General features: G+C 35.0%; 4 protein-coding genes across 5 annotated transcripts; 3 read left to right on the top strand and 1 right to left on the bottom strand.

The window, feature by feature from the left end:
• The first annotated feature begins 16,077 nt into the window (after nucleotides 1-16,077).
• LOC110898637 (transcription factor bHLH130) lies at nucleotides 16,078-20,952 on the top strand. Its single transcript, XM_035982278.1, has 8 exons — nucleotides 16,078-16,781; nucleotides 17,996-18,306; nucleotides 18,906-19,075; nucleotides 19,485-19,536; nucleotides 19,632-19,640; nucleotides 20,080-20,145; nucleotides 20,226-20,294; nucleotides 20,702-20,952. The coding sequence occupies exons 1-8, from the start codon at nucleotides 16,232-16,234 to the stop codon at nucleotides 20,753-20,755; spliced, it is 1,281 nt and encodes a 426-aa protein (XP_035838171.1). The 5' UTR covers nucleotides 16,078-16,231; the 3' UTR covers nucleotides 20,756-20,952.
• Nucleotides 20,953-26,674: 5,722 nt separating this feature from the next.
• On the top strand, nucleotides 26,675-31,111 carry LOC110898638. 2 transcript variants are annotated; one of them, XM_022145453.2, is made up of 6 exons: nucleotides 26,675-27,129; nucleotides 28,392-28,550; nucleotides 28,693-28,785; nucleotides 29,546-29,662; nucleotides 29,754-29,840; nucleotides 30,562-31,111. In XM_022145453.2, exons 1-6 carry the CDS (start codon nucleotides 26,770-26,772, stop codon nucleotides 30,997-30,999), a joined length of 1,254 nt encoding a protein of 417 aa, XP_022001145.1. In that variant the 5' UTR covers nucleotides 26,675-26,769; the 3' UTR covers nucleotides 31,000-31,111. The 2 variants fall into 2 exon arrangements, with proteins under 2 accessions (XP_022001145.1, XP_022001144.1); XM_022145452.2 differs by having other exon boundaries at nucleotides 26,676-27,129; nucleotides 28,636-28,785.
• A 9,244-nt stretch (nucleotides 31,112-40,355) lies between these two features.
• Nucleotides 40,356-43,748, top strand: LOC110898639. The gene is made up of 4 exons (XM_022145454.2): nucleotides 40,356-40,982; nucleotides 41,886-42,169; nucleotides 42,420-42,647; nucleotides 43,131-43,748. The coding sequence occupies exons 1-4, from the start codon at nucleotides 40,544-40,546 to the stop codon at nucleotides 43,587-43,589; spliced, it is 1,410 nt and encodes a 469-aa protein (XP_022001146.1). The 5' UTR covers nucleotides 40,356-40,543; the 3' UTR covers nucleotides 43,590-43,748.
• Nucleotides 43,749-45,524: 1,776 nt separating this feature from the next.
• LOC110898640 (histone H3.2) lies at nucleotides 45,525-46,185 on the bottom strand. Its single transcript, XM_022145455.2, has one exon. The coding sequence runs from the start codon at nucleotides 46,101-46,103 to the stop codon at nucleotides 45,693-45,695; it is 411 nt and encodes a 136-aa protein (XP_022001147.1). The 5' UTR covers nucleotides 46,104-46,185; the 3' UTR covers nucleotides 45,525-45,692.
• Nucleotides 46,186-72,089: the final 25,904 nt, after the last annotated feature.

The following is a 72,089-nucleotide window of genomic DNA, read 5'->3' as shown; positions in this document are numbered from 1 at the left end:
TCAGTAGGATATCTTCCGTTATGCCCAAAACGAGTTTAAGACCATTTTATGCCCCGAAGGGGTATTTTGGTCATTTTAAAGGTTGTAAAAGGGTTTAAATAATAACCTGAGTTACAGATCTGATTAAATCAGTAAATATACTTAATTTACTAAGTTATAATAGTAGGGTATTAATCCTATGTGAAATTTATCAATCTTAATCATTCTAGACACCGTAGGGGCGTTTTGGTAATTTCACATATGCTTAAAAGGTCAAAACTGGAATTCTGATCTTAAGATATTCTCCTACTGTTTAAAATATATAATTTTACTGAATACATCAGTAGGTTTCAATCCCATATGCTTGTAACACCTCGAATTTTTGCGTCCAATGATGGGTTAACACGTGTCATTTGTTTACACGTGGCATTGATATTAAATAAAGGACTAATTTTGACAAACCTTAAAAGTATATAAATTCGAGGGTTAAAAATGTCAACAAGGGTAAATATACTGTATAATAACCCTAAATAACGCTTGTACCTTCAGACGAATAAATCATAGATCGTACGGAAGCAAAACACGGAAGAAAGTGAGAGATTACGAGCTACAGGGATTAGCTGTGTCAACATGTTTAATATTACCTCTGAGTGACCCTTTAACGTTCCCAAGGCTTCGTAACAGTATTATACGCTCACTAGAATATACTGTATAACTTCCGCGAAGTTCCGTCTTAAAACGAGAGAGTTATACTCAAACTTGTATGCGAAGGGTTAAAAGCGTCAACAGTGAAAGTTAAGGCTTTCCAAATAATTAATAAACTAACCGGGGACTTAATAATGCGGGTAAATAACACGAGGCCCCTATCGGTAAATAACCGAGGGCCAAACCGCAAAGTTACCCCTTCAAACCCGAAAGGTCAGGTAAATCATTACGAAAGATTTCGTTATTAATTACCGGATTCTGATAATCATTACAAAAGATTTTAAAAATCTGAAAAACAGACCTCTCGCGACCCGCGTGAAGGTTAGGCTTAAGTTGAGGCGGGCCGCGAGCCACCTCAACTACGCGTCTGATTTGTTAAACTCAGGCGACCCGCGTAAAAGTGCATGGGAACTCCCATGCGGGTCGCGTAAAGTGCCCAGATGCAGAAACTTTGTAGTTTCTTGCCTTTTGAGCATTGTGAACGATCAAACCTCAATAAATGAGGCATGGGCACCCTACACTTGACCCATATCACTCAGGAGACATCTACCCATCATCATGATCAGTGTAGGTTGTTGTGTAGTGATCTAGAGAGCTTTCCTTGGCTATAAATAGCCACATTATGTGCATAACATTCACACAACACAAAACACATTCATCTGATCATTCCAAGAGCTCTTTAGCATCCATCTCTGCTCTATAAGCAAGAACACACTTCTGTAAGTCGTTCACAACCATTTTAGGCATACATTTCCATAGTTTTAACCTATAAACACAACCGTCGTAACTAACGGTTGTCATTACCATAACTTGCAAATGGTTCAGTCTTATGACGGATCAAAAGTAGTTTTGAGAAGGTAATTATGTGGGTAATAAACCTCTAAAAGGGTTCCCCCTGATCACCACTCTAACTATGTCAAATATCGAGTCAAACGTGCGGTTAAAAAGTCAACAGAAAGCTATTTTAGCGATTTATGCATAATCTGTAATGTATATGTTATGAAACCTGTTTTGACACTTATAAAACATGATATTAAGTATATAAACTTGTTTGCGCTCGTTTGAATCGATCATTTGCTATATTGAACCGGTTCGGAGCCGAATGTCGCAAAAGTTTGACTTTTGCTTTGACTTCAGTTCTGACCCGTTTTAGTGAGGTATAAATATACCTTAGGACTCTCTTAGGACCAGGTCACATGTCGGTATAAACCTCTGTGATCGGTTCATGAGTTATCCGAGTCTTTTACGTATTTCCGTCATTTGCCTAAAAGTTGACCGTAACGGCCTTTTAAAATTAAAACGAGTATTTCGGACACGTGAACGGACCAAAACCTTGCTTATTAAATTATAAGCATGTCCTTAAAGTTTCACGTCAATCTGAGGTCTAGAATGAGAGTTATGCTAAATGGCGTATTTAAAGTAAACTTTATTAATTAACGGCGCAATTAGCATAACACCTATCTAAACCAAGATTTCGTCACCAAAACTTTTACCCACTGTATTAAAATAATATTTTGGGAATTTTAAAGATTTTTAATAATTTTTACCTCGCTCATAACCTGCGGTTATGGCTACGGTTCGGTAAATACCGAATATGCCCTTTTCGGCCAAAACATGAGTTCTACAAGGTCTTTTGACCCGATTCCAGTTGCTACTGGTTTTAAATAATAAATAAAGTATTTTAAGCTTCATAAGCTGTTCGGGAAACTCAGATTTCCTGTAGAACTCGAAAAGCCCTTTTAAAGTCTTTAAAATGACCGAAAAGCCCCTGCGGGGCATAATATTAACTTAAACTCGTTACGGGCGTCACGGAAGGTATCCTACTGATACCGCAACCCAATTAAGGCATATTGACTTAGGAAATAAGCGTACGACTCTCATAGTTAACCGTTTCGCCTATTGCGCGCACGGTTCGGCTTATGAAACTAGTTTTCATAAATTAGCCGATACGGGTCAAACTATATTATTTGAACCCCAAAATCCAGAGTGTGAACCATAAACCCGTATAAAACAAGTCTCTGAACTTGTTGGGTCAGAATCACACTCCATTCTCGGTTTTCGCCTTTCACGCGATTAAACCATATATATATATATATATATCGGAACCAACCGGTCTAGGCTACGGCCATTATAACGACCCGTTAGGATTCTAAGAGGTTAATTAAAACCTTCGTTCCAGATTAGGAGCCCCAGTAAAAGCTATCGGTGATTTAATCCAAATTAAGGATTAATACTTGCAAAGGTAAATACTTTAACTTATTTCCCCTATATGGGCTTGGGTTACGGTATATTAATACCGCTTGATTGAGCATTATATTCTTCCATCGCTTAGGTGGTTAATTAAATAATATGATCGGCTCATTTAAACAGTTTTGTTGCTTATAAGCCTTTGGGGGGTTTAATGACCGTTGTCCCGGATATCCTTGGCATCATTTTACGAAATGGCCACGACCATCGACATCCCGGTGTAGGCGTACACCCGGTATAAAGTGTCGACATTAAATTTAAAAGACGTAGCCGTTGGTTTTTATACTACGGTTTTACGCAAACGTGGTGTGTCTATAAATCTTTAACCCGGCACGACCCGGGCTACTGAACGCATAAAAGAACATGTAAAACGTTCACAAGATTTTATTATAATTTTCCCAAGTTATAAAAGAGTTTGTGCCTTGTGCATTCAAATCAATTTTAATAAACATTTTCAAATGTGTCAGTTGAATGTATTTACCAGTGTAAACTGACGTATTTTCCCCAAAAAAAATTAAGTGCAGGTACCTAAACGTAAATTGACTGGTATTAGCTCCCTAGCGTCGTGATAAGTCTCGCAAGCTTGATTGCAGTATCTGATGGAACAACACTTTATGTTTATTTACGATCCGCTGTGGATATATTCAACTTCTGTAATACATTTGATATTACAACCTGAGGTTGAAGTTTATATATTTATCTTTAAGCTTCCGCTGTGCATTATATAATTGTGTGGTTTGACTATATTGTTGCCAACATCGTCACGGAAATCCCCCACCGGGCCCACCGATGAGACACGTGGAAATCGGGGTGTGACAATGCTTAATTAGGTTCTAGCACATACTTATGCGTTAAAAACGCTTAAAAAGGCGATTTGGAGCCATTTCCGGGTTTTATATAGAAAGCTGATATTTTTAAAATTCCAGAAGGCTCAAAATAATTTATTTAACATATTAGATCACTAGAAAAAGGTTTGGGGTCAATCGGATTTATAAAACTCATTTTGTAGCCCAAAAGGGCAAAACCGGCATTAGCCAAATTAAGCTTAGAACACTAAGTTATGCTCAACCTAAAATTAAATAAAAATTTCTAAAAATCCCAAAATATTATTTTAATACAGTATGTACAAAGTTTTGTATAAAAATTTGGGTTTAGATAGGCTATATGCAATTTACGCTATTTTAATTACTAAAGAAGCTTCTAATTACGCTATTGAGCATAACTCCTAATCTAGACCTCAAACTGATGTCAAATTTTATGGATAAGTTTATAATTCAGTAGTGAAGGTTTCTATCCTCTCACATTTTCAAAAATATCGTTTTAAGGTCAAAAGGGCATAATGGTCAACAATTCGGCATATAACGGAAACTTTCAAATGAAATGAGTTGGGTTTATATAGGAAACACACAACCGTTAAGATCGTTCCTCGATAAACGAGCTTCGATCTAAGCCGTCCAAGTGTGCCCCCTGATTTGTAATACCTTGGGCACCCCTAAACCAGCCCATAGATAGTTCAAAACCATTTGCAAACATTGATTTCCAGCTTGTTCCAGCTGTTCCCTTATATGGGCTTGGGATACGGTATATAAAAAACCGCTTGGTCGGGTGTAGAAACCTTTTAATCGGAGATGATTAAATTGCATAATCTCGTTTTAATCTGTATTGCTTGATAACAAATAACATTGGGGGTTAATGACCGTGTCCTGGATATCCTTGGCTCATTTAAAAAGTGAATGGCCACAACGTAAGCACAAGGTGTAGGCATAACACCTCATGTTGCTTATGTAAAGCATATACTCACTCGTAAGGGTGTCTTCTTGTGAGATTATATTTGTGGTGTGTCTATTAATTTTGACCGGCTTGTATTATCACCGGCCCTATATGTTGGACAAACATGTAAATCGGATACAAGATTTTTATTAATAAAATTGTCCCAAGTTATAAAAATATTTTGTGCCTTGTGCATTCAAATTAATTTTCTAAACGTTTTCAAAATGAGTCAGTTAAATTGTATTTACTAGTGAAAACTGACGTATTTTCCAAAAAAGGGTTAAGTGACAGGTACTGTACGTAATTGGCTGGGAGCTCAGGGCGTCAATAGGGAATCTTGCAAGTTCTAGATGCCTAAAGTCTGTTGAACAGTTTTCTTTTATTTTGATCCGCCTGTGGATCTTTTACATACCGTTTGTAATACTTTGATATTTTCATTCGGTTGTAATAAAATTATCTTTTGCTTCCGCTGTGCATTTAAATTGTGTTGTTTGACTATGATGATATCAATTACGTCACGATACTCCCCACCGGGCCCACCGGTGACACGTGGAAATTTGGGGTGTGACAATGCAGCAAAATCTTTCTACACTCACGTAACAAATCATTAAATGAAGCTTCATGCAGAACATTACTGAGGATCAAAGAAAATATGTTTGCTGTCGTTGTAGTTTTTGGCGTTTTACATTGAGTTGTAAATTTTTTTAGCAACCACTGTGTGTTTTTTTGGTGTGATAAACGGAAGGTGGTGAAGCGTTTCTATTTATAGAAATTTTTTGGCGCGTAGTTTAGGCGGGATGTTATTTTTATAACAAAAAATGTAATTAACATTTATCCGGATGTAAACTTTGGCGTTATATATAAAGGCGTTTCATATTTTATGGCATTTTTGTAGCCAGGGAACTTAAATAAAAACACAGAAAAAAGTACGTGTAACACCACGTAAAAACATGTCCAATCATGTATAGACACGTGTCCTAAACTCTAAATATATGAAAAATTGAGTTTGAAGGACTAAAGTTGACAAATGGTGAAGTTATGTATGCAAGGGACTAAAAGTGTCAACATGCCAAAACCTGAGCCTCTAAATGACAATATGCGGATAATATATTCTTAATCAAGTGATTGATTAAATATAACGAGCTGTTTATAAATATAATCGGGAGATTATAAAGCTACATGGATTAAACGTGTCAACATGTTAATTCTACCTCTGAGTGACCTTTTAATATTCCTAAAGCTTTGCAAAATATAAGAATGCACCCTCATACATATTTGATGATGAATCCATAAAAATACGGCTGAATTTGGGATAATACATTCAATTTTCATGAGATAAGTTCTCACATGCCAAAAGCCGACAATACTTCATTATGGCCATTTCTAAAGAATCCAAGGAAGACACAAATGCATGGCATCATATTCTAGCAAAGCATACCTGATTATGTGGACTATTCCTACTGAAATTAGCTGAAATTCGGGTTAAAGAAATGCATGGTCAAGTGTATGAAAGTCCTAAAATTTTTGTCCTCTTGTCATCGGTTACAGACCATATGGCCCTAGGCTTACGGTCCGCAAGGAGGTAACTGGGCGATGCAATTCAGGTTCGGTTACGGACTACATTCATTCGGACTTACGGTCCGTAACGTACCGCAAGGGTTTCAGCTTACGGTCCGTAAGCTTGTCGCTGGGCAGAATTTCTGGACAGATGTATGTTTCAACTGTGTAACCGCCTTATTCTCATTCTATTCGAAACAAGGGACTATTGGACGGTTTTTATAAACTAATAGGACACCTGGGGTGATCCTAAGAGGTCCCATAACAACTGCTAATGATCCAAGAGATTGGGATGTACTATATAAGGAGCATTAGTGTTGAGTTCTCAAAACTCACATTTGCAACATCACTCAAAAACCAACTTCTGGAGTTTGCATCAATAGGAGAAGATTACCAAGTGTAGAAAAGACAGCTTGGACCTTTAGTAAGCCTCTAATTACTTGCTTAGTCATTTTAATTAGCTTAATTACCTAAAAGTCAAACTTGTCGTAAATTAGATTTGACTTTTGTATTAATCACATATGGACCAGCTACTGATCAAATTGAAAGTGGTTATGGAACCATATTAAGGTAGGTGATTAACCCCTAAAAGAGCACCTCCTAATTATCTCGTTTGACTAGTCAATTGTCGGGTCAAAGTAGTTTGACAAAAAGTCAAACTGGACAGATTGTTTAAAAATGATTAAAACTAATAAAACAGAAGTTCTGAATTATATTTTAACATTCTAATGACTTGGTAATTAATATTAGAACATGTTTTATCAGTCCTAACCCTGCAATTAATAGTCTAAGGTCAGTTTATAACCGAAAGTCGCAAAAGCTTGACTTTTGCTTTGACTTTCAGTTCTGACCCGTTTAAGCTTGATTCTCCCATGTTTTAAGCTTCCATTAAGACCACATTACTTAGTAGTATAACCCTCTGGAGTTATATTGCATGGTGCCTAGTGGTTTGAATTATATGCACTTGATCGTAATTATGCTTAAAAATGCCTTAAACGCCCTTTTGACATACAACTGAGATTTTTAGCAATGTGAATGGACAAACACCTTTGCTACTGATATTTAGACTTGTCCCAAAAATTTGACATCAGTTTGAGGTCTAGATTATGAGTTATGCTCAATAGCGTAATTAGAAAGCTTTTTATTAATTTAATGGCGTAATTAGCATAAAGCCTATCTAAACCCAACTTTTGATACCAAAATTTTTACCTACTGATGTAAAATAATATTTTGGGATTTTTGAAGATTTTTATTTATTTTTAGGCTGAGCATAACATAGGGTTATAGCTTGATTTCGGTAATTGTCGGTTTTACCCTTTTCATGCATAAAATGAGTTTTACATAACATTTTAGTGCCAAACCTTTTGCTACTGATTATATATGATAAATAAAGTATTTTGAACTTTATAAACTGATCAAAAAACTCAAATTTCCTATTTTAACCCGAATATCCCTTAAAACCGACTTTTAAGCGTTTTTAGCACTTAGTATGGGTTAAAACTATTTTTGGCATATAAAACTTATACCTACTGATGTTTTAAGTTAATTTATATAATTAAACAGTAAGCCAAAGTTTTTAAACTCAAAAGTCTATTTTGACCTATAAAGCTTATGTGAAATTACCAAAATGCTCATACGGTGCATAGTTTGGTTATATAAGATAAATTTCACATATATAAAATACCCTACTGTTATAACTTATAAAAATACATATTTTTATTAATTAGATCAGACCTGAAACTCAGTTTAACATTTAAACTCTTTTATGAGCATTAAAATTACCAAAATACCCTTATGGGACTTAATATGGTTTAAATTACTTTTTGGGCATATATGTTAACATCTTACTGATGTATTAACATATTTTGAGCATAATAACGATTAAGACCTGTATATAATTTATTTGGTTACCCGTTACGCGTTTTAAGCGTTCGGATCGGTTTACGTGACTAGTTTACGTAAAATAGCCGAAACGGGCTTAACCTTATCATTAGATTCTCATTTTCCAGGATGTGTTTAGTTTACCCATATTATACAAGTATCCAAGCTTGTCGGGTCTAAACCACATTCTATTCCGGTCTCCGCTTAATCTAGCGTTTAGAACCGTAAAGGTTTCCTTCTAGCTAGCCGGTCTAAGTCCTTGACTTAATTAAAGACCCATTAGCATCCTAATAGGTTAATAAACCTTCTATATAAATTAAATAGCTTCCGGTAGAAGGTGCCTTCAAAAAGCTTTAGGATTATACTGCTAGCATCAGGTGAATACTTTTAACTTATTTTCCCTTATACGGGCTTGGGATATGGTATTATAATAATACCACTTGGTCGGGTATGAAATCATTTAATCGGATTGTGATTAATAAATTGCATAACCCGTTTTAATCTGTTTTGTTTGATAACATGAACATTGGGGGTTAATCTGACCGTGTCCTGGATATCCTCGGCTCATTTCATTTGAAAATGGCCACGACCTATGCACGGGGTGTAGGCATACACCTGACAGATGCAAATGCTAAAAATATAAACCCACATGTTGGGGATAACTCCTTTGTGGGTTCTATAAGTGGTGAGTCGGTTAATCACGACTGGCTTCCAACCGGCCCCAATTGTATGACAAAGATATAAATCGGTATACAAGATTATATTTAAATAATTATCCCAAGTTATAAATGATTTGTGCCATGTGCACTTAAATCAATTTTCATAAATGTTCTCAAAAGAGTCAGTTAATTGTATTTACCAGTGTAAACTGACGTATTTTCTTAAAGACTGAATTGACAGGTACCTCTCGTAATAGGCTGGAGCTATAGGGTGTCTTAAGAGGATCTTGCAAATCCATAGATACTTGAAGTCTGTTATTTTGTTTCTTTGTACTTTTCATGATCCGCCTGTGGATCTTATTACATTCCAGTCTGTATATTCATAAACTCGAATACTCAGACATTATTGTTTGTAATAGTTTATTCACCAAGCCTTCCGCTGTGCTATATTATTGTGTGTATTGACAATGATGATATCAACTACGTCACGATGCTCCCCGCTGGGCCCACTGGTGATATGTGGAAATACCTGGTGTGACAGTACGCAGTGATAAAATTGGCGTTTTGTATTTATTTGGCGTTTTATTTTTCAATGGCGTTTTTTGTGAGGAATGGTTTTTTTTTTTTTACTTTTTTACACTTAATGACGCACGTCCACGTAATAAAATTGGTGTTATTTACTAAAATGCCACCGCGCCAATCTAGTCCATAGATTGTTTTGATCGGACGAACCATAAGCGTTCCCATCGTTCTCACACTTTTCACCGTTTTCTCACTATTTATGTAGTTATTAAAATTTAAACGAACATAAATGAACAAACACAATGTGTGTTCATGTTCGTTCATTAATTTAAATAAATCAACATCCGCAACAACACGTGGATTAGTGTCAACTCGTATATCTACAAGTGAGACGGGTAAGAAAGAAAAACTAAAGATTATGTATGAAAATAGTGAAACTTATCTATAATCAATATTTTCAAAATTGGGTCATTCATTTTATGGTCCATATGTCGTATCGATTTTCGAGTGACGTAATAAGTTTGAAGCTGTTAATGACAATATGACGTAAGAAGTTTGAAGCTGTTAGTATATATATAACCATATAAATATAAAAATATCTTATATTTTGCTATGAATCTATAATATCAACAATGTATAAAGATGAAACAAAAACAAAATATGAAATATGTGAGATTGAATTTGGAAATGACTTATTAACTTATTAGCTTTTTTGTAGGATCGTATTCTGACCTAGATGAGTCGTTCAGAGGCTTTCTCCTTGGTTTCAGGTGCGGAATAACAAGAAACTAAGGTAGAAACAGCACGCAAATCACTTTAACTACTTGTTTTATTGATTTGACACTGATTACACTTCAATTCTCGCACCGGCAGCACTTCGGTACGATTTCAACACACTGTTACTGATTAGATCGCTCAAATGACCTATTTATAGGCGATTGGGTTCGCTTATTGGACAGGCCCAATAAGCGAACCATGTTACTTGCCACTCGAGCGAACCAACACAATGTCACTCGAGCGAACCTAATCTTTAGTCATACGAGCGGACCAGCTTACATGCCGTTCGAGCGGACCACTCATATGTCCGTTCGAGCGGACCTATGCTAATGGGCCAATGAGCGAACCTATCTATTACATGTTTTCTCGTTTTCCGTTCATTATACAATTATCCCTAGTCTAAGACTCGAACGAAGATGTAGTCGACAGACAACTGCACCAACAGACACACATGAATTGAACTAAGTTCATAAAACACTTAAATAGTATCCTGAATAGATTGAAAATTGTATGAAAATTTAAGAGGACAACTATATCGTCAATCTACGTGAATCGTTTAGAACTTAAAACGATTAGAAGCTTAACGGTGCTTGTGATGTGTCTTAAAAACTGATATGATCCTCTTGCACAATCTCACAAAACATGTTTGTTTTGCATTTTAATTTCTGTCTTTGCATTTACGTTTCATATTTTGAAAAATCCAAAAAGATTCTTGACAACTGATGATGAAAATCTGACATTCAAAATCTCAAAGGCTAAACAAGATGAATAGTTGGTTTGGTTAAAGTGATTTGAAATGATTAATCAGATTTTGGAAAGTTTAATAAATTGTTAAATGTGAAGAATTCTTGAATATTCTTAAATGATTAGTTGATTCATTAAGTTGAATCACAATTGTGTTTGTTTGTGATAGATTGTTTGAGTTGTGCAGGTTTCTGATCCTGTTGCTACGGAAAGCCAGGAGATACATCAGAACCTGAGAAGAAGTTTGAATTGATAAAGCCAGGAATTGATTTCAATGGTGATAACGATTTCCAGACGACGATCCCAGCATGATGATAGGGGGAGTCTGATGAAAGTTAGAGCCAGAGAAAGATCCAGGTATATAATTCCAGGAAGAGTTCCTGAAGAAGACTGATCGAAATCGATAATGTCATGTTGAAGACTCTCACTGAAGATTCCGTCAACATTCAAGGGGGAGTCTGATTGTTTTCTCATTATCATTCTTCAAATTTTCAAGAACAGATTTTTCATTCATCAAAACTTTTATCTGTTCCTGAAATTTTGATTCATTCGCTTGTAGGAACGTTTTTGCAACCTGACGAGTCGATCAGAAGAGCGCTTAGACAGAATCAGAGGCGGAATTCATTGATTCGGTCTTCGTAAAGTTTGATTTCACTATTTAACGTCTCGTTTATTGATCAATTGACAATTATACACGTTCTGGAGACAAATCGGCAGGGCTTTGCCGTTACACCTTCAAAAACACACACACAGATCCGCTCATATGGTCCCCTATATATAGACTATCTGGTTCGCTTTTATGGACATGTCCGTATAAGCGGACCTGACATAAAAGCAGACCTGACATAAAAGCTGACCTGACATAAAAGCTGGCCTCCTATGTCCGTATAAGCGGACCTAACCAATGACACAAAAGCGGACCTCCACCTTTGACATAAAAGCGGACCTAACTATACTTATGTGTTTCTTGATTTCCGATCATTCTGTAATCAGCCCTAACCTAAGACTCGAACTAAGATGTAGTCGACAGACAACTGCACCAACATTTTTTGTTATTTTTTTTTTAAATAGCTAATAAGTTGATAAGTAATTTTGGGTTTTTCCAAATAACTTATTGGCTCCAATAACTTATTGGCTCAAATAAGTTAATAAATCAGTTCAGAACACCCCCTAAGTTTTCTTTAGAAGAATAAAAGGGTTTTGAAAATCCATTCCGGTCATCAGACCCATAAATAACTCACAAGTTCCAGAATACTCAACTGGACCAGTTATTGAACCGGTCCCCTATACAAAGGGTCTGTCTGTATTCTAGAAAATTTTGAAAATTGAAGGGACATATTCAATGTGGGAGATATATGGTTGTTATATCTCCACCTCATCCATGGTTTCATACTTTCATAAGATGAGGATTTTCTATCCTCGTCACCTTGAAAATAAGTCAAATATGTGTAACCTATGCAAGAAAAGTCTTTGGTTTTCATTTACTATTTCTTATGACTTCTAGCATAGGTATAGAAGATTGGCCAACTATATTTGAATGCCGACATGATGAGTTAATTTCATTCTTGTTTAAGAGTTAAATGCCATTTTAGTCTCTGTAGTTTGGGCCATTTTATCAGTTTAGTTCAAAGGTTTCATTTTTAACCTATGAGTCCAAAAATGTTTCACTGTTGCCATTTTAGTCCACTGGGTTAACTTCACCCGTTTTTTCTGTTAACGAGAAGGCCAATTCGGTCATTTTATATGGCTGGATTGCCCTTTTAGTTAACAGAATTACATACAAAATAACCAAATTGGTCTTCTCGTTAACAGAAAAAATGGATGAAGTTAACCAAGTGGACTAAAATGGCAACTGTGAAACCTTTTTGGACCTACAGGTTAAAAATGAAACCTTTGGACTAAACTGACAAAATGACCCAAACCACAGGGACTAAAATGACATTTAACTCATTGTTTAAAATATAAAGGATGTTTGGTATAAAAATATATTAAAACAATTAATTTATCAAACATATGTTTACATTATAAAGTAATATAGGTGAAATAGTTTGGGTTAATATGTTGGCCAATAATAGCATTTCAAAGTTTTTTTTGCAATCATATAAGGAGAAAATTTCGTATAGAGAAAGGTATATGTTTAAGCGAAGGCTTAACTCCTATCAACTTTTTTGTGAATGGCGAAGATTTTTTTTTCGAGTGACTTGAATCTAAGATCTTACACAAATGTGTTTTAAAAGTTTGTGTTGCCACTGGACCACCAATCAGAGTGGTTAACTCCTATTAACTAGCTATCGAATGGCTTAACTGAGACATTTATTAAATGTTACAATAACGCCCGAATCTTAGGGTGAACGGGGCGCAATCGGGGAGGCGTTCGGTGAAGCATTTCCCCGATCGGGAACACCGCCGCCATCCCCGCGGGGTCCCGAATCGGGGATGAAGTTGGGTGTGGGGTTACCGCTTGAAAATGCACGCTGATCGAGATTTGACCGTTGCCAACGGTCGTTTTTAATAAAAAAAAAATCAATTTTTTTAAAACAATATATATACTAACCAATCTTAATCCATTTTTTACCACATTCACAACAAACCAACACCAAAATTCTCAAATTTATATCTTTCAAACACAAAATGGATTCCAAGTTCCCGTTTCTTTCTACCCTACCCGACTTTCCCGACGATGGAGATGCGTCGTCAAGCGATAGTAGCTTAGTTTTCTTCCAAAATCTCATCCAACAAGCGGAGCTACTAGACACGGCATCGTCTAGTAAAAAAAAATATGTCCGTCGAGATCGTGTGGGGGGCCACGAGACACTCATGGCCGATTATTTTGATGAAAATCCAAAATTTAGTGAAGATACTTTTCGTCACAGGTTTCGTATGTCCAAGTCTTTGTTCCTAAAAATTGTTAGTGACGTGGAAGCGTATGACGAGTGGTTTCAAGAAGGCTTAGACGGGAGAATGAAGAAAAGCTTTACACCGTTGCAAAAGGTTACTTCGGCAATTAAACAACTTGCAACCGGTAACCCACCAGACGAGGGGGACGAGTATTTAAATATGTCTGAAAGGACCTCTCGTGAGTGCCTTGAATATTTCTGCGAGACGGTATGTAAAAGGTATGACGGTGAATGTATTTTTTTTTCTAGTTCGAATGTTTATTTTTTTAATTTAATGAAATGTCTTTTATTTAATTTTTATTTTTAAAAGGTATGGCGGTGAATTCCTACGTAGACCAACGAGCCACGACATCGCGCTATTGTATCAGGCTCATGAGGATAGGCATCACCTACCTGGTATGTTAGGGAGTCTGGATTGTACACACTTCGTCTGGAGAATGTGCCCCACAGAATTGCGTGGACAATACATGAGAGGCGATCATCAATACCCGACGGTTATGTTAGAAGCGGTAGCGTCTCAAGATTTGTGGATTTGGCATGCTTTTTGTGGGCCAGCGGGTTCACAAAACGATATCAACGTGCTGCAACAATCTCCGTTATTTCTTGCTCAACGAAATGGAACGGCGCCAAATTGTCCATTTCAAGTGAACAACCATTTATACAAACGCGGGTATTATCTTACTGATGGGATCTACCCTACCTGGTCCGTGTTTGTGAAGTCTTTTCCATATCCACACGACCCGAACGAAAAAAAATTCAAGAGGCAACACGAGGCCGCAAGAAAAGATGTAGAACGGGCGTTTGGTGTGTTAAAGTCGAAGTGGGGAATACTAAATCGTCCAATGCGTTCGAAAACGGTGAAAAAAATAAGGTCCATCGTGTATACGTGCCTTATTTTACACAACATGATTATAAAAGACGACGGAAGGGCGATAGCACCGGTTCATATTCAAGATCCTCCAGTCGAACCCGTCTTCGATGATACAGCGTATACGGAGCTCATTGACGAAGACACGCATTGGAGGCTAAAACACGATCTCGTTGAGCATCTCGGAAGTTTAGATTTGCCTCACCTTGAAGTTGATTCGGACGAGGAGTAGTTTGTTTTTATATTTTTCTAGGTTGAATGTATTTTTTTTTCTAGTTCGAATGTTTTTTTTTAATTTAATGAAATGTCTTTTATTTAATTTTTATTTTTACTAATCTTTTTTTAATTTATAAAACATGCATTATTTTAGAATAAAAAAAAAAAAAAAACAACTCACCTAATAGGTGAGTGCCGCCATCAAAACAAGGTATTAGGGGAGTTGACGTGGCTTGATCTGATTGGCTATGTGTAAGATGGGGGACTCACCTATTAGGTGAGCACCCCTTACACCCTTAAAAAGATTGAGCCTTTAGTCCTTATTCTATTATTATATTTTACCTCCCAATAAAAACATCCATGATCTCAAGAATTAAACTTAGGGAAATGAATATGGAGATCATCCGATCAGTGGCGAAGTTTGAGATTTTCGACGGGAGGTCAAAAACGTATATACCTAAAAATTTCTATAGAACCGGGAGGTCGAAAACGTATATATCCAAAAATTTATATACGAAGCTACATATATATATCCAAAAATTTCTGAGCGAAAAGTTCGGGGGGTTGGGCGTCCCCCGACCCCTTCTAACCTACACCTCTGCATCCGATAACTCCTTAGTGGCGTCTTAAACTATTTAACCATTTCACCACACTAACACTCTCATCATATATCTATGACCCCGCTTAGCTAGCATATGGTCTGTAATGTCCAAGGTATTAACCGAACAATGGACACTCGGCATTCTTCGCCGGAGTCACATGCCACCTCACCTCCCTAAGGTGTTCCCTTGACACCACCACCTTGAATTTTTTTTTTCTAAAGTGAAATAATAAATATATTTAATCCAAAAAAGTTTGATTTTTTTTTTTTTATAACTTGTGTTAGCAGCCATTGATGATTGACCCCAAACACAATAGAGAAATGTCACCTGGCTATTCCCATAAAGTGTAAAACCAAACCACCATTCTTCTTTCTCATCATCAGTACCACAATCTCAAAAATCAAAACCCTTTTTCTTGATTTTATTCCTTCCTCTTATTATTATTATTATCAAAAATCAAAACCCTTTTCTTGATTTTATTCCTTCCTCTTACTATTATTATTATTATTATTATTATTATTATTATTATTATTATTATTATTATTATTATTATTATTATTATTATTATTATTATTATTATTATTATTATTATTATTATTATTATTCTTTTTTTAACTCACCATCATCTGATGCTATTTTTAGCAATTTTTTTTTCTTGCACAATTTTTAATACTTTTCAGACAGCGAGACTTTGAGTGTACTTCACTATGATCATTTAACCTCAATTTAACAACCTTTTTATATCAATTTACTCTCAATATTTCTTTCACAAATTCTGGTTTGGTTAGGGTTTTTTTTGTAATTGTAATGGACTCAGATCTCCACCGTAAACACCACCACTACCACCACAACAACCACCACCAGCCGCCGCAACCAACCGGGTTGACCCGGTACCGATCCGCACCGAGTTCCTACTTCTCCGATTTGATCAACAACGGCCTGTTTGGTGACGACGATAACGACCCGTTTTTCAACTCTAGGGTTTCAAATACTGAAACTGAAAAGAGTTTGATGAAATTCATGTCCTCCTTCTCCGCTGCCGCCGCTGGTTCCGGTGCCGGTGGTGGTGATTCCGCTGCTGCTGGTGGTTCCGGTTCCAGTGCTGGTGGTGGTTCAACGGCTCAGCAGATTATGAATCAGATTGGGGGTTTTGAACCGCAGTTTGTGGATAATGTAAAGCAGGAACCGACGGTTTATCAAAATCATAATCAGAATCAGAATCAGTTTCAGTCTCAATCGGATTATAATAACCAGCCGGTTTCGAATTCTACCGGTAGCTCTACAATTGAGGACTCTATGGATCTTCCCGGTAGTCTTCTCCGGCAGAATAGCTCACCGGCCGGTTTTGTGGACCATGGTACTTTCTTAATTTCTTTTTACATTTCGGTTTCATATTATTTGAACATGTATCGTTTTGATTTATATTGATATTCACGTATTTTGTTATAATTGTCGGTAAACTTATGATATTTAACATATGTATATAATTTTACAAAAAATAATTTTTTTAGAATTTACAATGTCTGATTACTCGCAGCTCTCCGGTTTGATTTATATTGATATTCACGTATTTTGTTATAGTTTTCAGTAAACTTACTTATGATATTTAACATGTGTATATAATTTTACAAAAAAAAAAAAATTATAATTTACTATGTCTGATTAGTCACAGCTCTCCGGTTTGATTTATATTGATATTCACGTATTTTGTTATAGTTTCCAGTAAACTTATAACTTATGATATTTAACATATGTATATAATTTTACAAATCTTTTTTTTTTTTTTATAATTTACTATGTGTGATTACTCACAGCTCTCCGGTTGACCGACCCGATGCATAATTGATTGAATGTATGAATCTGAAGCAATAATTGGATACAAATTACTATTTAGCTATTTAGGGTAATAGATTGGTACCAGCAGTACTTTGATAGACCCCCAAAATTGGTAAAGTTTATGAAATAAAAAAAAATTTGTTATTATCTATGTTGTAAGGGTGAAGGGGGTGCTCACCTAATAGGTGAGTCCCCTCTCTTACGTCAAACCAATCCCCGTGTGCCACGTCAACTCCCCTCTTAAACTCCCCTAACACCCCCATTTGATGGCGCCACTCCCCTATTAGGTGAATTGGGTTTTTTTTTTTAAAAAAAAAAAAAAAAAAAAGGAAAGCATTGATTGGTTGAAAGTGGGCTGGCCCCACCACCTTTCCCCTCTCTCCTTCGGTGAGCCGCCACCCCCTTGCCTCACCGATTTGGGCTACCGCATGGTTGGCGGTGTGTTGCCGATCGGTTGTTTGGGTCACCGCATGGGGTTGCCGAAGGCACCCCGTGCACCCTAAGGAAAAAAAAGTTTGTTATTATCTATGTTGCAGTTGTACTTTATGACAACAAAAGCAATCATCTTGAAGATGGTTTATGAATCATCATATTATTTTTTTATTTTTCATGTTTATTACTACAAGTGGATTGTTATATGAGTAAATTAATTTTTTGGCAATTTGCCACTTGTTTGTGATGAATGAACAGTTTAAATGATGAACTTTATTAAAGGTTTAAATTGATTGTTCATAGGTTATCCTTTGATGAGATCGATGGATGATTTTCGAGCTAGTAGGGGTAATGTTCCGAGTTCAATGATGACATCAGCTAAGAGGATGAAAAACGAGATGGGGTATTCGTCAGGTTCGCAGTTATCTTCTGGTATGCTGCCTCGAATCCCTGAAAACGAGTCCAAAGTTATGGAAATGAAAAGCGTGCGTAATGATGGAGGTTTTGGTTCGAATTCTTGGGATGAGTCGGATATTTTGTCTGATAGTTTCTTGAAAGAATTTGGAGAAGTTGATCAGAATAGCTTATCAAGTCTTAATTCGTCGGATAATCAGGTATGATGGATGATTAGGGCTGCAAACGAACCAAACGTTCAGCGAACAGTTTGTGAACCATTCGGTGGGAAGTTTGTTTGTGTTCGTTCGTTGAATAAATGAATGAAAACGAACAAGAAATTTCGTTCGTTTAGTTAAATGAACGAACATGAATATAGGTCACTTTCGTTCGTTTATGTCCGTGAATGTTCGGTAACGTATTCTCGTTTATGTTCGATAGTTCATTAAGGGTTTTTTAGTTTTATATTTATTTCAATACTTCAAATTTCCACTAATAAAATATTTAATAAATATTAGCGTATTGTATCATATACTCGTTTATGTTTGTTTTTTAATCATGAACTATTGTTTGTGTTCATAAACATTTGTTTGTGTTCGTTGAACACGTTCATTTTCTTAATAAACGAACACAAACAAAGAAATTTGTTCGGTACATGTTCATGAACAGTTCGTGAGCACATTTATTTCCTTAAGAAAACACGAACATGGCCTTGTTCGTGTTCGTTTGCAGCCCTAGGATGATATGATAGTTTGTATGCTTGATGAGTTTATTTAATTTTTTGTCGTTTTCTAATTTGATTGTTAATTCTGTTGCTTAGCGTAATGACGTGGGGAGAATTCGTGCTCCGACTACGCTTGTTCATCACTTGAGTTTGCCTGCAAGTACCGCTGAATTGGATAAATTGTTGCAGTTTCCAGATTCTGTGCCTTTAAAGAGCCGAGCAAAAAGGGGTTGCGCGACCCACCCAAGAAGCATCTCGCCGAGAGGGTAAATGTTCTTGCATATTTGTCGGGTCGGGTCGGTTGGATGACGGTCAAAAGGGTTTGTGCCAAAATGAGTGATTTTTAGTATGGATGAAAATGGGTTGGGTTGAACCGTAAACAATTTTTTCTCCGTCATTTCTTGAGTTTTATAATTTTTATTGCATTAATATGATATTAAATATTATATTATATTATATTATATTATATTATATTATATTATATTATAATACATTTATGAAACCTTTTGAAGAGTACATATATGATAGGAATGAGCTATGAGGTGGAAGTGATGTATAGGTATTCTTAAGGGGCTATAGTGTAATATGGAGGGTAGTATAAGTAATAGAGAAATAAGGCATGTTAGGGAAAGGATTGAGTTTGTTAGATCGATTAGGGCTCCTGCGATTGTGCAGTGAGAGAGGGCGTAGCCCTGGGATCACTTCGGTGATTGTTTATCTTCGATTTGTATTTCAATTCCAATCTATATTCCTATTAATCAGAATCGGATTCCTATCAATATATTATTCTTTTAACTTTAATTTTTACAATTATTGTTGTAGTTAACTATGGTACTGTACTGGTATCATAACGAACCAAGTTGATACCGTTCTGACCGAACAACATTAGTATTGATATCGGTACCATCGGAACCGTTAATAATATTTGTTATTATGGTTTTTATAATCTATGTAAAACACATGTCAATATCATGGGCATATCACGACGATTCTCTCTTTCTGTAGCTATACTAAGTGACGGTACCGTAATGAACATACAAATACCGACTGAATTCCCGTTGCAAGACACAGGGATATCACTAGTTTCATTACAATAATAATTTTTAATGTCGAGTATGTTGGTTGGTTGGTTGGTTGGTTGGTATTACGTAACCGAACTCGACAGAGTTCAATTAATCGTATCGAAAACTCAACCCTAACCCGGATGCCCATAATCCATACATCCTATACATGACCCATGTAACATGAATACTTTTCTCGATATTTTCAGGTAAGACGAACCCGAATAAGCGAAAGAATGAGGAAGCTACAAGATCTTGTCCCAAATATGGACAAGGTAAGATTAATGTTTAAAAAGAAAACTTAAATAAACGTTATTAAGCCCGTAATTAAGGTCTTCAAATTCAATTTTCGCAGCAAACAAACACAGCGGATATGCTGGATTTGGCTGTTGACTATATAAAAGAACTTCAGAAAGAAGCTGAGGTATGACATGAACAAAAAACAAGCATAACTAACTAACTAACTAAGGGGCTGTTTGTTTACCTCTTAACGAGGCTCTTAATGGTTCAGACATCTTACTGGTTCAGCACTTAATGGTTCAGACTGTTTGTTTCACGAGCAGACGTCTGAATGGTTCAGACATTTGTCTCTGAATGGTTAAGATTTATACAGAGTCTGAATGGTTATGACCTCTAATCTGAATTGGTCAGACATTTGCCTCTGAACGGTTAAGCGTTATACAGGCTCTTAATGGTTCAAACCTCTTACTGGTTTAGCACTTAATGGTTCAGACCTCCTACTGGTTCAGCACTTAACCATTCAGATGTTGCCAAACAGCCCCTAAGTCATTAGTTTATAAATTTATTGATTATGTTTGTATGTTTTTTCAGGCGCTTTCGGACCATCATGCGAAATGTACATGCGCACATAAACAGAAGGTGTAACACAAGTTTAAGCATATAGGTAATGTCTTGCTTCTGTAAATGAGAGTCGTTGTTATCGGGTAATTAGAAATAATACTATGCACCTGTATTGGTGTGTATAAATCTGGGAATAAGAAAACTCCATTGTTGTTGTAACTATATGCTTTAATTACCATAATTGTATTATATTATCTTGATAATGTGATGCAATTAACCAATCTAATTTGTTGATGATTTGTGGGTGTTTTTGTTAATGTTAAACACAATGTACTTAGTAATGGACCAGAACCGCCTTCATTTGAGCCAGCCGGTTAAGGCGTCGGATAGTTGAACTGGAAAACCGGATCGGTGGTTGGACCGGAGTTCTATTTATTTTTTTCAAACATCTCATTTACTCATTTATTTACTACTTCATGTTGGGGGTGTTTACGGTTCGGTTTAAAGTTAGTCGCAAACACTTTTTTTACAAAGCATTTAAAGAATGTTTTCACATTCACTAACAAAACATAATTATAATTCATAATCCTTAATCTAGCTAGTTGGAAAAAAATGTGAAAGTAAACCTAAGCCACATCATTACTATTTATTTAGTTTAAATTAATTTGGTTTCAAATTTCTAAGAGTTTGCTTTTGAATTTTGATCAACAATAATAAAAAAATTGTTACTTACAATTTGGCTTAATGAACATTAAAACCGGACTGTAAACTCCCTTACTTCAGACTTCATATTTTGTTACCACAACAAAGTCACACCAAGAGATAAAACAAAATTTATATTTAGTTATTTGTGCATGTAGGTTTTAAATTATATATGACGTCATTTAGTATATCGAGTAAGATTAAGGAGGTGGAGATTGAGATGGTTTGGACATGTGAAGAGGAGGCCGACGATGACACCAGTTAGAGTAGTGGATGCCCTTTGTGTTGAGGGTAGGAGGAGTAGTGGAAGACCTAAATTAACTTGGGATGAGCGGATTAGTCAATATTTGATAGAGTTGCATCTTATCTTCTGAGGACCTGGTCCAGGATAAGAGTTCATGGAGATGTATAATCAAAGACTCAAGGTTAAGGATTTTTAGAAGAGGGTGCTGAAATGTCTAAGCTTTTTTGGTTAGGGGTTAATATTTCCTGCTTTTGTGTGTGTGTGTATCTCTTGCTTTAGGATGTTATATCTATGTATATTCTACTATGTTACTCTGTATTTTGTGACTGGTAGATTTATATTGCTATAAGTTTAGTTCAGATTGTTTGCATGTAGTTTGGTTTTGAGTCGGGTGTCTTTTTGGAAGCAGTCTCTCTATCCATATAAATAGTAGGTAAGGTTTATCTACATCCCAGTTTCTCTAGACCCCACCAATAGCTTTGCTATTTATGGGATTTACAGTGTACATTTGTTATTTTTAGTTTTCTAAACTGCACCAATTAGTGCGATCGATGGACCAGTAAAACGAGTAACAACTCGTTTGATGAACAACCCGATCATGAAAACTTTGCTCACGTGTAGTCTTGAAAATGAAAAGTGAACATATTTAAAAAAAAAGGTGAGTTTTACTCTTTGCCTCATTTTGTATGTCACACGTATTGTAGACGTATTATTGTATAACATAATATTAAAAACTTTGTTGTAGAATATTTGGACCACTTTGAGAGTTGAGATGATATTCTTAAAAGGTGGTGCTATCTTAGCCACACACGTCTTAATTGTGGTAGTTAAGACACATGTATCTTTATTAGTTTATTGATTCATATCTAATTAGGTTTGATTTTTCCACTATAAACAAGGGATTATGTTATTAAGTTGGTGTTAACGTGGCACTTGTCTTATTTCTTTTTTGTTTTAAACTTTGGTGCGACATAATCAACTTTTTCTTAAAGATAAAGTTAATTATACTTGTTAAGAATATGCAATTCTAATGGGAAAAAGCGGACAACACAAAAAACGCATATAGTTAAAATATGAATTGGGTGGATTTTGTTTATTTTTATTTTTTTAGGCAAATTTGAATCACTGAATTATTATCGTGTCACCAGCGGAACCACCCGGTTATATTAATTTTCACTATGCTATAATGCCTATACACCAATGTAGATAGAAACCCAATAAATTTGTTTCAACCTTAAAATGTTATTTAATGGTTTGAACATTCGATGACACATTTTAAGAGCACCCACAACGGTAAATCTTCACATATGCTATCTTAGCATCACATCAGATTTTCAAATTTTCCTTAAGAACCTCAACTTTTTTCTATATTGATTTACTTTCACAAATCTCCACCTCACACTCCATATCATCATTCATCACTTATTTTTACGATTATCTATACTATATAATAAAAGAAACCATTTTGAGGACACTTGTTATCATATTAGGCCATGTGTTATGGATACTTATTATTTTAATTTAATCTCTTCTAATTAATTATAGATAATCTCCTACTAAATATTATTTAGTTTAATTATTACTTTTATATTTATCTATTTACTTCAAATTCAAACTTAGTTATCTAATTTGATATTAGAGTAAATTACCATTTTGGCCCATGTGGTTATATCATTTTTCCCTTTTTAGTCCAAAAAGGAATTTTTTAACATCTGAGCACTCAACGTCTTTTTTTATAACTCTTTTGAACCCCAACGTCTTTTTTCTAACCTTTTTAGCCCTTAAAAGTAAATGGATGAGGTTAGTGTTAGGGGCCAAAAGGGTTAGAAAAAAAGACATTAGGGGCTCAGATGTTAAAAGGTCATTTTTGGGCTAAAAGGGTAAAAGTGATATAACCACGGGGGCTAAAATCGTAATGTACTCTTGATATTAACTATATATTTGAACTTTTTGTTTAGTTTGGTATCAAATAGATTTTACGAAACTTAAAATAAAATTAACTAATATTATTTATCATTTCTACATTTACAAGTTTTAAATAAAAGGTTAAATTTATTGAGACTTCGTTAACGAATTTTACTACAATAGAATAATCTATTTATATCAATCTAAATATATCACTCAAATAAATGTTGATTTGCTTCTTGAATAACATATCTTCTTTCCAAGAACCATCTTCACAATCACCATATCCATCGCGTATCGAGTATTATCTATTAGTATATTGAAACATATGACTTTTTTATTATTCGTATATAAAATTAGATTTATTAAACCCGTGTAATACACGTGATTTTTTAAAGATATACCTTTTTTATTATTTACTATACAAAATTACATTTATTCGACTCGTGTAATACATGAGGTTTTTTAAGATATAAATTTTTATTATTTGATATAAAAAATTAGATTTATTCAATTCGTACAATGCACATGGTTTTTTAAAGGATATATTTTTTTTTATTATTTAGTATACAAAATTACATTTATTTAACCCGTGTAATACACATATTTTTAAAGATGTAACTTTTTATTGTTTGATATATAAAATTACATTTATTCAACTTGTGTAATAAATGTGGTTTTTCAAAGATGTATTATTTTATTATTTGGTAAACAATATTACATTTATTCAACCCATGTAATACACGTGGTTTTAAAGATATAACTTTTTTATTTGGTATATAAAATTTTATTTATTCAACCCGTACAATAAGGTTCCTATAGATATAACTTTTTTTATTATTTAATATATAAAATTATATTTATTCAACCTGTATAATAAAGGAGGTTTTTAAAGATATACTGTTTTATTATTTAGTATATAAAATTCATTTATTCGACCCGTGTAATACACGGGGTTATAACCTAGTTATAATATAAATCAAAATATTTTTATAAAAAATATTGTTTTATATTAAAAAGTAAAAAATTTAAAAAATACAAAAAATTAATAAAGAATACATAAAAAGATAAAACATAATCATAGCTTAAATTAAAACTACACATAAATAAAAATAAAAAACTAAATAAGATATTCTTTAGTCGACCACAAGTGCTCAACTAAATTATGTCGAAGTTTATGATGAGTTTCTCTGCGATGTTAGCGCCAAATACATTTTGTCAACGTCATCGAAACTCAATTTCTCGTACCGCTTCTCAAATATTTGCATGAAAGTGGTATCCGTATAATTAAGAGGCATAAAAGGAAGTATCGGTGCAGAATGCTCGGTTTCTTCGTCACTAGTACTAATTGTGAATCTAAAAAGTAGTTGTGCAATATATTAGAGATGAGTTAGAGTGAGTTTGGAGTATGTAAATAGATTAATTTATAGTGTAAAAGTTTATAATTTTGTTTGTTTACTAGCCCAAAGATATTGTTTTTTTAATACAAACTAGCCGTTTGGGGTCCCACTCACGTCGTTCGAGTGAAGTCCGGGAATCCGACCAAGCCAACAAACTTGGCAAGCAGACCAAGCCCACATCGTTCATGTTTGTTCCTGCCTTGTCCGCTCCATGCCATGTGTGTCGGACACCCACAAATTCACACGTTGTGGGTGCTTCAAGATCTGGTAAAGAGGAATAAAAATGATTGTGTTTACGTTGAGTTGATTAACTAATTAACTTCGTGTTAAGATTACTTATTGAATCTATGTAATCATAGATTAATATTTTGTTCATATAAACAACACATCTGTTACTTATAAAGAACAAAATAAACTTAAGTCCTCAAATACTCTAATAGGTTTTAACTGAACACGAATTGGGTTAAGGAAAACACGTCATTAAACTAAATGGGGTAAAAGATAAATTGATTTGCAATTTACACGAAAAAAAATTGGGCCTGGTCTGGTTTGGATCAATCCAATAATCTGAATCTGTAATGTTTGACCCATTTTAGTATATTTTATTTTTCAATATTTAAAGTTAGAGTAAAGTACCATTTCAGTCCCTAAGATTTACACTCAATCACACGTTCAACCCTTATTTGAAAAGAACGAACATTCCAATCCATGTGTTTGTCAATTGCTCACAATTAAGTCTGTCCCACTAACTCACTGTTTGTAGTAATTCAGTGAAAAGACAAAATAAAAAACTATATAAGCTATTCTTTAGTCTCTTCCACTAACAACGACGGATGAATCAAATTCCGATCACGTTGTGAATTGTGAATACATTAGTTCTAGCTAAGAACATAGAAATATGTGAATTGTAAATACATTAGTTCTAGCTAAGAACATGAAATATTTTAAGCTTTTAATATATTAAGTTAGTTTTGAGAAGAGAAAATCACATTTACCCTCCATTCTATAATATAATTGATGAACTTTCTTATAAATAGTAAAGAGTTTACTTTCATTTTGCTTTATGTGATTTGGTTATTTTAATGGTTTTGCTCCAATAATTTAAAAATAACCATTTTCCTTCCTGATTTTTCTAACTTATCGTCATTTTGTTCTCCGCCTCTAACTCTATCAAAAAATCCATTAACTAGAAATATATTTTGGTAATTTTATAGATAAAAACAAGGGTATGTAAGTCTTTTCACCTAATAAATCTATAATTTGTTTATTTACATGTATATAATTCTTTTCTGATCCCTCATCTTTCCAACCACTCTTTCTACGGCCACTACCATCCACCACCTGTCGACCACGACTTTTAACTAAACATTTTAATTGAGTTAGAGTCAGGGAGTAAACTACCGAAATACCCCTACTTTTAATTGAACGTTTTAACTGAGTTAGAGCCAGGGAGCAAACTGGCGACAAACTCGAAAGATCAGGAAGAAAAATGGCAATTTTTAAACTATTAGAGCAAAAAAACGTTAAAATAACTAAACCACATAAAGCAAAACGAAAGTTAACTCTTTTTATTATTTGGGTTATGTAATTTTATTTTCTTTTTAAATGAAGCTTGTAATAGACATAGACAACGACAAAAAAAAATAATAATAACAATAATAAAAAAACATTCTTCAAAATTTAAACCTTGAGAATCCCAACGGCTAGCAATAATACAACCCCAAATCTTATTATTTTAAACCCATCAAATACCCACCTCATTCCCTCCTTGACCCATTTTTCAAAACCCAAACACTAAAAAAACCCGATTTAAAACCCCAATTTCAAGCCCTAACTCCGCCGTACAAATGGCCGACGATGAAATTCCCACCGTTCCTCCGCCGTTTACACCGCCGCCGTGGGTCACCGTCTCCCCATTCCCCCACCCATCGCCCCGCCGCCTCTCCAGCCACTTTATTCCCCCGACCCGACCCGTACGACCCGTCAGACAGCTCGCATGGGTGGATCTAAAGGGTCGGATTGTTGGAGCTGAAGAAGCCAGCTCGGCTAAAGCCATCGGCGGCGGCTTGAGCCCCGAACAAGCCGTGGCTTGGGAGCTGTTTAGTCCTATGCATAGGGTTTTGATTGTGGCGGTTATTGCAGTTGCAGCTGTGAATTCAAAGAAGAATAAGTTGATTTTTCAGTTGAAAAAGTCGGTTAAGATTCGGGTTAGTTAATCGGTTATATATGTGTTTAATTAATTTTTTAATTATGTGATTGTAGCAGTTACTTTTCTGTAATTAGGGTTTGTTAAGTGATCCTGTGTTGATTAAAAAAGCATTTACTCAGGTTTAATTAAATGTGTTTGTATGGTTGTAAAAATCATTAGGTGCTAGTCGAGCGGTGGGTACCTACTAGCGATTAATCCGAATGGAATTTTTGAATTTTATATGTAGTCTTTCAAACTTGTATATATATCATACATATATTTTCAAAATTTTGAATATAATTTTTCAAACTTATTAATCGGATTGGATTAATAAGTATAATTTTTTCATATACCTCAAACATTTTGACCGATTTTGACTGAATTTTGACTGCCTTTGACCAATTACCGATTTTAGGTCCGACAGGGTGAAATTTAATCGGCGAACTACTGATTACCAATTAATCGACGATTAATCCCGTTTTTCACAACACTGTGTATTTGGAATTGTTATATCGTGAATTTCATCCTTCATGAATTTAATTGTATAGAGTAAACGGCATAGTTGTCAACAGTGAGCGTAGCGATCACTATAGCACGCTACGTAGCGTATAGGTCTAGGCTCGCTAATAGGGTTGTAGCCATAGATAGCGATAATAGCGACAAATTAATTATTTCTTTGTGTATTTAATATAAATGGCTGGATTTTAGGTTTTTGTTAAATATACATGTAAAATAGCATATATATATATACCGAAAAAGTGTATCGTACAATATGGCTTAACGTACGAAGCGTACGCAATATCAAATTTGCACGTTATGTTAAAAAAATGAAAATTGCATTTTAAGAAAAAATGAAAATTGCATTTTAAGAAAAAATGAAAATCGCATGTTCAAAACAAAATGAAAATCGCATGTTTATAAAAAAGCCAAACTTCGTATGTTAGTAAAAAAAAAACAAAATTCGCATGATGTTAAAAAATACCAAAATCGCATGTTATAAACCAATTTTCCCATGTTGATACTGAATCTCGTACGCTTCATACGTTAAGCCATATTGTACAATAACCGGCCTCTATATATACCAGGGTATTTTGATATAATATAGATATAATTTTTTTTTCTAGTGTATCGCTATTTATAAAATAGCCGTCCGCTATTTATAAAATAGTCGTTATTCGCTATGTAGCATATAGGTACCTTATCGCTATTCGCCATTAACAACTATGGTAAACGTTAAAAAAAGAGCCTGAAGTTTAATCTTTTGTGACAAATTATTTGCAGGATGAGGTGCTGTTAGGTATGCAGGAAAAGCTTGACAAATTATGTGAGCAGGTGAATTATTTCAAGGATAAACCGGATATCGCGTCATATGATTTTGAGTATATTGGCTGCGGCTGCACCCGTTGTGATCATCACCAACTACCATTAGAATGTAAAGAAGTAAGAAATTAAGTAAGACTGAACTTGTTTCTGTTTATTAACAAAGTTGTTGGTGAATTTAGTTGTTAGTTATCTGTTTATTCAGGTGGATATTACTAAAAATTCTGTTGTTGCTGATAATGATGATGAACATATGATCCAGTTGAAAACGGCTAGTGATGTTGAACAAGAAGAACGGCGCATGTCTGATTTGTCAGATTGGGCTCCAAGCGTCAGCTCGTCGACAGATGTTCAGGTATGGATAAACTGATATAATATATCTTGTTAAGTACTAAGTTAAAGTTATTGAAGCCAAAAGAATTCTGTTTTGTTTCGACAAACTAATTATGTTTTGTATGGGTCAAAATGATTCGGGTTGACCTGTAATTCTGTAAACATTGTTTCATGCGTTAAATATGATTAAAAGGCGTAAATGACTACAACAGCTATTTAATATTTTAGAGTAAATTTCAAGGATTGTCGTTTATCTTTATACCTATTTTCAGGCGCTGTCCTTTATGTTCAAAATTGACGAGTTTTGTCCTTTATGTTTTCATATCATGCACGTTTTGTCCTTTAGGCCTAACCCAGTTAGTTTTTTCAGTTAAATTTGGTCATGTGCTTTGCACATGAGGGCATTTTTGTCAATTCAAAGGTTGCAGAAGCTTTGAACTGTAAATCTGCCGTTGAACTTACCTTTGAATTGACAAAAATGCTCTCATGTACAAAGCATATGACCAAATTTAACTGAAAAAACTAACTGGGTTAGGCCTAAAGGACAAAACGTGTATGATATGAAAACATAAAGGACAAAACTCGTCAATTATGAACATAAAGGACAGCGCCTGAAAATGGGTATAAAGATAAAGGACAATCCTTGAAATTCACTCAATATTTTATAATAGAACAATTTGGATTCTCGTAAATTTCTGTTTATTCAGTTTCAGTTGTTTGTTTTTAGGCTGTGATGATTACGGTTACATACATAACTAGTCTAATACTGTGTATCTTTACAGTGGAATGTTCCGGTTGAACATGAGATTGGCAAACTACAGAAGGAATGTGAAGAAAAGGATGCTGCAATCAAAGAATTATCCGATGTTCTTAACTCAGCAGAATCGCATAGTTCAAAGGTACAGTCAATCCCATTTATCATATGGTATAATTTTTTTAAATATTTCTATATATTCAGTTTGTTGACAAATTTTTTTCTTGATAAAATAGAGAATTGCAGAACTGGAAGACGTTATACGTAGGAAAAACATGTTGATCACAAAGCTTCGGAAAGACATGATGGTCCTTGAACAAAAGGTTTGTGTACTCTTATTATGTTTAGCTTATGTAGAAAAACATAGGCCTGTAAACGAACTGAATGTTCGTTTTAGTTCGTGAACTTGTTCGGCGGGAAGTTCGTTAATAAACGAACGAACATGAACACACGTTTTGTTCGCGCATTTATGTTCGTGAACGTCTGTTTATGTTTGTTCATTTATGTTCGTTTCAATTTAAATACATAAGTAGTTATTTTTTATATGAATATTAAACACAAAGGGAACTTTCTAACTACTTATATAAATATAACTGATTGGTAACTTGGTTTTCTAGTAATAAAAATGAGTTTTTGCAATGAAATTTATCGTAATTAATCACTAATTTATATAAAAAAGTTACTTTCTGTTCGTTTATGTTTAGTCAATTATGTTTATTTGTATTCATTTATGTTTGTTCAACTATGTTCATTTGTGTTGTTTATTGTTTGATAATCCAAGTTTGTTTATTTATGTTCGTTTACGTTCGTGAACTGTTCGTTTAGGTTTTAGAACATAAACAAGCACGAACATACTTTTTTTCTTAATAAACGAACATAAACAAAAAACGTGTTCCATTATATGTTCGTGTTCGATTAAAGTTAAATGTCTGTTCCTGTTCGTTCGGTTCGTCTACAGGCCTAGAAAAACATAATGTACTTTCACCTTGCTACAAATATATTCTGTAACTAATTAACTATATACAATCCTGTGGTATATTTTAGGTAATGCACCTAACAAGGATGAGAAGACCATCTTCCTCAAAGTCAACTTCCAGTTCGAATAAGCTTCCCGCCATGTCAGACAATCTAGTATATGACATGGACAGCACGACGAGCCCGTCTGATGATTCAGATTCCTCTGCTAATATGAAACATCGAGTTCCTATGATAAATCCCATGTTCAAGGAAGATCATAGTACCACTATTCTTAAAAAACCGACATATTCCGGTACCTCTAAGCATATGGTCAAATCAAGCGAAAAACCGTTAAGACCTGGAACCATTCTGAAAGAAAAATCACTAAATCAACAAGTGGATTCGGTCAACATGTCAAAGTCAAAGGAGTCAAAGTCTGTTTCTGGAGGATATAAGAGTAGAAATGGTATAAGTTCAAAGTCAACCAAATCTAGAGTGCCCAGAGAATATAAAAGATGGGCTTGAACAGTTTTTATATTTTTTTATTTGTTATAAAAAAGGTTAAGTTGTTGTGAACATGCTGAGAAATATTTACAAGGATTTTTTTTTGGTCAAACTTACTATGGTTTTGTTTTTATAAGAGAAGGTGACCTGATATGATGAATGTTTGCCAACTACTTTAAGAGGACAGATATTTGAATGAATTGAATGCTATTGTTTTTAATGATGGTGAAGGTAATTAATTGGTTTGTCCACCAAAAAGACAGGTGTACATGATTAATATTAGGATAAAATTTAGATATTTCAATTATGAAGGCTAAAGCTATCTACACATCTTATCTGCCTATTTTCACACCCTCTGCCTTGTATATGCCTCATATAGGTCTTTACAGGGCGTATAGGGTTACATCGAACTCAATGCCTGACTCATGTCAGTTCTGGTTTGGCTGCTCCTATACGCCGCGTACAGGCCTATACGTGGCGTATAGGACCCCTCGTATAAGTCTCATATATGACTCATGCCCCATATATGCCACATATAGGCCAATATGGGGCGTATATAAGGGTTTTTTTTACAAACATTTTATACAATAATAATCGTTTTAGCAAACTTTTATAAAAATATTAGTTTTTTTACAAACATTTTATACAATATTAGTTTTTTACAAACATTTTATACAATATTAATTGTATTGTATCGTATAGTGTAGTATAAGTCGCGTACAAGCCTATACGTGGCGTATAGGACCCCTCGTATGGGTCTGATATATGACTCATGCCCCATATATGCCACGTATAGGCCAATATGGGCCATATATAAGGTTTTTTTTTACAAACATTTTATACAATATTAATTGTTTTAGCAAATTTTTACAAAAATATATAAGTTTTTTTACAAACATTTATAAAATATTAATCGTAGTGTATCGTATAGTGTAGTATAAGTCGCGTACAGGCCTATACGTGGCGTATAGGTCTAGTATATGACTCATGCCCCATATATGCCACGTATAGGCCAATATGGGGCGTATATAAGGGTTTTTTTTACAAACATTTTATACAATATTAATCGTTTTAGCAAACTTTTTATAAAAATATTAGTTTTTTTTTACAAACATTTTATACAATATTAATCGTATTGTATCGTATAGTGTAGCATAAGTCTCGTATAGACATCGTATAATTAATATTAGTGTTATTATAATTACTATGAGTTTTTTTTATAATTAATGTTAGTGTTATTGATATTAATATGAGTTTATTATAATTAATATTAGTGTTATCGATATTAAAAAGAGAAAACAAAAAAAAATGTAGGCCGCATACAGGGCTAGATTGGGCGTCTAGTGTGGTCTAAAAGACCATTATAGCCCTGTTTTGCCCCTAGTCTAGCCCTAACTCAGGGGGGAAATGGTTTTTTTTTTTTCTATACTCCCCGTATAGGCCTAGACTGGGCGTCTAGTGTGGTCCATAAGACCATTATAGCCCTGTTTTGCCCCCCAGTCTAACCCTAACTCAGGGGTAAAATGGTCTTTTTTGTCTATACGCCCCGTATAGGCCTATACGAGGCATATACGGGTCATATAAAACAAAATATGACATAATCAGAGATTCTCTTGGAAATTGAAAAAGGTTATACGCAACGTATAGACCTATACGAGGCGTATATGAGGGTGTGTGAATAGGCACTTGGGTATGTGAATATGTAGACCCATTATGTCAAAGGTCGCGCGTTGCGGCGACGATGCCTTAGTTGTTTATAGCTTGTGGCACGTTATGTGATGCATTATAAGAACGTGTGTTTCAACGTATCCGATCTAAAGCATTGCGGATACAAAAGAAACGAAATCAAACCCGAGTTGGTCCGTTTAGTGAGCCTTCCACCTAACCACTACATCACCCTTACCTTTGCATCAAGACTTAGCGGCGTCAAAATGTATAATAACTCGAATTTATACCGCCGAATGAAAATGTATTATATTTGAACAGACTCGTTTCCGAACACAGTTTACGTCAAGACGTAGACCAACCGAAAACGTACGCAAAAGTAAGCATGAAAACGTATTATATTTGACCAAACTCGTTTCCAAAAAAAATTATGTCGAAACGTGAATTTATACGAACCCTTAGATTAAAATATCAAAACGTAAGCCAACTGAAACGTACATAAAAATAAGCATTATAATGCATTATATTTGACTCTACTTGTTTCAGAAAAAAAAATTAAGGCGAAACATAAATTTACACGGACACGTACATAAAAATAACCATGTGAAAATAGTTTTTCTTCATTTAAGCTAAAGGATGAAAATACGGTGGTAAATTTGAAAAGTTAGAACTCAAGGGGTGAAAATGACATTTTATAAAGTTTTTAGAAAGTGTACAGGGTATCAATGTTAATTTCAAAAGTTTAAGGGCTACTTTTATCAAGTTCTAAACTTTAGAGGTAGGGACTTGTTTGATCAAGTTGAAAACTTAAAGGATTGTTGTGTATTTTGGTCCACCGACCTTTTGTTTTAAAGTTTATATAATAATAGTGATTATACCTTTATCATCATGTTAGAGATAAAAATGTCTATAGTCAAACGATACGCGATTAATGAGTTGTGTGGCATTCTTAAACTGGATCGTGTTATGCCAAAAAGTTAAGTTGTACGTGAAGCTCTATCGTGTATGCACTTTTCACTCATACGAGATTTAATATATTTTTTAACGGCAAATTTAGATCACTGAAAACTTTATATATAGATGAATAAAATATGATACTGAGTTTAGAGATGTGTACCATACAGATAATGTAATTTGCCTATGAAATACATACATTTTATTGAAAAGTGCAGTCTAGTAAGATACGTGAGCATATTTATAATCTAAAAATGTTCATGTTGTAACAAATGCTAGATAAAAGTTCAAATGGTTATGTAAAATTCGTGAAACTTCAAAAGTATTATAAAATTATTTTATTTCAAAATCAGCATTTTTTTAAAAACTTCACTAGCTAGATTAAAGTCTTAGGAAACTTAAAGGAAGTTTCTTTTTTCTTTTTTAATTAAACTAGGATTGCGACCCGCCGCAATGCGGCGGGGATTCTTTAGTTATAACTAAGTGGATCTAGGACCCGCATGTTATGTTAAACCTGTCAAACGTGGAAAAATAGACGATGTAAAAACGTTCACCCACACACGCACGTTGCGTCGTGTTAACTCGCAAAATTTAGAATGAAACGTAAAAATGTTAAACCAAAGACACAGCTGCGATGTGTTAAGTCACAAAATTTAGAACCAAACATAAAGCGAAAAATGAAAACTATAAATGACCAAAGTTGAAAGTAAAAAAGTTATAAGGATAGATTGCAAAAGATAAAAAGTTTTGGGTTAAAAGTAAAAAACAAATAGTTTTGGTTTAAAAGTAATTTATGAAATATTTTGGGTGAAAAGTAAAAAAAAAATATTTTTTTTGGAAAACCCCCAAAGCCAACGTTATGACAACAATATGCATAACCATTTTTTCTTTGAAAACCCCCAAAGCACACCCCGCGTTGCGGCAGGACATAAAACGGTGTCAAATAGTACTAATGTCACACAACCGTCATCGACCACCAACACTGACTCGACCTAGGATATGCGTGTTGCGACGAACCTGTCAAACATGAAAAAATAGAGGTAAAAATGTTGAACCACACATGCACGTTGTGTCGTATTAACTCGAAAAATTTAGAACTATACGTGAAACAAAATTTTGCGAAAAATGAAAAGCATAAGTGAAAAAAGTTGCGAAGCTAAATTGCAAATAATGAAAAGTTTTGGGTTAAAACTAAAAAACAAATTATGTAGGGTTAAAATTGAAAAAGGTAATAACCTTGAGGTTAAAAGTAAAAAAATCAAGTTTTTTTTTAGAAACTCACAAAGCACAAGTTACAACTAATGATGCACAAAAAACTTGTAAACTTATATATGGAATAATAATTTGTATTTTTTATTAAAAAAAACAAACAAACAAACTTCACTGGCTATACTGTATAATTCTTTGGAAACTTAAACGAAGTTTCTTTTTTAATTAAATATAAATCAGCATTTGATTGTATTGATGTTTCGAGAACACTGTCTTCAAATTCAATCAATGGTTTAGTAGTCAGATTTCAAAGTCACTCCATTCGAATACCAATTTGGATAATATATTTGTATGACTTGTTCACTGGTTGCTTAGTCTTAATTTGAAATTTCAAAATAAATGTTGTTTTTTGGGGTGAGGTTAAAAAATAAAAATAATAAAGTAAAAATATTTAACTACTTGAATTATATTATTTTATATTATATTATATTATACCTGACTTTATCGTCGTGCGTTAATCTACTTAACGCACAGGGGCGGAACCAGAGGGGGGTCAAGAGGGTCCGTTGACCCTCCGGTCACCGGAACTTTTTGAATTTTTATTTATAAATTTTGAGTTTTTGAAGAACAAACTTAGAGATGGACCCCCTAATTTGAACCAGTATAGAATATAAGCTTATGATGACCCCCTAACTAAATCGTTCTGGTTCCGCCACTGTTAACGCATGTTTCTTTTAACATGATTATTTTCATATGCGACTCATATTGTCGCATATCAAGATTGAAACTACCTATAGGCATGTTTTACACAAATAAAATGATTATGTATACATGATTCTACTCATGTATCTCCTTTACTTCGTTAAGTGAAAATTGAGAGATGAATGATATGTAGTTAACATCGGCGGTCTTTATGATGTGTGAGGATGACCATCACATAGGGTCTGTGAGTTCAAGGGACATGTGTTATTTTTTTTAAATCGGATATATATATATATATGTTAAAAAAATAAATAGTATAGTCATATCAATTCCAATATAAGGGGTTGTTTGGTAGCCTCTTAATGACCATTCAGATGCTACCTCTTAATGGTTTAAAACCTCTGAATGAATAAGAGGTAACCTCAAGTCTGAATGGTTAAGAGGTAACCTCTGAATGGTAAATCATCACATATCACATTCTTCTACCTTCTCATTGGTAAAATTCTTAATAGTTCCATTAAGAGGTAGCCTCTTAATGACCATTCAGAGGCTACCAAACAGCCCCTAAGTCTATTTACAAATCAATTTTTGTAGTTTAGAAGTTAGTCCATTAGCATTAAGTTTAGTAAGCCCATTTTTATGGTTTAAATAGTAATTGTATTTTTTATCGTTAAGGCATAAAAGCATATTTTTTTCGAGCTCGAACAGGGTACATGAATTCTCAGAGACGCCACTGGTAGTTTAGACACAAATTCTATTTAGCTGTCTGATTCCGTCTAAAACAAATTTCCTAACTTGCATATCTATATGTATAGTTTAATGCAAACAACAAAATGTGATGAAATGTTAATGCAATTATTTTCATCAAGAATCAAGTGGATTAATATACATATCTCATGATGAGTGGGAGCAAATAAAACAAACTTGCCCTTATATGATGACATTCTTTTGACAATTATATGTTACATAAGTCAAAGCATTATTCACATTTACTTTGATATGATAGATCTCAAAGATAGTCTTACGTGATAGATATCATAACATACCGAGATAAACCCAATGACACATTAGTTTTGTTCCAGAAGTTTTACTTTAAATGGGTCCTTACACATAGTGACGAATCTTGAGATCTCCGATCGGGGGGGGGGTTATCAGACCTAAATTTCTAAAAAATCGTGGGGTCGAAAACGTATATACCCCAAAAATTCTATACGAAAACTACATACTCTCCACTACTGAGTGAAAAGTTCGGGGGGTCGGCTGCAGTGGCGGAACTAGAAGAAAAATTTAGGGGTATCCTAAAAAAACTTTTACCTAGACCTGTCCCTAAGAATTCAATGTCCCCTAAAGGGCTCTGTGCGACTAATAGAAATGGGCTTTTTAAATTTTCTTTTACTTGAGGTCATCTATGAGAATTTGAAAACCCTTAGGGGCCTTATACGGCTAGTAATGTTGAAGGGCAGGTAAAATAAAAAATAAACAAAGTGAAGAGAAAAACAAATAAGTAATGTTTACTGTCCAGTAGAACACTATTAACCGGTAAAAAATGGTGGAATACTAATTAAATTTGACTTCTGACATTTGCAGAATAGTTCCGCCTTTTCATTTATTGTCCAAATGCCATATTATTATATTAACTTTAAATATAACTTCAACTTCTTCATTCTTTAATAATGTGTGTCACCTGCAAGTTCCTTCCCATAAATTTTCGTTTCCATCAAATGTCAAATTTCATTTCATTTTATTTTCACAAACATTTAAAGGTATCCTAACATTTGTTTAGGGGTATCCTAGATAAATAAAACGGACACTAAAAGAAAATTTATACTTCGCCAAGAAAGTTGAGCCGTAGCCCGTGCTACGGCTCATTATACATTGGGTCCGCCCCTGGTCGGCTGCCTCCTCCCGCCCTACTTAAGTTGCGCCCATGCTTACACATGTAATAAACAATATTGTTCTCCTTTAAAGGATAATAAGATCAATGAGATCATTTCCTGATGCTTCATTAATTAGAAGCCTTATATAGTTCAAGTCTATACCTGTTCAAATATTATTCAAATTGCAACACACTAGATATGTCTAGATTAATGTGAAGCATCTAATAGAGTATACAAAATCTTTAAAGGAAACGAGAGATTATAATTTAAAGAAGAAGTGAGAACTCAAACCGTTTGATTACTCTAAACTTTGTTATATTCAAAGATAACAAAATGTAATTTTCGAGATATATTCGTATCTCAGCAGACAAATCTATCTCATTGAGGATAACAACCTAAGTTATAATGACATAATATGTTGATTAATTACAACGCAATCGTCAATAAGTGTAGTTGAAATTTGTCAGTGGACTCATGAATTTATTAACTCCATATAAATTATATACTGAATATTTATTGTGATAAAGTCAGCTACCATGTCTCCATGAACGGTAACAGTTCGAGATGTGTTGCATCAAATTTCGATACAAAATTATTGCTCATTGATGAACGAACTGAGGAAACTAAATTTTTGTATTGAATACATTCCTGATATGCTTATTGATCAAATAACTAATAACTAATGGTCCGTCACCCATAAATATTATGTAAGCGTTTATAATGATGATGGGTTTACTAATGACTATGTACAACTACCTATCGTAGTATGAATGATTAACTATTACTTTTTCCTTATTAGTTTTGATTTTGTATGTCTCTAAATATGTTCTACTAACGTAATGACATGTAGACAAATATAAATCAAACATTTAAAGAGCTTGCTTGTAAATTTTGATCATAATTGTTAGGTTTTAAATCGAGGTTGTAGTATGACTAATGGGAGTCCTGAGTTGAATGATGACTCAACGGCTATATTTCTGTTACGTTTTGGTTTGAAGCTAAAAAGAGTATTAACTTCTTTTCAGATTTATCTAATACTCATAATAAATTATTACTCGTCCAGATGGGAGAATGTTAGCTATTTATTGATTGTGGTTTCGCATATGGCATGTGGGCTTCGATTTTCAAATGGGTCAAGGTTGACTTTGTTAGTTTGATGAGTATGGAAGAGTTGCTGCAGATTCAAGATGTGAAGCATGATTCCAAGTGGGCCAAGAAGCTTATCCGGGGCATTATAATGATTTCATGTTGGGCGCTATGGAAGGAGCGGAATAAGGTCTTTCAAGGGATTACGCCTAGAGTTATAGAGGTGGTAGCGACTATAAAGTGTATGTCGTTTTTTTGGTTTAAACATCGCTCTAGGTTCAAGTCTATTGAGTGGAATAGTTGGATAAAATATCTATTGTATATATTGTAAGGTTTTTTTAGCGGCCTTATGTTGAGGTTCCGGCCGTTTTAATGAAGTTTACCGTTCAAAAAAAAGATTAAATATAATCTGTTATATTTAATTATATGGCCATTATAATCATTTATATAATATTGGATCAAGATATTAAATTATGATGGACCATATTACCCTTATTGACTAATAAATGATTCCCCTTTAGTGTATTTAAAGAGATTATAAGAGAGATTAAAAGGTCAGACACAACACAACACAACACATAACATCAACCTAAAATCGTCCCTCTCTCTCTCCACAAACTTACGAGTTCATCAGTGACTATCATGTCTACCTCAATGTCTGCATCAGTAATTGGACTCTCTGCAGGCCAGAATATTGTAACATGTACACACTTTACATGTTTTCCATTATGTACATACATAACTAATCAACTAGTTTTTTTTTTTTTTTTTGAAAAGACGATATTTCTTCCTAGGCTCGAACCCTTAATCTTCAAGAGGAGCTCCACTTTAACTTCAAAGACTTTATCATTAGACCCAACCCCCACCTATAATAGTAAAGTAGTGAGGTTAACCAAATTTTAATTGTGTCCTCTTGGTTCAAAAACAAACACTCCACTACAATGCAACTAATCCATAACAACGATATCTCTCTTTGTATTCCCTACATGTGTATAATGAGTTACTAGTTTATAAACTAGTGATTCACACTCATTTTCTAAACTTCATGCCTTAAACATGGATCCCTAAGAAAACTAATGCTACTTGAACAAAAGTCATGTAATGAATTTCAGTTAGCTTACTTTCTAACATGACTATAAAAAATATACATATCTATCTCATTTTCTAACTACCCTCAATTTTATTTTCCCTTAAACACGGATAAATCAAATTAGATGACATTTTTAAAACCAATCATATTCCAAATTAACATAAAGTACACAAAGGTACACATCAAATAACCATAACTAAAAAAAATACATCTTTTAAATATCCACCTCCGGACCCACCAAATATAGTTTTAGACTTTTTTTCAGATTTTCTAAACAGTAGATATTAAAAGTTAGGGTCCATCTATTTATAGCCTATTGCGAATAAAACGTGTGGATCATTTAGTTCTAGGTTCGATTCTCATAAAGAGACTTTTCTTAGATTTATCGGGTTTGTTTCTAATTTGGTGTATAGGCTTATTGTCTAATGGAGATGTGTATGATCGGGTGATTCTGCTAGTGACACGATGATACTCCAGTAATCCTTCAGTGATCCAAATTTACCGTTAAAAAAAATTGTTGTAGACTTTTGGTTAGATCCTAAACGGAATGTTTTAAAAACCGGTTCAAACCGGCCGGTTGTACCGGTTGAACCGTCAAGCTAAACCACACGATACACCCGATTGAACCGTCCGATACACCTGATTAAACCTTTTCTAAGATAAATCCAGTATGATATAAAAACCGGATTTTAAAACATTACCTACACAGTAAAAGTTAGGTGTTAAATATAGACACACAAACAAACACACTAAAAACATTAATCTATATATTGACTTCATCATTCACCAACGTTGAACATTCACCAATCAAAATGTCTGAATATTCCTACATATGAACCCTCTTCAAAATTTCATAAATATTCTCCAATTATCATCATATCCTTTTGACTTTTTTCACATATAGCCGCCATCATCACCTCCTTTTAAATCTCATCAATCCCATCTTCACACTCAAAATTTTTACAACTTTTTTTATAAAAATATGCCCATGGATCGTTCGAGTTCATGGGGAAGCAGCCGATCGGGGTCCGAAGGGAGCAGCAGCAGAATCCGGGCTAGCAACGTCGCGGTTTTATCGATCGAATGTTTAAAAGGTAGTTCAAAGGCGGAAGAGTGGACATGTGACATGTTACAAACGGGTGATATTGTTGAGGAGATTAAGATTGGGAATATAAGTATTACGACGCCGTTTAAGAACGGGAAGAGCGGAGTGCAGAAGATCTTGCACAACTCGTTTAAGTCTAAGGAGACTTCGATACGAGTGCGAGTGAGGCGCGGATCGGACGAGTTTGCTGAGTTGATGGCGTGTATTGTGCCTTTGAGTGGTGGGAAAAAACAGTATATGTTAAGAGCTATTGATGACCCGAATTATACCGTTGGGTTTGTGGATCGGACGGAAGGTGATTGTTTGGCTTTGCAAGGTTAGTTAAAGTGTAAATGCTTGCGTTGACTTTTTTTACACCGTTGACTTTTTGTGTGGTTTTGTGATGGTAAATGTTTTTTGATAAAAATGATAATTTGGAAGGGTTAATTAATATATGATGAAATCTAAGTCATGTGGTAATGAATCTTAATTAGCAAATGGTATCGGATACCGGTATCGAATTTTTCGAACCGGCTCGATTTTCGGTGCCAACATTTAGTGTTTTTGGTACGGGTCTAGTACGGTATCGGTTTTTACCTTCAAATACTAGTACGTACCGGACTACCGGTACCGAACTATACTCTACTCTGTGTATTTTCGGTATCGGTACCGGTATCCATTTTTTAGGGTTTTCGGTACTGGTTCGATACCGACCTCATCCTGGATTTAAGTGAAATACATGAACCAAAGTGACTCTTGACTATAGACGTAATTACGACGCTTTTTCTTTCTAGATAATTTGTCGTCTTGTTTTGTGTGTTCATCGAAAGAGGTTTCGGTTTAGGTTTAGGTTTAGTTATGTTGTTAGGGTTTTGAAATATTCGTCGTGACGCTTTTAAATCGAATCAAATTTGAAACCAACTTTAATTAATTTGGTTAATCTAGTTCAAAGTACAAAGAGAACTTTTTAGAGGTGTAATTATGAAATTTTAATTAGTCAAAATATATTTAGGATGTATTTTTCTTGGAATTGCTTACTTAAATATGATTAAATACAAAAACTTTAATGATGTAAAAACAATTTTAGACTTTTTAAACCACTTTTGGCTTGTTTCACTTTTTTGCACTTTATTTATATTTTACTTGTTGGACAACACTTACAAGTTTACAAGACAAAATAATTTATTTTCATATAAAAGTTGGTTGAAAATTTTAAACTAAAATTTGGGCAATAATGCAGCTTCAAGGAGTTCAAGAATGGTGAGTGCATTAGCTGCTACAAAACTGCATGATGGATATGTTGCATACCCATGGCACAAGAAAATGCAAGAAGTGCTAACCATACCCAACTCAAGCTGCTTTCTATCCATCCTCTTTCTTCCGAAAGCCTCGGAAACGATTGCGTATCGATACAATGACTTGGAAGACACTCTTTCGCGAGCAAACGCGTGGCATACCGCCTCTCAGGCTTCTGGGGTCCCTATCCTTTTTATGAACATCCAAACCGAGTCCCTACTTACCAAGGTAACAAGACTCGTTATCATTAGTTAGCAGGATACTGATGGGTCCTGATAGTTTTCTAGTAACGGTTTTTATCGTTTAGTTGATGTGGAAGTAATTATCATCAATGGCGGAGCTTGACCAATATTTTTATTTGTTTATTTATTTGTTTTATTATTATTAATTTTTTTTTTTTTTGGGGGGGGGGGGGGGGGGGGCACGGTTCCCACTAAGTTGCGCCACTGATTATCGTAACATTTTGATGATTGGACAGATTTCTGGAGAAACGGCGTCTTCTACTGTAAACGCGGGTTCTCTGTCGGACTTGATGGATCTCGCAAATGTGAGTTTATACGGTTTTGAAGATTACCATGGGGTTGACATTGGTGTGGTTAGAGCCGTTCGTCTTTGGTACGCTCCTATAGGAGGAGAGGTCCCGGTTGAGATAAAAATCAAAGAAGGAGATGAAAAGCTCGGGTTTGCCATAGGTCGAACCGAAGAGGTTAGTCCCACGAGCCACTTATACATGTTAGGGTGTCAATCGTTTCGTGTTAGCGGGTTAATGTGTTGAAAGATTTCTGGTTGGTAGGATAACTCGTTTAATAGGTGTACCAAAACACGACCTGTAAAATTGTGGTTGTGTCGTGTTTCAGGTTAACCCGTTTAATGTTCATTTACGAATACAAGTGTACTTGTTGAATTACTGTTAATCTAAAAAGTTATTTACACCGGTGGCGGACCCATGATTTATCTCTGGGGGTGCGATCGGGTGGTTTTACCGTATTTTTAAGGGGTGTGATCGGTCATCCAGCTTATTAAACGGTCATGTTCAGATTAACTCCGTTCAATAAACGTGTTATATTAAAATTTAAAAATTTTAGTCATGTTTCATGTTGCATCAAATATTATGTCTACTACTAAAAAATAGACTAAAACAATGACTATAATTTGAGTTAAATCTAAATATTCATGATCAATATCACAGGGATTTATTCAAGTAACTTCCATTATTGACCAAGATGAAGACTCGCCTTCGACACGCTCAGGTCTCAGCAGTTTATACATCGAAGCAAGAAAAGCAAGAAAAAAACTTATAATCTCGCGAATATCAAACCAAAAGGTCCTTCCATGGATGGTTTCACCAGAAGGAGCCATAAGATGCTACGACACCGTTTCACTGAGCCAAAAACTATCCTTACATCGACACGCCAAAGTGCCGATATCACTTCATGTATTCGCTTGGGACCAAGAAGTGGCCATGTTAGGCAATGCTAACCTCAGGACCCAAACCAACACACCAGTGGCTTTACACTTGCCTCAAGAGACTCAAACCGCACAAACCGCAACTGCAAATGATGGACCAGAGTTCAGACCCGTTAGAGATACTGCCGGAGAAGGTTCGTTTCGGTTCCATAACTTTTCAGCTCCAAATAATTGGGTTTGACTAATTGAGTTTGACTTTATTTTTATTTATTTTTTTGGTTCCATTGTATATACAAATGTTTGTAAAATTTGATCTTACTTACGGTTGTCGTCGGCGCTGATTGGTGTAACGTAGTTCATATGATTTTGAATCTAATGTGAAGGTTGATTGTTTTTTCTAGTTACAAGTTTAAACTTGTTGAGTGTATTGACACGTAACGAGTAAATGGTCTGCGGAATCCTGTACCAAATTGCATAGTACACATGACACCGATGGTAATGAGACGTTTCGTCTTGCAAGCGCCTCCCTTGTTGGTATTCGGTTTAGCACGACCCGCCACATGAAACAGTTTATTTTCTTTGGGATCCAACTTAGCCATTTTAACACCTTTGTTTCCGGAATTATTTGCATTTTGTCCAACTTATCTCTTAGATCACATACCCGGTACAATTCTGCCGAACCCAGCGGCGGATCTAGAAAATCTGCTAAGCCGTAACGTTTTATTAATAAGCCGTAACGAAATCGAAAAAACCTTAAATTTTTCCAAAATTTACACTAATTTTTCCAAATTTTTCCGCGCCAAGCCGTAGCGGGCGTTGCCCCCCAGCATAAGGTAGCTCCGCCACTGGCTGAACCACCCGCACGCCACAGCCATAAATCAGCCTCTAAGCAAATGTTTTGTGATTCTAGGAGTTTTACACAAGCGTTCCATTCCGATTATACCCCCGGATCATCTAGGCTGTTTGCGCTGCCCCAGAACCAACCAATGCTCCCGTTTACATGACAATATCTTTTTTGCACGTTGCAGTATTATCCAACTCCAAAACGAAAAGGTTTGGGAACCGAACGCGTAAGGCGTTATCCCCAATCCACTTATCCAGCCAAAAGTAAGTGTTATTTCCACAAACCAGTCTTTAGTTTCAGCCTATTTTGAACATCCCCTTGTGGATTTACCCAAGGGTCCTGATAATCTCACACCTTAAAATCTTAATCACACCCTGACACCCTGTATATGGGTCGTATAACGTTATACAGCATGTATAGAATAATTTAACATGACAAATATTTGTCGTATAATGTTATATGGCTCGTATACATAGAGAAAATATTAGGTCGTATAACATTATATGAGGTTTGGGTCGTATAACATTCCATACAGGTCGTATAATGTTATACGACCCGTATACATGGACAAAAAAACATTCCCTGGCATTTCTTTTGTGCAACAATCAGTTATACGACCCGTATAACTCTATACGGACCGTATACATGTAGTGGTGTGAAAATAAGCTTTTAGGGGTGTGCAACAATCAGCTATACGGACCCTTTACCGAAACCCTCCCCATGTTTACAATATTTTTCCGTACTCCACCTAATGAGCTCTTGAGTGGAATCGATTATACACCGTATTGCTGCCTTGATGATTAGTACCCAAAGTTGAGACGATTCATTTTGAGGCGTACACTCCATTTAACCAACAATTTTGAAAACAAAAACACCTAAACAGGAAACCTAAAATAGATCTAAAATATTGCAATCTTACAAGACCTGAATATCCAATGAAAATGAACCAAATCAACCCCAGAAAGAATAAACTTGCAGATCAAGAACAAAAATGAAATTTGAAACGTAAGATAGATCAACAGCTGTTTCACAAAAAACCAATAAAAATGATATGAATATTTTCCAAAAACCACAAACTTGTGAATCAAAAACAAAAGTATCAATATCAATTAACCAACATTGATTAAAAATTTAAAAAATATATATATAAACAGAAAATTTTGGAGCTTACATTTTAAGGAAAATAGATCTATCTACCACAACCAAAAGGCATATTTCACTTATAGATCTGACTAATCAACAAAGAATTTATAAACAAAAACAACTAAAAATACAAATTAGAACATAAATAAAAATTAAAAATTAAAAAAATAAACGACAAAAACCATAAACTAGAACATTAAAAACATAAACATTAATATTGATTAACAACCATGGATTTGATTAACATAAACATAAACTTCTAAACACTGAAATTAAAACCTAAACCAGATAGATCTAAAACAAATTCACAAGAAGTGAACATCCACTGAAAACAACCAAACAAGCATTACAACACCCTTAAGCTCTCTCACCCCTAATCCTCCTAGCAAGCTGCATATCCTTGGGCATAATGGTAACCCTCTTGGCATGAATCGCACACAGATTGGTGTCCTCAAACAACCCAACAAGATAAGCTTCAGAAGCTTCTTGTAAAGCAGCAACAGCAGAGCTTTGGAACCTCAAATCAGTCTTGAAATCCTGAGCAATCTCCCTCACCAGCCTCTGAAACGGCAGCTTCCGGATCAACAGTTCAGTGCTCTTCTGGTACTTCCTGATCTCCCTCAATGCCACGGTTCCTGGCCTGAATCTGTGGGGTTTCTTCACTCCTCCGGTGGCCGGAGCTGACTTTCTGGCTGCTTTGGTGGCGAGTTGCTTACGTGGAGCCTTTCCTCCGGTGGATTTTCTGGCGGTTTGCTTGGTACGGGCCATCTGGGAAAAGTTTGATTGTTGTGAATGAAAAGATGTGTGAATGTTTTTGAATGTTTGAAAAGATTTATGGGTGATTTGTTGAGGGGATCTAAGGGTGGTATTTATAGGGGGGATGATTTAGATGAGCGGGTGGTTTTTGAATGTTTTTGAAAATGAAAATTTTTGAAGGTTTTGGGGTGGGATTGGGGGGAAGAGATGAGGCGTTGGATTGAGTTTGATCGGACGATGGTTAAGGGTGGTGTGGTGTTATGGATCGTGATCCAGTTTGTGTTGTTTTGGCCAATGAGATTGCAGCGTTTAAAGAGGCTTTTTTACATTTCGATTCCTCTTGTTATTTTATATTTTTATGATTTGTTCACTTCGAAGATTTCAACAGGTTTTATGTTTAAGAGTTAATTACACAAATGGGTCTTGTGGTTTACACCTAATTTCGCCTTTGGATACTAACTTTATTTTTTAACAGATTTAGGTTCTATGGTTTCAATTTTGTAACACATTTGGGTACTAACACCAAAATTAGTTAATTAATGACTAAAATACCCTTTCATTTTTTTAAGTTTATCAATGTAACACATTTGGGTATTAACACCTAATTTTATTTAAGCTTAAATCAACTTTACAAAATCTATTTATTTTTTTTATTTTCATCCTTTTATTATATCTCTTAATTAACATAAAGTCTATTTATTTTTTTATTTTCATATTTTTATTAAATTTCTTATTTAACATAAAATCTACTAGCTATATAGTTTTATGTAAATTAAATTTCTTACTAGTTTTAAATAATGTAAACCTTACTCGTTTTCAATTTTGGATATATATAATTGATAATAATAATAATAATAATAATAATAATAAATATCTATCATGTAAAAAAAATTAAGCCATTTTTAACTTGTTTTTTTGTTCATTTACATTACACTATTTTCGAAATATATTTAATTTACATAAAATCTACTAGTTGCACCAGTAAAATCTACTAGCTATATAGTTTTATGTAAATTAAATATATTTTTTACAATAAACGAGTTAAAAAAAGGCTTAAATTTTTTTAGTTTTATCTAAAATACCTAGCTATATTGTTTTTTTACATGAAAGATATTTATTATTATCAATTATTTCAATCCAAAATTGAAAACGAGTAAGGTTTACATTATTTAAAACGAGTAAGAAATTTAATTTACATAAAACTATATAAATAGTAGATTTTATTTAAAAAATCTATTTAAAAAAAATACTGGTGTAACAAATAGATTTTATGTTAAATAAGAAATTTAATAAAAATATGAAAATAAAAAAAAATAAATAGAGTTTATGTTAATTAAGAGATATAATAAAAGGATGAAAATAGAAAAAATAAATAGATTTTGTAAAATTATAAAGGAAAATAGAAAAAATAAATAGTATATTTGTAATTATGTGAAATGTTATATTTTAAAAGTTATAAAGGAAAAACAATTAAAACAACTATCTGCGTGAAGAAGCAAGCACCCACACACGACACCTTATCCCACATCGACCAAATTGCAGATGTTGTTGTTCATTCACACTTATAAATAAGAACCTTCAGTGTCATAGTTCGAGTATCAATTTATTTTAACGAGAACGCTCTAGTACAAGAGAATCCCGAGATCAGAATATCATGTTGGGTGTTGTTTTTTTAACGGAAAGGAACGACGTGCCAAACACTGTGACACCGGGCGTTGTGGCCAAGGTCGACTACTCGACCGCCGCCCGCCCCTTGGCTCTCCCAGATGCGCGGAAACCCGACCTCCACCCGTCGGAAGGCATGACACTGGAATAATCGGTAAAACCTCGCCTCCCATCCAAGACAAACCGACGCCACCCGTATTCGTCCTGTTGGGTGTTGTTTGTAGTCATTTATGGAGCACGAGTAAGGAGACTCTACATCAAGTTGCTGTAAATAGTTTTACGGTATGTTCTCGTTTAAATTTAGTTATTTATTATTTGTTTTTAATAGTTAATATTTGTATCATTTTTAGTAGTAGTGGTATTATTGTTAGTATTACTATTTTTAGTATTATTATTTTTAGGTCTCAGGGGTATTGGTTAGGCATGGACTGATCAACCATGCTTACACGAGGCAGCGTTAACCAATATCCAACCATGATACTGACTAGTTAGGTGTATCATTGCCTAACCTAGGATTATGTAATTTTGTTAGGACTCTGAGATAGTAACCGATCGTACTAGGGGTTGTTAAGCAACTGTTAACCAGGTGAGTCATCACACTTGTCTTTTAAACTGTGATAGTATACTCGTCCATAACTGGTAATAATGAGAATGCTACAGTATGCATATGTCAGTAGGGGTATATGGGATCCTGTTATGCTTAACGGGGTGTGTCACTATGGGAAGGATAATATTGTGTTGTACTCACAGGCACTTCGTGCTTATAAGGTCCAGCGACGCACGCTCATACCTATGTGATGACCGTAAGGGGACACAACTGAAGGACCGGTATGTCCCTTGTACGGTGGTTTATGACAAGTTAAATGTGGCCTATAAGGTTCAATGAGGCCCAAAATGACTATAATGTGGTCACATGCCCATATTGTGTTTGCATATAATGTAAATTGTGGTTTGTCTTTATAAAATTGTATAGTATGAGCTCACCAGTACATAGCTGACATCGTTTTGAGTATACTTATCTCAGGTGAGCTGTGAGGAAAGCTATAGGAACTACTTGATAGTTGTGGGGCTTAGAAGATAAAGGAGTTCTTAGTTGTTAAAAGCTTGTAAATAAATAATATGTTGTACTCAGACTATTATAAGTTCATTTTGCTTCTGCTGTAAGTGTATCAGTTGTACATAAATATAACAACCCTTATAGAACCCTTAACGTGACCCTAAACGTCCTAAATATACCCCGTACGCAAGAAATGAGCCTGAAATACCCTTATACTTCGAAAAATCAAGAAAAACAAAGTTCAGGAGTCGCTCGCGGGGCGCGACCAATACCTCCTTGGTATTTTGCGGGGAGCGAGCTCCCTTACTTGCTCGACACTGCATGGTGCCACGTGGCATATGACTCACCAAAGCTAGGGCCATAACTGGCCAAAGCTATACGCGACACGTCGTTCCTCGCAGGCCACGAAGGCCTTAGCCTTCTCTCTCGCGGGTCGCGAGCCGCCATACGGAAAGCCTATAAATAGCAGGCGACGAGTTAATTTGAATTCGTTCAAAATTCTGTTTCCTCTCTCAATTTCTGAATAGTAGAAATAATACTCGGACATAATACACACTATAAAGCGAAGCTCTGTCTCGTTGTAAGTATTATCACCCTACTATTACCCTACGCGACCAATTTAGGATTCCGTAACGCATGTCAAGGCTCTGCCTGACTCAGTCGTTGTAGTTCTGTCTCGTGTTACACTCGATTGATCTAGGGCTCCGTAATGCATGTTGAGGCTCTGCCTGACTCGGTCATTGGAGTTCTGTCTCGAGTTGTAAGGTTAATGTGATTTGGGTAATTTTACTAACACGTGTGCATTGTTTAATTTTAATAGATAATAATCAGGAAGATACACCAGGAAGCTCTAGTTTTACCTAAATCAACAATGTAAGTACATTCACTTTTTCTCACTATTTGAGAGTACATTTTTGTGAGTCAAAATGTTTTACCAAAACCTCAAATATTTTCAAATACAATTACAGTGATTAAGTCTTTATAATTCTACAATTGATGCCAGTATTATGGGGTTTGTATACAGTACTTGATAACCTTCACAATTGGGCATGAGTATCCAATGTGTGATATGACCATAGTCACAGATCCGTCGAGTGACACGTACTGACCGAGTAATTGTGTAGATATAAACATTGTAATCGCCCTTAATACTATAATGTGTAAACAACTGATGTTTTACCAAAATGGAATGTACTTGCCAGTGTTTCTTGCTGATAAAATGTTTTTAAAACGCGTTTCAGGTAACATAATGTGAAAGCCAAAAGAAGCCAGCTGGAGAGCACTGAAGGCTTGGAAAAGTGGCTATATAAGTTTACCTAAATAAAAAAGGAATTTTGTTTTCAATAAATAGGGTTTATCCCTACAAATGTATTATCAAATGAACTTGGGTTTTACCCCAATGATGTATTATTATAAAAAGTTTGGTGTTTTACTCTAATAAAAATATTTCCTAACTACGGTCCTCATGTATTCCGCTGCCAAATTAATAAACACCGATACCACTGATCTAGATCTCGCGACACCGCTCCCGAGGTAGGGGTCGGGGGTTGCGACAATAAATCACCCGGGTTACGGGTGGGGGTGCTACATATGTGAAACAGTTGACCACAACAGGCAACGTCACGCATCTCCGCTGTCACTAGGGGTGCAAATGAGCCGAGCCGAGCCCGAGCTCGACCAGGCTCAAGCTTGATTAACTTATGAGAGCTTAAGCTCGAGTTTGGCTCGGTTCGACCTTTGTTTTCAAAGCTCGAGTTTGGTTTGGGCTCAGATCATTTATCTTAATTAATATATTAAATAAAAATGGGTTCGTGAGTTCGATAAGTAATGCTTGAGCTCGTTTACTAAACAAGCTTATTTTTAGATTCTAGCTTGGCTCGTAAACAAATTTAAAGCTCAACTTGACTCGTTTACTAGATAACTTTAAATAAAGGCTCGAGCTCGGGCTCGATAAAGCTCTGCTCGTTTCGAGCTTTTTCTCGAGCCGATCTTGAGCAGCCTGCCAGCCGTTTTCTTGTCTTGATCTGCCACTCGGGTTCAAGCTCGTTTGCACCTGTTTTTGAGCTTTCTCTTATTGTGTTTTCTTTCGTTTACATTGTGTGAAGTACGATAAAAAAAGTTTTGAACGTTACCAGAAAATTTTAGTTTAGATTCGCCACTAAAACTAATGATTAGTGGACATACCTTGAATTATAGGAGGAAGACTTCCCCATGTCAAGCTTTCAAAATCTACGGATCTTATAAAATGCATGCCAACGCATTTAGACAACATAGGTTTACACATGCTTTTTGTCATACACATGCTTTTTATCTTAATAAATACTTTTCATCTTATATTGTAATACTATTATGGGTTATTGGATTTTATCATCCCCAACTATTGACTTTTGGCCATTGCCACCCCTAATTAACACTTTGACACCCGACACCTCCAACTTGACTTTTAGTTTGTGCTGGCACCACTCTGTTAACATATTACTAAATCTGTTAGTTTCTGATCCTACGTGTCAACACCTTGATTACTTGGACATGATTACATGGCGATTAGGTGGCACATTATGTCCATATAAAAACCTGGGCGGAAGGTATCGGCGGTGTCAACCACCACCAATTACCCTTTCTCCATTATACACATCCACCACAGATTGATCAATAATCAAATTCATAGTTAAAAAAACTTATTTCATTAACTTGTGGTATCAAACATTCGTGTCAAAACAATTAAGCAACCTAACACAATTATGATAATTGTACCTGAGTAAAATTTTAACTTGGAGAACACATTGATGATGAGATGTTTGGAAGCAAAAATTGAGTGGGAATTGGGGATGAATTTGATAATGAGTTACGATGAATTTGGTTGCACCACCTCCAACAACCACCCATAGAACCATCGCACACACGACTTTCTGACAAGGGGATGTCGTCGATTTCAACAAGAACTAACAGAGCTGACACGATTTCAACAACAACCAGTAGATCTGAGTCGATTTCAACAAAATTTCGACAAAATCTGACTCGTTTCCTACTCTTGAGAAGTGGTTGTTGTAGATGATGGGGCGGTGGTTGTTGTAGATGATGAAAGGGCGACGGTTGTCGTAGATGATGAAGGGGTGGCAACTCGGTTTCTTATAGTTGCCGTAGTGGTGGAAGGTATCAGCGGTGACAGTGGAGGCTGATGGTGGCGGTGGTAGCAAAGTGGTGGCAATGGAGGTTGAGGGTGGCTGTGGTAAAGAGAGAAAGGGGTGGGCCGACTGATGGTGGCGGTGGAAACAAAGTGGTGGCAATGGAGAAAGGGGTGGTGTGTGGTGGGGTGGGGTGTTGTGGGTTAGTGGTGGTGGATATGGTGGTGGTGGGTGGAAGGTTAGATAGAGAGAGAGAAAAAGGAAATAGAGATATAATTTTGTAATAAATACCAGTTTGCTACCAAAAGTTCTTATATGTGCCACGTAATTGCCATGTAATCATGTCCACGTAAGCAAGGTGGTGGCACGTAGGATCAGAAATTAACAGAGTTAGTAATCTGTTAACTGAGTGGTGCCATCATAAGCTAAAAGTCAAGTTAGAGGTGCCAGGCATCAAAGTGTTAGTTCGGGGTGGTAACGACCTAAAGTCGATAGTTGGGGGGTGATAAAATCCATAACCCTAATATTATTATCATATCGTATGATTGAATATCATGTATCTATATCTATCTATACTTTCTATAAAAGAAAAAACTTCAATGACATAAGAAAAGCTGATGTGTCAGCTGGAGAGGCTGTCCAACAAGACTTTTCTTATGTCATTATTACATCATAATACCTAATATTAAAAGACTTTAAAATTCAAAGGTGGCCCACATCCACCTTTTCAAAGGTCTGCCCATTTGTAGTGATGTTTATGTTTATTGAAAATTCAAAGGTCTACCCTTATTCATAATTTAAAGTACTCATTTTTATTGAAAATTCAAAAAACCTCTGCTCACATTCGAAATTCAAAATTCTGGCTCCACATTCAAAATTCAAACCATATATTCTAATCTTATAAATAAGATGTAATTATCTGGCTCCACATTCAAATCTCTCTCGCTCATATCTACATATGAATTTGGCTCCACATTCAAATTTCAATTTATCTCTCTCCTTTATATTTGTGATCATATCTCTCTTACTCAAATACATAGCTCTCATGATTGAGCCGGTTAATCTTCATATACAGTTCTTTGTTCCAATATCATTGTTCCAACATCATTGTTTCATTGAAGCTCTGTTTCACACACTCACCTTTGACCTCGGCTTTGCATGTGAGCAGAGGTTCATCTGCGATTACAGCTTTTTGTACTTCACGAAATTTTTCCAACATCATTGTTGCAACATCGTTGAGGGTATGTTTTTTCTCTGATTTTGAATCTTAAAATTTGAACCGATCTGTTCTAATTCTCTGTTTATATTTCAGCCTAATCAGAGTTGTTTAAAATTCAAACAATCAGTTATTTTAGGTTTGTGGATTCTTTTAAACTGTTGATATATGTAGATAATATTTATTTTAAGGTGTTGATATATTTCAGATTTTTTTTTCCGAGCGAGCAGTGGGGAGTTCTTCTGCACTGTTTTTGAAGTATGAAGTGCAGAAAGTGGAGTATTTCTTTATGATAAATGAAGAAATTAATGGTAATTACGAGAACCTGTTTTTTTTTATTCTTTCGATTTATTGATATTTAACTTTTTACTACGATTATTAGATCCTTCTTTTACATGAGACTTGAAGAAATATACAAGTTAAATAACATATATGAATTTGGCTCCACATTCAAGGGTTAAAAATGTCATCATACCCTTCTGTAGGTTCTTATGATTTAAAGTATCGCTTTATCAAGCAAGTTGAGGATCAAGTATATGAGGATAGGGCTACTGTTCAAGAGCTGAAGAGGTGTTTTAATGGACTGCATCTTGGTCTGTTTACGAGAGACCAAGTGTCCAGAAACCTGATGGTGATGTCTTTCTGCACTTCAGAATTCAAAAACAGGGCAGAAGCTTTTCATCACGTTTTACTACCATTATATCCTTCTTTTACATCAGAGTTGAAGAAATATAAGTTAAAAATGTCATCATATCCTTCTGTAGGTTCTTATGATTTAAAGTATCGCTTTATCAAGCAAGTTGAGGATCAAGTATATGAGGATAGGGCTACTGTTTAAGAGCTGAAGATTATTAAATTTCGTTGTTCAGTTCTCAATGTAATTGTAGATCTATCGTCATATGTGATATGTAAATTTTAATTCTATTAATCTTTGTAGAGCATTTTATTTTTACTGATTTGAGCATCAACAGTTGTTAGTGTTGATACCTGCTATTGTAAATGTTGAGTTGCTATTGTTGCCAACATCTGTTATTCCCAACCGCGGTTTCCAAAGGATTGTCAACCATTAACCGAATAGAAATTCTGAACATTCTTAAAATATAGACAAAAATCTTTAAAAGTCTGTTGAAAACAGTTGTTTTTAAAACATCTGTTTGGCAAAAGATTTATCCACTGTTTAAAGGTATTGTCTGTTCTCATAATTTTTTTTGTAACGACTGTTGAGTTGCTACTGTTGCCAACATCTGTTATTCCCAACAGCGGTTTCCAAAGGATTGTCAACTATTAACCCAATAGAAGTTCTGAACATTCTTAAAAAATAGGTATTTTGAAAAAATTCGACAAAAATCTTTAAAAGTCTGTTGAAAACAACTGTTTTTAAAACATTTGTTTGGAAAAAGATTCATCCACTGTTTAAAGGTATTGTCTGTTCTAATAATTCCTGTTTTTTGTAACGACTGTTGAGTTGCTACTGTTGCGAACATCTGTTATTCCCAACGGCGGTTTCCAAAGGATTGTCAACCATTAACCCAATAGAAGTTCTGAACATACTTAAAAAATAGGTATTTTGAAAAAAATTAACAAAAATCTTTAAAAGTCTGTTGAAAACAGCTGTTTTTAAAACATCTGTTTGGCAAAAGATTCATCCACTGTTTAAAGGTATTTTCTGTTCTCATAATTCCTGTTTTTTGTAACGATTGTTGAGTTGCTACTGGTGCGAACATCTGTTATTCCCAACAACAGTTTCCAAAGAATTGTCAATGATTAACACAATAGAAGTTCTGAACATCTGTTATTGCTCAACAGATCTTTGTAAAACGTCTTTAAATGAAGAGGTTTTTTACCACTGTTGATTTACCACTGCTCAACAGTTCTGAACATTTGTTATTGCTCAATTGTTGATTTACCATTGTTTACAACATTTGTGTCCGATGAATTGGTAGTAGCCTTTGCCATGTAGATTTTTGTTAGTCTTTAAATGAAGAGTTTTTTTTTTATTATTTTTTTATGGCAGAGGTTTAAAATTTGTCATTTCAGTTTCTTGATATTTAATTTTATAGTTTTCCTATGAAAATTTATTTTTTAAATGTTTTGCCTTAAATGGCTGCTGATATTTAATATCAATTTATTCGTTTATATTAAAAGTCTGTTGAAAGGACTGCTGACTTACTATTGTTGTATAAGATCTGTTGTTTCCCAACAGTGGTTTCCAAATATTGCTGAAGGGTATTGTCTCAGTAGGGCTGTTCATGAGCCGAGCCAAGCCGAGCCAGGCCAAGCTCGGGCTCGGCTCGATTATAAACCGAGTTGGCTCGGCTCGGCTCGGATTTGAAACCGAGCTGAAAATCTAAGCTCGGGCTCGGCTTGGTTTTAAACCGAGCTAGCTCGGCTCGGCTTGGTTTGGCTCGATTTTATAAAAAAAAACTAATATATACCTCTTAAAATTTAACAGCCTAAAATATTATTCAATAATTTAAAAGAATATATTCAAAATAAGTTCAACCTAATACAATTCAAACCAAAATCAAGTTTAACAACGCAAAATAAGTTTTAATTTCAATAAAATATAATATTAGTTCATTAGTATGATAATCAATCTTCAAATATGCCATAAATATCAAATTACAAACCTATATACATGTAAATAATAATCAGTTTTTTTTTTTTGTAATATATTATAATGTATATAAAATTAAAACTTATTATAGGTAAAATAATTCGAGCTAAACCGAGCTGAGCTACAAAGCGAGCTGCACCGAGCCAGCTCGGCTCGTTACGAGCTGAGCCGAGCCGAGCTAGGCTCACTTTCTAACCGAGCCGAGCCGGCTCGGCTCACTTTCTAACCGAGCCGAGCCGGCTCGGCTCACTTTTAAACCGAGCCAAATCGAGCGAGCTTTTTCCGAGCTAAATCCGAGCGAGCTTCGAGCGAGCTCCGAGCCGCGAGCTTTTTGAACAGCCCTAATTGTCTGTTCTCATAGGTTCTGTTTAATCTGAGGACTGCTGAGTTACTAATGTTGCCTAACATTTGTTGTTGGCCAACAGTGGTTTTCGCAACAACTGTCATCCATTATCAGAGCAGAGGTTGTGACGTGGACACATGTTAGCCATCAGATCTTTCTAACTTCTGACACGTCAGCATTCACCTTTTCACTTTATAAACCCCTGTTTCATCCCCAAACAAAGGTTTTACTTTCGTCTCGAGTTTAAAATTCAGCAGAGGGGTTTCCACCTTCTTCTTCAACACTTCTTCGTCAACCTCTCGCAACTTCAATTCCGATCATGACTTTGGTGATGAAAATTTTGCATAACTACCTTGCTATTTTTGAGAATACCGAGAACAATACTCTCTATCATTCAATGATTGATGTTCTTACATCATCAAAATATAAGGTCATTCTTACCGCTGACGCACCCATTTTCCAAGAGACGCTTCGCGATTTTTGGGCTAATGCGAATATTAAAGAACAAAACAATGTGGCCGTAAGTATAACTTCAAAAGTCGGAGGTGAATCGGTTGCTATTACCCCCAGTTCCATATCAACAACTTTTGAGGTAAACGACTTGGCATGTAAGACTTTTTTGCTGAAAAATGAGATTAAAACATACTTGATTGGGAAGGGATATCATGGACAGTTGAATCAGGCAACTATGTTTAAAGGTAATTTTCCACCACCAATGAAATTCCTGTTACATACTCTCTTAATCTGTCTCTCAAATAAAACTACTTCTTTTAATGAAATACCTTTGAAAATTCAGTCATTGGGGTATGCAATTTTGACAAATACTGATTTTAACTACTCCCAAGCATTGTTTGTTGATTTGGTTGCAAATTTAAAAAACATTAAAAAGGGCAAAACTGCTTCTATTAAAAAGGGGAAAACTGCTGCTATTAAAAAGGGGAAAACTGCTGGTTTTCTTATGTTTCCTAGACTATTAAGCTACTACCTGCAAAAACATGTTTCTCAAAAAGCTTTTGAAAAAGGTGAAGCTATTAAAATGAATAGTCTAACATCTGAAACTTTTACTCGCCTTATGGCTAAAGAGTCAGATGTTTTCAAAACTAAAGCAGAGGGGAACGAGGAAAATTTTAGATGAGTCCACAACTGTTCCTCAAACGTCTGTTGCTGAGCCCACTGCTCTTGGTGATCACAACACTAAAACCACTGCTGTGAAACCCCCACCAACAAAACTCAAAAAGACCAAAACAAAATCCAAAAAGGCCACCAAAACCAGCAAAACGGGTCCTCTGGAAGATGAGATCCCAGAGGTTAACCCCGTGACAACACAGATGTCACTACAAACCACTATTGCTACTTCCTCACAACATGTGGAAAGATCTCAACCCATAAACCAAACTCCTCATGATTCCTCACAAAAGGAACATGTTGTATTCACAGGGACACCACAATATGATGTCATAACCTCATATGAGAGTATACTTAAAAGCCCTTCTCCCATGGCAATGTCTCTTTCGACAGCAATCCCTTCATCTTCCATTCTACCAAAGTTTGTAACACTGCTTCAAGCTATTGACATTTAGAGTGATAGCAATCCCTCTCACGAACACTTTACTGAGAGTTTAACTTCAACAATAACTATGTCTGAACCTTTTCAATTACCTAACCCAGAAATAGTTGAGGAGGCTACACCTCTTGAATTTCAGCAAATTCTTGATGGTATTTCAAGTGGAGCAGCTACTACAAATGTCAAATCCACTGATTTACCTTTGGACAGTAGTTTCATCAGTCAGACTCCCTTGAAGGCAACCACTGCTGTGTCTATCAAGGTATCCACTGGTGAGTTCAAGTTAACCACGGGTGATATCACTAAGGTAACCACTGATGCAGAGGGAAGTCCCCAGAACCAAGAACAAGGGGCATCTGCTAATGAAAATTTGGAGATACCTCCTATTTCAAAAGCAGATACAACCACCTCCGGTGGGAATTCAGATGATCCTATTAAGTTAGGTAATGGATTATAATACTAGGATTTGACGGATAGGATATCTAACTTGGAAACAACTATTGCTGATATGAAAGATCAATTGAAGCAGTTGGTGGATGCTTTCAAAAGTCGACCTTCTCATCAGTAGTTATGCCAAGAGCTTTAGAATTCGGTACAACCCATTCTTGCAGCTCAAAGGGAACTGACTGAGATTCAACTTAATTCCCACATGAATCTAATTAGAGTTATGGTTGAAGCAAGATACAAAGACATACAGGCTGACATCAAGGGCATAAAAGAATGCATTGCAAAGTTAACTGGTACTACCCCTGCACCTGTGTTTGAAAAAGACGATGAAGATGATGCTGAAAAGAGGGAAAAAGATTCCGTGAAAAACTTTGGCAAACCAACACCAAGGAATCAGCCAAAACAAAATCCAAAGCCTGCCAAGCAAACTTCTGCAAAATCTCCTGGAAAATCTGATACTGGTAAGAAAAAGGGAATTGATGATTTCGTTAATAAACAGACATATAAGGAGACTGAACGAAAGCAAAAGAGGAAGCATACAAAAGAGGAAGATGAAGTGCTCAACGTTGGAACTTCAAATAGAAGAAAATCACACAAAGACAACGAATCTCCTATTGTCATATTTCCTAAACCAATATCACCACCAGAAAAACCAACCACTGCTGCGAAACTCAAAACCACTGCTGAACCTAAGAAGTCAGATTCTGATACACCTAAAACAAAAATCTCACCAGAAAAACCACCTATCAAAAAGCAGAATACAAAATCCTCATCACCACTGCCAACCTCCACTGAAACAATTGTTGATGCAACAAATGTTTCAACATATGTTAAGACAACATCGGTTGAGACACTAGTTGTTTCAACAGTTGTTAGTCAATCCACTGATTCTACCCAATTTCAATTTCCATCACAATCAACCCTTACAGTCATAACACCTTTTTCTTCCCTAACTCCTCCTTCTCCAAAATATGTTTACACAAGAAAGAGAAAATTCATGGTGCATGAAGAAGAGAAGGAAGAAAAAGATATACCCGCACCAAATCAGCTACTCCGTTCATTCAAACTTCACCCAAACCATTCATCCCACCTCCATCAACAAAGATCAACCCTTTGGCAGTAACTTTCCCTCTGGAACTGCTTGCAGTTCAAGATGAAATGACTCAATTTTACACAGAGGATGATCCATCCAAAAGAACCTTCCTATCTCTTTAGGGATTCGAAACTCCAAAGAATATTTATGAATATCTGAAGCTAAAGGGCAAGCAAGCAGAAGATAAGGCAAATGAAGAGTGTAAAGGGCTAGGAGACATTAAGTTATCAGCTCGCATGCAACATTGGCTTGGTGAAGTAAAGAAGTTGGAAGATTATGCTAGAGACCTGGGTAAGAATATGTAAAATCTGTCACCAAATACTGAGCTAGAAAAGACATTAAGGAATGATTTCTTGAACACTATCATGGAAACCAAGCCCTACGAAGCCTACAGGTCTGATTTCAAAGACTGACCATTGAGGCTGTTAATGAGGAAGTTAATAGAATTGAAAAGATGAATAAAGATCCTCAAATGCCAAAATCTGCTCCCAACTGGAAACAATACAAAAAGGTTGAAGTGGATGAAGTGTTGAAGTATAAGAGAATGAAGGCAGAACTTGTAGCAGCTAAGGTTGGGACTGCTAGACAAATTGGAAAATGGACTAGGCAGTCTATTGATCGAGCTTACAGTAGGTTAGAAGAGCGAAGAAAGACATATCCATCCCTTCCTAAAAAGCCAGTATACAAAGATGAAACGACTGTTATACGTCGCCAGACCGTTACATCTAAAAAGCTGTTCTCATCAGCAGATGTATCCATTGCTGCCTTGAACCAAAGAAAAAGACAACAACTGATGGATGAGGAAGATGAAAATAGGTATGCTGAGTACAGAAAAGAGTCTATCAGAAATCAGTTACGATATGGATTGGATGATGCTTCGTTGCAACTACAAGCTCAATTTGCTCAATCATTTCAGAAGTTGGCAAGGAGGCCTCAATCACCAAACTCCTCTCAAATAAAACTTCTCCCAAGAAACCCATCAGATCCAAAAATAGTAAGTAAAAGTCTGACAAACAGACCCATGAATTGACTTTGATCAAGTCTGATGGTAGTGTTGAAAAGATATCAAGGGAGAATGCACTTGGTCTGAATCCAGTTGACCTCCAAGATCTTTTTAACCTTCAGCTTATAGGGATGAAGATGATACTGATTCCTTGGATTTTGAGCTCCAATTCAAAGGGCAAATCTGGGAAATGTTGATGAGAGAATAAAGATCTGCTGATTTCTAAAATCTGCTGATTACTTGATTTAGTTTTGCTGAAAGTTGTTGAGGCAGGTGATTGCGTGTTTGTAGTTAACGTTTGTTGAACTTTAAGTTGTATTCAAATTCTATGAAGTACGTGTGTCTATAAACAGTTTATATTGTCTTTTTGGGTCAACAGTTAAATTGTATGTAACTAATATATTAACCGATAATCTATGTTTATAGTTGTCTTTTAGTTATAATAGATAACATGTTTTGGTACAATATCTAAGCACGTATCTATATGTTCTATTAATATGTGTTATGCATGCTTGTCTAAGAAACGACCCGTGTTTGCAGCTCTCATTTTTAATGAGAGTACTAAATTCTTTGTTAATAACATTATTCTCTTAACATCTATTTACTAACCTTTGTAATTTCTGTTGACTAACGTTTTTAACATGGGTTGACTAACATGCATATATGTTTACTATCTATCCATCTGGCAAGCTCTGTTGGAGATAATGGATAACATTTTTTAGGAAAGTCTGTTGGAAAGCAACATAGGTTTTTAACAGTTAATAGACAACAGTAATTTGCTATCAACATAATGAAATTGTTGTTGAATAAACCTATTGACCATTAGTGTATATCAATTTTATAAGTCTGCACTAATTATTTTTTACTCTCTGTCAATATGGGCTATGCATGGTTTATAAGAAACGACTCGTGTTTGCACACAGGTCTTACCGCTAGTACTATATAATAAAGTAAACCTATGGGAGTCACATGTCATTTACTGGAGTTGTCTATTTTTTGTTTTCCCGCCTCTCTCTTCTATTTAATTATCTCTTATTTTCACTTTTAAGTTAATAAAATATATTATCTTTTTAAGTCGTTAGAAAAGTTTTGAGAAAATAGAGATTATTATTATTATTATTATTATTATTATTATTATTATTATTTCTTTTTATGTTTTTTTATAAACTTGTAATATAATACGTCATTATCTTTTTGTTCAGATAAACATCAAACATAACTAAATCGATATTTATGTTTTGGGTCAGCTTTCTTTTTCAAATTTAAGTAGCTTAAACATATTTTAATTTAACTTTGACGTATTATATAGCTTAAAATTAATTTTACATTATTGTTAAACTAAAACTTCAACAGAATCTTAAATCCTAGCTAAACAAGTTTCAAAATTCATAATAATATTAATATGTTAGACTAAATATATTACTGATATATAAGTAAAATGATTATCAATAATATCAATAATAGGTTTAAAATCAAATACAAAGACTTAAAAAATAAGAAGTCGTACAAAGGGTATCAAATAGACTCTGATTGACCTCATTCAACTGACATTAGAACCGTCTTATCGAACTCTACTTTTAATTAACATGTACGAGTTAATGGGTTGCATTTATATTAACTCATTTATGTCAATATGGTATGTAATTGTCTCTGTCTTTGTTTTGTATTTATAGGAAATATATATACTATATAGTTTAAATTGTTCAACCCGTGTAACACACGGGGAACTAACCTAGTATAATATATATTTACTCGACGGTAGTTATATAATATACATAGTTTTAGATCCTGTCGTGTTTTTTAACACACAACAACGTAATGTTTTCTCAAATCACATATATAACTTCGGACGACAAGCGATCTTGGATCAGTAGTAGATTAAAATACCGATGACTAAAGGCTACAAAAGTCCAAATTTGAAAAAAAATATCTATCTCTATTGTTAAAGCAAAATAATTTTGCCACATCACCTGATGATGTGGCATACCTACTTAGGCTGATAATTGTGTGTTTGAGCGGCAAAATGTATTTCCTCTATTCTCCTTCACTTTTGTGAGCGGCAATAAGTTCCTCCATTCTCCTTCATTCATTTGTGAAACCGATGTGTTCTTGGTATGGAAAGTCCAGTAAATCATCAATTACTTAAAAATCTTCTTCAAAATTATGAACACGTTTCCATTATTATCCTAATTTCTTCTCAATCAATTCCAATCATCTCCAAAATAATGAAATTGTTCCCTTATCAATTGTAAACCCTAGATGTATAACAGATTCTGCAATTGCGAAAATAACAAGGCCTCTTCATCTGTTGCGGTGGTTTGATGGTGGTCGTGGTTACGGTGGTTGCGCCTTCGGAAGCTAGGGTTTCTTAATCTTCCGCCTTTCTGTTTCTCTCTCTTTCTCTCCATTGCCATTGAAGAAGGGTTTCTCCATCTCTCTCCTATGCTCCAATCTCCAGTCCACCACTCTCCGTTCACTTGATTAGGTTACTTTGGATTATGCTTTTACGAGTATGTGCATTTTTTTATCTTTGTTCCTCGCATTTTTGTGAATGTTTTTTTTCAGGTTACGGATTACTCCCTTTTGTTCATCGCATTTTTTGTGAATGTTTTTTCAGGTTACAGATTACTCCCTTCAATCGGTGTGTTATCTCTGAGCTTTCAGATCTACACAGGTATGCTTCATATTTTTTACTTTATTTTTCAATTTGTTTGTCTCTGTCAGCCGATTTTAGGGGTTTTAGGGCTTATTGTTTTCGTTTCCTTATTCGTTTGGAGTTGTGTTATAAGCTTTTGTGTTATGAGACCGTTACTGAAATGTTGTGCAGAGTTGGGATGGATCTGGACATGTATGAACCCTTATTTCTCTGAATATGTGAATAAGGGGAAAATCCCCCCAATTTTGAAAGTTTTTAGGCATGAAAGTGAATATCTATCTAGAGTAAATTTTAAAAGCTCTTATGTCACACCTCAACCGATGGCGAAAACATCGGGATGAGACGAACAAATCGCTCAAAAGCATCATAACACTAATTGTGACAATATAAATTAAATCAAATTTCATAAATGCTAAAATGTCATACAAGATTCAAATATTGTAACAAAAACAGTTCAAAACATTGTTTAGTCTAGATGGGTTTCTAGGTTCATCCTAGCTTGTTTTGTTGATCACTTCGTCTATTAACCTGCAACATGTATTAAAATAACATCAACAAAAATGTTGGTGAGTATACAAGTTTGACACATAGCATAATAGAATAAAATGTTTAAATGTGCTCATATCCAACATGAATAAGATGATACTAGTTAACAGTTATGCCGAAACGATGTTACTCTAGATGCTCAAACCAATGTTTACGCAATTAAAGTGCCTATCCCAAAAGTTTAGCGGGAGGTTAACATGTTTAACTTAACAATACCCAAGAATAACGGGCGGGGCGTTACAACCTATAGCATATGCATAGTACTATAATTGTTAAGGTAGACTTGATCGAAGTTAATGAGCATATAGTCATGAAGTGTTTACATTAGCATCACATGTATAACAAGAATCAAACATTTCATGTGTGATTTGGATAGAGTGTGAATAAATAAAGTTTAACGTGTTTGTGAATTTGAATATGAATACAAGTTACACCCAAAAGTGTTTAAAATGAAAATAAGATCATGTATAATCACATTGGTTGCGTATGAGGATTTCTTGAATCAACGCACGAGTAAGGATCGGGAAAACTCCAAGAGAATGAACGAGAGAGTTTAACCTAGATATTAAAATACCACATACGATCTTGTTAAAATAATATTCCTAGTATTTAAGGCTTATCATTTAGTTAATTAGATATTAGCAAAGGTTATAAAAGAATTATCACAATTATTAGGATTAATGTGATTAATTAGTTTTTATTTAAAAAGGAAAATTAAATTTTAGAAACATTTAGCTGTTAAAAGGAAAATAAATTTAATTTTTATATAGAATTGTTTTAGTAAATAAAAGAAAAAGTTAAATAACTAAATATAATAAAAGTGTTTTATGGGTTTTTAACAAAGGGAAAAGGAATCATCATCCTCTTCATGATATAAAAGAGTAAAACCATAATGTTCCTAGCTTCTTTTATTTTCTTTATATAAGAAATTTGACCATTCGAACCAAACATACTTGAAAGGATTTTGGATTCTTGTTTAAATATTTTGTCATCATTTTCTTCACTTACTTTTTTTTAACAGTGAACTTTATTAAAAGCAAAAACAAGGCGAGCCCTCGAAACAAGGACCACCAACAAACGACTTACAACATATACACAGGACTACAAACCCATTCTTTCCACACTAAATCGGAAAACTTCGACCTACTTTTTAACCACAAAAAAGACCAAGATTTAACTAGAGCAATCGCCTCTCTAACCTTAGGAGTTTTGTCATGAAAAACTTTAGCGTTCCGAGTTTTCCATAACACCCAGCACGTTATCATAACCACCCCTCTAATCACCTTTTTCGCCCATTTGCCTCCCAAAACCTGCTCGTGGATTGCCAGAATATCTTTAAAATTGAACGCCAATAAAGGCGTAATATTGCACCATCGCCCAACAGCCTCCCAAACGCCAAAAGCGAAACCACACCCCGTGAAAAGATGCGTCACATCTTCCTCTCCAGAATCGCATAAACTACACGACCCGTCTTGAATATTTATCCTCCGTTTAATCAAAGCCGCTTTAGTCGGAATTCGCTCCATCTCAGCTCTCCAAACAAAAATATTAACCTTATTCGGCACCCAAGACTCCCACCGCATAAGATGATCTCGGCCCGCCTCCTTCTCTTCTTCAACCAAAAGTTTTACCGCCGCCACTGTGAAGAGATCTTTTTCATCCTCACCCCAAAACCAATAGTCTTTCGCATTTGATAAGGACACATCAGATAAAAGAAATTTAACATCCTGCATTTCTGAAATTTCCTCCACTGTAGCTAAACCCCTCTTCCACCTTGGATTGAACCGCGTCCCCTCCGTATTACCTCTCATCCTTTCTGCAACCGAACACTCTTTATTTTTCTTTAGTTTATAAAGACTAGGCCACTGGTGTTTTAATAATGTCGAACCAACCCACATGTCGGACCAGAAATTAACCGCTAACCCATTTCCAACCTTAACCCTTATAAACGAACTGAACGGCTTTCCTTTAAACTCTTGCCTCTCGAACTCCTTAACCATATTATTCCAGCATCCTTTGAACCGACGATTGAAAGCAAGAAACAACCACCGAACCCTCTCCCCATGAATCATCTCCACAATGTTCCGCCAAGAGCTGCCCTTTTGAGACTTAAATCTCCAAGCCCATTTAGTTAGAAGAGCAAAATTTACATCCCTTAATTTAGAAATACCCAGCCCCCCGTTTTTCTTAGACTTCGTCACCGTATCCCACGCTACCCAGCTCATTTTCTTCACTTACAAACAACAACATACTGATTATAGTTTTATTTTTGTCATCTAACGTATTTAACCATATTTAACCATGTTTACCATCAACTGGGAGCATTTTTTCATTATAAAACCCAACGAACATAACATGACTGTTACTTTTCATAGTTTCAGTTGACTTGATTGATTATTAACGTCAAAACATAATCCCTCACAGAGATTTAAACGAGTGAACAAAAGGAATGTGAAGATAAACCGAACGAGTGAACGTGATCTTGTTTAAGCTCTTCGGCGACGTCTCCGGATGATCCAGAACGTCCAGCGAGTGATGAAACTGGGTTCGTGTGATGAACTTATAATGAACTTATATACTGATATGTTTGTTTGAGTTACACACAATAATGGGTGAGGTTTAATTGACATCATTGAGACTTAAATTTTGTTTTTAAAAAAAAATTGTCAGTTTCTTCTATTATTGCATTGTGAGTTACGGCCATTAATAGGTTATTAAGGTTTGATGGTTACAAAACAAAGAAGGGATACCATGTTTGCATAGTTAGACCAAGAACTTTCAATCTTTCATTGTGTCCTTCTCCTTAGTGTAGATATAATAAATCTATTAACTTGGTTAGTTTAAATTACTATAAATTACTAACTAGGTTTGACTTGGTTAAGTTTTACAAACCTTTGAACTAACTTCAAGACCTAACAAGACTAATCTAGATTATTTTTATAAAAGTAAAAGAATAGAATTTTTAAATTTATTATTAATTAACTTAATTAATTAACCATCCATATTTATAACGAATTAAATTTAGGATAAAAGATTTTTCAACGATTAACCATTCCGCGAACTTTCGAGTTTCAAAGGTTAGGATTCGAATTCAAAACGGGTCGGATTCTGAATATCCGTTTTTGGCGGATGTTACATCTTATGTATGGCTCTTTTGATCTTTGAAATTCTAAACGCGCTGATTATTTCTATTATAAGATGCTATAATTTTTTTTCTTTTTGATTGCATATAAATATATCTATTATAATTTGAAGGTTGGTTAAGGAGATTGAGTTTATTTAGGTCGATGCGTAAATAACATGGGTTCTTCCCATCCTGAAGCTGTGGTTGAGACTGGTTAGGGGCAAAATGAGTTTAGGTGAAAATGAGTTTGGAGCAAACTAAGTTCGGGTCAAAACAGGTTTGGAGCAAAATAAGGCAGGGTCAAAATGGATCATTAAAAAATAGAAATTTGGTTTTTAATAAACCAACCTTTGTCCCATTGGTAAACAATAATCTTACCTACGTAATTGGTATACAATAATCCTACCTATCAACATGTTGGTACTCAATGAACTTCCGTTAATTTTTTAACTGAAGTTAGTTTGTAAGTTTTATTTATTACACAAGCAGTCCCTGTAGTTGTAATTTACTAGTTTCAACTATTTTTAAAACTAGTAAATTACAGTCCTTTGAGGTTTTTTTGTTTTATAAAATAGTTAAAACTAGTAAATTACAACTACAGGGACTTTTTCTGTAACAAATAAAACTTAAAAATTAACTTCAGTTAAAAAAATTAACGGAAGTTCAGTGAGTACCAACATGTTGATAGGTAGGATTATTGTATACCAATTACATAGGTAAGATTATTATTTACCAACGTGACAAAGGTTGGTTTATTAAAAACCAATTTTCCTTAAAAAACTATTTTAAATAGCATATTCTATTCAAACTGAATTTAACTCATTTGGGTAAATTCGTTAGATGTGGTATGCTGTTTATTGATCTCTCTTTGATTGATCAGAGGATGCTTTCAGTAATCAAAAGATCTGATTAATTGATTGATCGTTTACTTTTCATTTGTTGAATCTCCAGGTATGTGATTATGATCTTATTATTTGGTTTACGTTTTTTGTAGAATATTTAATAAAAAGATACTCAAGTTTTTGACTTTGCTATATTTTCAGATAAAAAAGGTTACTGTTGCTTATAACAAAGGTTTAGACCCATCAAAGTTGAACTTCGGTTCAGGTGCTTATAGACATGAGGTAAGTGATTGTGGTTATGTTCTTGATTGGTTGATTAAGAGTTATTTAATTGTGCTTGATTCATGATTATGCAAATTAATTTGTTGTTGTTGTTGATGATAGGAAGGGAAACCTCTGGTTCTCAATGTTGTAGAGAGGCAGAACAAAAGCTTTTCGATGACCTGTTACGTAACTTATTATACCCATAATTTGATTCGAATTTGTTGATCTTCAGTTGGAACTGATTAAGTAAATTATCTTACAGTTTAACTGAGGAATCTATAATTTTGTTGTGATTTGGATTCGTTTTTGTTGAATTTGTTTATTGTATGTAGAAAAGAACGGATGATACTGACGGTCAACAATTCCTTACCCAACTGTTCCGGCAGAGATTTAAGGCCACCAGTCTCCTCAAAACATCATGTGAATAATAGCAACAAAGGTAGGTGTATGATCGTTGATATGAATTTAATAATCGGCGTTTTTAGTTGGTTATTGGGTTTTTATACAAGGCATTTGCATTTAAAAAAAAGAAACATCTACTAAGTTGACCTTGCTTTCTAATTTAAGTTGATTACATGGGATAAGCAAATCAGAAATTTGAGAGAATTAAAAGATCTACAGTTATGTTAAGCGGACAGAAGTTGAGCTCCATTGATTCGTAAAATTAGGTTTTTCAAGTGTTTAATATGCAGATTGGTGAAGCGTTTGAGGCTGATCATCTCGACTCTACAGTTCCTAGGTATAATTTATTGACGTTTTTGTTTGATTTTGGAAATGATTGTAGGGTTTGCTACATTAAGCGGTGTTTTCATTTGAACTTTGATATTCACTATTTTTTGTAGCTTAAAGAAGTACATTGTTAGTGAACATATCGGTTAATTCTTATATATATAGGCGAGCTCTAGCGGGCTAGTCAGGTTTGATTTATGACATTGCTTGTCGGTGTGTGGAGAAAGGTCGTGAAGAGCGGCCGCCGATGGCTGAGATTGTAAAAGAACTTAAGTTTTCACTCAAGCAACAAGTAATCTTAATTTCTTATTGTTTTCTGAACGCTTCCAATTCTTGAATGTTAATTGAATGAAGAAAAGATAAAACTTTTTTACATGAGATGCGACTGGATTTTCCAGAACACTTTATTTAAATGACGTTTTGCTCCAAGTGAGGCATCAGATGATTCATTCATTTGCAAGTTTAAAAACTGGCAGAATAGTGATTTTCTTGGCTGTGGCTGTGTCAGGGAGGCCATCAATGTATTTTTCAATTGCCTTATCCAAAGGCGTAACCATGGTAGGACATAACAGACTTAGTTCCTCGTAACGGTCTGTCACACCCCAACCAATGGCGGAATCATCGGAGTGGGACTTGTCAAGATTGTAAGAGACTTCATAACACTATTTGTGACAATATTTAATTCAACCGATTTCATTTCATAAATAAATTGTCAAAACATTACAAGAAAAGCAAATAACAACATTGTTCAACATAACATAAACAAAATTGATACAACACTTTAAACCTAAACGTCTAAGTGAGTATCTAGGCATCTTTGCTATCCATTTTCATAGCATCATCAATCATCAACCTGTAACATGTTTAAAATACAATTCAATGCAAAAGCAAATGCGAGTATACAAGTTTAAGAATAAGTATAAGTATAAAGTTTAAAACGAATCCACATGGCAACTTAGTTTATACAAGATCAACCTAACATGGCATGCAATATTTCTAGCCAATCCTCTGTTTACGCAACAATGATATAATTCAACATGACCACAAGTCTACGGGCGGTGCGTTACTCCTATAGCGCTATACATGTCGAATGGAGGCTCGTGAAAGCTAATGACTAAAACATATCACATAAGTATGGTCCACGTAAGCACCAAGTATCATAACATTGTATTCATGTATAAGGATTGTTTTCGTGTATTGCATAAAGAATAAGTTTAAGTGTAGTTTAATAGTTAAACATGTTACACCCCAAAAAGTGGTAAACATAAAAAGGGGGTTGCGAGTATACTCACAAAATTTGCATATGCCTTCCGATTATCCAATGTGACGAAATTGATGAGGCTAGAAGGTTGAATATGTTCGCTGTTAGGGCTGGATTTTTATTATACGTGATCCTTATACGTGATCCTAACCAGTGATCCTTGTTTCTTTGGCAGACAGTGATCCTCAGCAGGACTTCAGGATCAGGATCATGGACCATCAAAGGATCCTCATGCTAACAGTTACCTTCGTTTAAAACAATGTTATTTTGCAGGAACATCTAGCAGGATACGCTCTTAGCATCATAATCAAGGGACGCGTCTTCACAATTATAGCATGAGCTTAATCGAAGATAGACGTTGCAAAGGATATGGAAACTTAGCTTGATTTATGGGCGGCAATTTAGGCTAGATTGTCTTTTATTTCTAAAGGGGTAATGAGCTGATTATTAGTCTTTTTACCTAAAATAGGTCACCTACACTTGTATAAATACCACTCTTCCTCATTTGGAAGAACGGACGACGACACACAACACAATTCTCACACGCTTAGACACTCGAAACTATAGTGATCCTTGTACTCAGCTCATTGTCATCCGAAGTTGTAACAATATTTTTCTTATATTGAAGTTGGTGATCGGTAGTTGCCATCACCCGAGGTTTTTTATGCCGGAGATCATACATTGATCAAGGGCTTTTTCCTCGTATAAATCATTGTGTCTTTGCATATTTCTCACAAAAGTGATCTTTTACTTTTATAATTAACCAAGCATCATACCCCGTTTACATAAAGTTTGGTTACATTATCCTTGTGTGATTTTTGACCAAAACATTCGCGTAGGGATTTAGGAAGTTAAAACACAAGAATATAGGTATTAGAAAGTAATCATCCTTTAACACCAAGTACTTGTTCTTGACACTATGAAACCTCAAGGGTTAATGTTTTCATGAGTAATATACTCATTAGAATTGTAATAAGTCTTATGTCTTAGATGATGTTATTCTAATATCTTGACGAATGAACACAAGTCCACCATCAAGGGTTCGAATAGTATATATACGTATAAGTATTATATGTATTATTTAGTCCATTAGTCAAGCATGAGGTAGAAGATAAATCTTCATTTAGGTACCTCTATTGTGTCATAGAATTCATGTAGGAGGTAGGAAGAATAAGCTTCCATTTAGGTACCTCTTATGGTTCACCACTACACTTGATGTAAAAACATACAAGGAGGGTCATGAACTAATATCAATACAAGAATAAGAAACAACTATACTAGGAGAAATCATCATGTAATGTGGGGATTCTATGTTGGGCAACCCAAGTTGGCCCATAATCACACCTTCATCAAGCTTGAAGCTTGAACATGACTTGTGGGTTTAAAACCCTAAATAAAACAGAAAGTATTTAAGGATTAACCTCTGATTTTGTATGTCTCAGTCCCGTTTTTAAGCTTAACTAACCATAGAAGTGGTTATAAGCATAAGGACGTGGGTTTGAGTGAGTTAAACTCAAGTTTACACAAGTTTAGTAAAGATTAAATGAAAACAGAAATGAACAGCCTACTTTGGAGCCTTTTTTCCGGAGTTCCAGGGACTTATTTACTGTGAAAAACCCATGGAATCGAAGCTAAGTTCAATCCAAACACATAGGAAAAAGAATGGACTAAATCGGACAAGAAATGAAGAAGTTATGCTCGTTTTCGTGAAGCTTGAACAATCTGCTCGAACTTGAGATAATCAGCTGATTAGAGAGTGTTTTTGAGTGAATTGGAAGTTTTTGTAAAGTGATTTGACCTTGGAGGAGGCATGGTATTTATAGGGAAGGATTAGGGTTAGTGTTAAAAGGGTATTAACACATGTAGTTGGGAGTTTAGCATTTAAAATAAATAAAAACAAATAGCCACACATGGGGCGGCCGCAAGGCTGTTTACCAGGCAACCACATTTCCTTTTTTCTTTATGTTGCAACTTAAGTTGGTATATACATGTTTTATTATATTGTATAACTTATTAATTCATAACAGTCGGTGGAACAGTATACTTTTGGGTCTACAGGATTTGACCACAGTTTGCTAACAACTCAGTTTCACGCCACAGGTCTTTCTCGGTGTTTGCAACTTTTGTCCCTCAACAGAATGAACGGGTATAGAGCAAGAGTTGTTGGTAGAGATGACCGACGCAAACCAGCGGCGGTGGTAATGGCTGTCTCCGGCTATGACGGTGGCTGTCGTCGTCTTCAGCGGCTTTGACACTGATGGAGACGAAAAAAGGAGTGCGAATTTGACCCACATTAGTAACTAACCGCTTTCACTCGAAGTACACGACCACCAGACTTTCGGCGGTGACCACGGTGGCCAACCACCACCGCTGGAGACGGAAAATGAATAGTTTTCATACTTTGGCCTCAGACTTTATTGATTTCTCATTTGGGCCTTATGATGTG

This window comes from Helianthus annuus, chromosome 13 (genome assembly GCF_002127325.2).
Source record: "Helianthus annuus cultivar XRQ/B chromosome 13, HanXRQr2.0-SUNRISE, whole genome shotgun sequence".
Lineage (NCBI taxonomy): Eukaryota > Viridiplantae > Streptophyta > Magnoliopsida > Asterales > Asteraceae > Helianthus > Helianthus annuus.
The sequence above is the reverse complement of the archived record's forward strand: the minus strand, read 5'-3'. Positions and strand labels throughout refer to the sequence as shown.

What these genes read in the sequence shown, in the direction of transcription:
- LOC110898637 (XM_035982278.1), top strand. Translation starts at nt 16,232, where the DNA reads ATGGACTCAGATCTCCACCGTAAACACCACCACTACCACCACAACAAC. An exon ending in AGAAGCATCTCGCCGAGAGG is followed by an intron (nt 19,076 to 19,484) that starts GTAAATGTTCTT and finishes GCGATTGTGCAG; the next exon opens with TGAGAGAGGGCGTAGCCCTG. An exon ending in TTGTCCCAAATATGGACAAG is followed by an intron (nt 20,146 to 20,225) that starts GTAAGATTAATG and finishes CAATTTTCGCAG; the next exon opens with CAAACAAACACAGCGGATAT.
- LOC110898638 (XM_022145452.2), top strand. Translation starts at nt 26,770, where the DNA reads ATGGCCGACGATGAAATTCCCACCGTTCCTCCGCCGTTTACACCGCCG. An exon ending in TACCATTAGAATGTAAAGAA is followed by an intron (nt 28,551 to 28,635) that starts GTAAGAAATTAA and finishes CTGTTTATTCAG; the next exon opens with GTGGATATTACTAAAAATTC. An exon ending in CAGAATCGCATAGTTCAAAG is followed by an intron (nt 29,663 to 29,753) that starts GTACAGTCAATC and finishes TTGATAAAATAG; the next exon opens with AGAATTGCAGAACTGGAAGA.
- LOC110898639 (XM_022145454.2), top strand. Translation starts at nt 40,544, where the DNA reads ATGCCCATGGATCGTTCGAGTTCATGGGGAAGCAGCCGATCGGGGTCC. An exon ending in TGATTGTTTGGCTTTGCAAG is followed by an intron (nt 40,983 to 41,885) that starts GTTAGTTAAAGT and finishes GCAATAATGCAG; the next exon opens with CTTCAAGGAGTTCAAGAATG. An exon ending in CCATAGGTCGAACCGAAGAG is followed by an intron (nt 42,648 to 43,130) that starts GTTAGTCCCACG and finishes TCAATATCACAG; the next exon opens with GGATTTATTCAAGTAACTTC.
- LOC110898640 (XM_022145455.2), bottom strand. Translation starts at nt 46,103, where the DNA reads ATGGCCCGTACCAAGCAAACCGCCAGAAAATCCACCGGAGGAAAGGCT.